This window comes from Miniopterus schreibersii (assembly GCF_964146895.1).
Source record: "Miniopterus schreibersii genome assembly, chromosome: X".
NCBI lineage: Eukaryota > Metazoa > Chordata > Mammalia > Chiroptera > Miniopteridae > Miniopterus > Miniopterus schreibersii.
Genome location: NC_138104.1, coordinates 8,511,969 through 8,584,057, shown reverse-complemented (window position 1 = coordinate 8,584,057; position 72,089 = coordinate 8,511,969). Strand labels below are relative to the sequence as shown.

The window sequence follows — 72,089 nt, the reverse complement described above, 5'->3', positions numbered from 1 at the left end:
TTTAGTTAACTAGAAATGTTATACAAGCCACAGAAAGAGTATCAAATTTTTAAAGAATAAGCAATTCTAAAAATGGTCTTTCACTAACTTACCTCTTTGGATTCTGTCTCTGCTATGACTTTATCAGACCAGGTAATGTGATATAACAAGAAGCACATCAGACTCAAGGAACCAAAGTTCAACTGCAGGCTTGACCAGGAGGCAACTGTGTGCCCACTGCTTCCAGTCCATGTTCTCATGAGTTCTGGACTGATCTTCTGCAGTGCTACTGTGTGTTGGCCATTCCCCTAGCAGGGGCAGCAGATGTCTTTGCTACCCCAGAGTCCCCAAATATGTATTTGTGGCCTTCGTAAGTTGGCCAAAAGGACCACTTCTTATAGGGAGGTATTAGATTACCTAATAACTTTTTTGACCTTAACAAAGGAGATAACTTCAACCCTGGCCTGGAGACCCCTCACCTTGCCTCCAAATCTCTGTCCTCAATGCATCAGTTTATATACCTCAGAACTCTGCCTTGGAACATTGTATGATGTTCTTGGCAGAACCACAAGCTTTCTTGATCGTCCTTGTAACCACTGTGAATAATAAAAGTCTACAAGTGGGAGCTTTACAACAACAACAAATCATTGGAAAAACATAATTACTTTATAAAATACAGGAAACCAAAGCAACAGTCATGCTTCACAGGCACAGAAACAAGGGTAGCCCAGGAGAACTCAACAGTAGGTCTTCTAAATAGGGTTCTCTCTAATAAAAGAGCATTAATGAGACTTAGCAGGCTACCACTTAGTCTTGTGGTCTAGTTCCAAACTCCAAAATTAATAGGACAAAAACTGAGACTGGTTCATCTACGGTAAGGTGACAAATATTAAACCAAGTAGCTATATACAAGGACACGGTGACACAAAAAACATAAGAGTGTGGGAAGGTCTCAGAGAAAAGGTGCCTGCTGAAAAATCAGCCTGAGACTACTGCCTTCCACAGTATAATACAGTATATACATATTTTGACATCTCCTCTTATGTAAAATTCCAAGATTCTTCCTGTAAGCACAAGTACACATATTATAAGAAGAGAAAACAGCCTAATGTCCAAGCCAAGGTCAAATACAAAGGCATAGTACCCCAAGGACTAATGTCTCACACCTTGAGTTGAAGTCTTTTAGGTGAAATTCATGGCTTATGTAGAACTGCTGTGATTGTTTGAGATTCAGAAACCTATATGGACTAAAAGTTAACCTTAAACACAACCAATGCAAAATATTACATACAAATCAAAAAAATCAAGGCAAAACTATTATGTAGAAGCTGTAAATGGCATTTTCCATTCTTCCTCTTGAGTTCTACAATCATTTGCATCACTCTGATAACTAGTGACTTAGAGCATTTTTTCATATGTCTCTTGGACATCTGTATGTCCTCTTTGGAGAAGTGTCTATTTAGGTCTTTTGCCCATTTTTTAATTGGATTGTTTGTCTTCCTTTTGTTAAGTTGTATGAGTTTATACAGATGTATCATTGGAAAATATGTTCTCCCATACAGTGGGTTCCCTTTTCGTTTTGTTGATGGTTTCTTTTGCTGTGCAGAGGCTTTTAAGTTTGATGTACTCCCTTTTATTTTCTCCTTTTTTTCTCTTGTCGTAGAAGATGCATTGGCAAACATATTACTATGAAGGATGTCTGAGATTTTGCTGCCTACATTTTTTTCTAGGATTTTTATGGTTTCACAACTTACATTTAAGTCTTTTATCCACTTTGACTTTATTCTTGTGTATGATGTAGATGGGGGGTCTAGTTTCATTATTTTGGCTTGTATCTGTCCAATTTTCTCAACACCATTTATTGAAGAGACTGTCTTTACTCCATTGTATGCTCTTGCCTTCTTTGTCAAATATTAATTGAGCATAATGGCTTGGATTTCTGGGTTCTCTGTCCTGTTCCATTGATCTATATTCCTGCTCTTGTGCTAGTACCAGGCTGTGTTTTTTTTTTATCACAATGGCTTTGTAGTATAATTTGATATCTGGTATTGTGATCCCTCCTACTTTGTTCTTCTTTCTTAATATTACTGCAGCTACTCGGGATCTTTTTTGGTTCCATATAAATTTTTGGAGTGTTTGTTCTAGATCTGTGAAAAATGCCATTGGTATTTTAATAGGGATGGCATTAAAGAAGACAAACAATCCAATTAAAAAATGGGCAAAGGACCTAAATAAACACTTCTCCAAAGAGGACATACAAATGTCCAATAAATATATGAAAAAGTGTTCAACCTCACTAATCATCAGACACATGCAAATTAAAATGACAATGAGGTATCACCTCACACCTGCCAGAATGGGTACCATCAACAAATCGACAACCACTGGTGAGCATGTGGAGAAAAAGGAACCCTAGTACACTGCCGGTGGGAATGCAGACTGGTGCAGCCACAGTGGAAAACAGTATGGAGTTTCCTCAAAAAATTAAAAATGGAACTGACATTTGACCCAGTGATCCTACTTCTAGGAATATATCCTAAGAATCCTGAAACACCAATAAGAAAGAATATATGCACCCCTATGTTTATAACAGTGCTATTAACAACAGCTAAGATCTGGAAAGAGCCCAAGTGCCCATCAGTAGATGAGTGGGTAAAAAAGCTATGAAACATTTACATAATGGAATACTATGCTGCTGTAAAAAATAAGGATCTCTTACCCTTTGAGACAGCATGGATGGACCTGGAGAGCATTATGTTAAGTGAAATAAGTCAGTCAGAGATAGACAAGTACCACGTGATCTCATTTAAATGTGGAATCTAATGAACAAAACAAACAAAATAAATCCAGAGACATGGAAACATGGAACAGACTGAGAAATATCAGAGGGAAGGGGGGCTGTGGCAAGACATTAACCAAAGAACTTATATGCATATATGCATAACTGATGGACACAGACAGTAGTCCAGTGAAGGCCTGGGGAGGGGACAGGAGCGGGGTAGCAGGGGTCAATGAGGGAAAAAGGGGGACATCTGCAATCCTTTCATCAATAAAGATAAATTTAAAAATATTTTTTAAAAGAACAACAAGCCCGGCCAGGCATGGCTCAGCGGTTGAGCGTCGACCTACGATCCAGGCAATTGGGGTTCAGTTCCTGGTCAGGGCACGTGCCCGGGTTGCGGGCTCTATCCCCAGCAGGGGGCATGCAGGAGGCAGCTGATCAATGACTCTCTCATCATTGATGTTTCTGTCTCTCTCTCTCCCTCTCCTTTCCTCTCTCTGAAATCAATAAAGATATATTTTTAAAAATAATAATAATAATAAAAGAAAAACAACAACAACAACAACAAACATTTTAGAGGGACCACTCATGTAATAATTAAGGGTTCAGTTCTCACCTCTAACCTCAGGTGCCCAAATCCATCCATTTTACATCCTAGAAGAGAAGCACAGGTACCTGGATTCTGGCTAAAATCTCATTCTACATCCTGTACTCTCCAAACTGGTAATAAAATGGAGCTCACAACAGGCTTTTCCAGCATTCTATAAGGCCAGTTGCATCTGACTGATGGAGGAGATTGAGAAAATCAGTGAATCTCATGGACATCAGGCCACTGCTGGTCTTTGGTTAAGTTAATAAGAAGGAGCAAGTTAATAGGAAATGAATATTAAAAGAAGAGGCAAGAGAAGCTCAGATATACAATCTAAATCCAAAATATTAGGTGGCCTGCCTGACAGCAGTCAGTAACTTTTATGCTGTGCTATTAGAGTCAGCAGAATGTGCTGAGAGGGCAAACCAAAATCCAGAGGCATCTAGTGATCATTCAAATTGCCATTATATGTCTCATACATGTGTAAATGTCACACATACAGGGAAATCAATTAAATTACCCTACATCAGGCATCCTACAAAACACTCAGTGATGTTTGAATTAGTCTATAATTCAATCAAATGCACAAATACAATAAATCCTGGCTAGCAGTAAGCCATGAAATTACGCCAAAGTCATACCATCAGCCAGGTAAAGGCTTGCGGTAAATTTGAAGTAGTTCATGAGCAGATAAGAGTTAATGGAATAACAAATTGTATATCAAAATCATGGGGGATCCCACTTATAATGCTTTCCTTCTAATTACTAACACAAGCACCAAGAAACTGGCTCAGAAATGTAAGATATCCAGGTGCCCCCCCACTGGCAGTCCAACAGCATAGGCATTCTGACAAGAAAATTGACTCTCTCCAAGAAGGACCATCAACACAAACAGATAACCAACAAACAACACCGTAACAGTCACACTGCCCACTTAAATGCAGGACCTGTGCTTGCATTTAAGGGGCAAAGAGAGCTCCCTTGGCTTCTGTTTGTCCTCCTAATCATGGTGGCTTTTGTTCCATGGGTCAGGAAGCCAGGGTAAATTTTGACAAATGCTTAAAATTCAGTCACTTGTTTTTTTTTCTATTATGCTTCAGATTATATCAAAGAACAAGATTACAACAAATATAAAAAATATTGTCAGGAACCTCAAACTCCCTCCAGATAAGTGATTCTAATGTGCTTTGGGTCTTATATTCCTTGACAGTCAGATAGATATGAAAAGAACTTCAATTTTCACAGAAATATTCACAAACAATTGTATATATTGTATAAACTCCAGAATAAAAGCCCGATATCTCGAAATCGTATAATCAATCAATTTCTATATCTCTCAATACCATAAATTTTAGGAACTGTATATAATATCTTCTTCATGAAAAAGAAAAGAAATAAGAAAACACAAAAAATAAGAATGATTTTTAAATTCTCTTTCAATACCTTTATTTCAGGTTATGTGCATGGTGTCCAAATTCTTTGCATGGATTAAATACTATATGCCAACTTCTCAAAATTTACATTACATGCTGCTGCTAAATATCACCCCAGAGAATTTGAAAATATTGCTGATAAAAAATTGGGGGCCTAAATTAAAAGCAAAGTGACCGATTGTAAAAATCTCAGTTAATGAGTTCAAAAGAAAGAAAGAACATGAACTGTTTTATAGCTTAACTTCAATATTTCAAATTTCTTTCAAAGTTTGGAATTTTTCAATACTCTGAAATAACAAGAATCCTAAATACAGCCAAGTTGATTTCCAAATAGTACTAATATGATTTCTCAATGGTTATACAAATTTATGTTACCACAAAATGAAGAAAGTAGAAAGTAAAAAAATTCCTAGAAATAATTGTTGTCATTATGTTACCGTGTTCTTTTCCAGATTGTTTTCTACATATATACTAGTTTTTATTAAAATGGGATGATCTGATACTGGCTATTCTACAAATTCCTGTTTTCATTTGATATTCCTTAAATATTTGTTGGTAACTTTATTTTTTTAAGGGCTTTTGAAAAATATATATATCTTTATTGATTTCAGAAAGAGGAAGGGAGAGGGAGAGGAAGAGAGATAGAAACATCAATGATGAGAGAGTCATTGCTTGGCTGCCTCCTGCACACCCTCTGCTGGGGATCAAGCCCACAACCAGGGCATGAGCCCTGACCAGAAAACAAACCATGACCTCCTGGATCCTAGGTCAATGCTCAACTGCTGAGCCATGCTGGCCAGGTATTTGTGGGTAACTTTAGATATAGATTTGCCTCCACCTTAACTGCAAAGTTAAATTTTCCTTTTTTTGGCTGTACTGAAATATATTTAACTGTAGATATTAAAGGATGGCTGCAAGCAGCTAGAGCCAAGAAGTACCAATAAGTTTATTATTTCAGAAGCCAAGTCATTTCTAATGTTGAAGGCAATTGAAGCATTTTACCAGCCTTGAAAATAACTTCCACCTCTCTCCAGTCCCGGGTTCGTCACCTCTTTCTTACCCTTCAGATATTTTTGAAACCTAAACTATTATATTCCTATCATCTACTCTTCCATTCTCCTTTTCCCATAAATCTCAATTATCCTCTTACTCTGAAGTGCTTTGCTGTACATGCCAAATACTCTAAATTGAAAGAGACATGGCCAATTTATTTTAAAGAAAAGCATCAGAATGATTTTCTTTCCTGTCCTCCACAGGAGGGAGGGAGTAAGTTTTTTCCTAACTCCAGTGCCTCTATATGTATCCCCTTAGTCCCTCCCATCTCTCTAGGAAGAGAGAAAGTTGGTAAGCACTCAACAAATGTACTGATGATTGCAAAAGTGCCACCAATCACACAGTTCTAACACAACTAAACACAGTACTCCATTAACTTTACTTATTCAAAGCAATTCAGCAAATATTTTATACTGGATATCTGAGCCAGGCAGGTGCCTATATAACATACCACCCCCACCCACAGCTCAAACCAATTCCTGTTACTCTGATTTGGCTATCAATCCCAGATGTTATTTACCTGGATGTTATACCTTGGACAGGTCCCTTCATATTTTTATCATGGATACACTGTCTATCTGACTAACTTCTGATTTGGGCTTCTGGCCTAGTCAATGCCCATGGGTTTATTCTCATCTCCAGATATAGAGCACATCTCAGATACCAACACCAAGTCCCCAAGCCCTAACCTGGGGCAACCTGCAACCTGGAGGACCTGCTTTCTTTCAAGGAAAACTAGGATGCCATTTATTATTTTCATAATACTGTTTTGGGCACCATCTGATAATCCATTCATTGTCTGCTTTGAAGAGTTTGTAGCTGAATAAAATCAAACTATAAAATATATGTAGAATTCTAATCATAATACAGATCAGAATGTATCTATTTAACATTCTCTCTATTCCCTTGTGTATGTCTAAATAATCCTCATCTCAATCATTAATAATGGTCAAAAGACACTATTAAACGCCTATCTTGACTGGGATTTTCTGGTTTTATCAATTACCTTTGAGAAAGGTAGTTACTATGCTTCATGCTTCTAGAGAAGAAGCATCACATAAGATCTTACTAGGAAATACTTGCAAGTGCTTTTGTTTTCAAAGAACATAAACCCTCTCCTTTAATTTTTTCAATAAAGCTGTGCTGACAATGAAAAAACTATATCTGTGAAGTGGTTGCAAAGCCACAAACAGGCTGCTCATAGTAACTCAGGCAGTCAACTAATCATCTTTCAAGTGGAAAGTTTGAATAAGACTTTCAGTTGTACCTGGACAAGAGCCCCAGTCGTTGGGTTATTAGATGGGAAATAGGGAAGAGCTACAAAACATGAGAAAGTCTTGAATACAAATGTTAAGACACTTGATCTAAGATTGACCTGTGCATGTCTTGAGCAGAAAACAGGTACACAAATGGGAATGAGTTGCTGGAAGACAAAGAAAAAAAATAGGAGGTAACAGGTTCCAGTGTCATCCTTTGAGAAAAGATCCTCTGCCTGCTTTCTGGCAATAAACCATATGTGTCACTAGTTGGCTTATTAATATCTATTTCTTTTTGGGATAGAGTAGAAAAGTCTTTATGCTACAAAAAAAAGGTGGAATCAATCTAGTTCAACATCCTTATTGACATGTGAGGAAACAAGTCCAGAGGAGTTGGGTAGCCTGACAAAAGACCCACTACCTAGTCAATATCAGAAGTAAACTGAGTGGGATTCAAATCTCCTGAAGTCTAATCTGGAGCACTTTTTCCGCAAATTCTGCCTTTCAAAAAATTCATGTTTTGTGTTATCAATAACATCATTAGAAAGAAATGTAAATTCAAAAAAAAAATTTTTAGCCTTGCTTGTGTGGCTCAGTGATTGAGTGTCAACCTATGAACCAGGAGGTCAGGGTCAGGGCACATGCCTGGATTGTGGGTTTGACCCCCAGTAGGGGGCGTGCAGGAGGCAGCTGATCAATGACTCTCATCATTGATGTTTCTATCCCTCTCTCCCTCTCCCTTCCTCTCTCTGAAATCAATTGACAAAAAATTTTGAGAAAAAAAAAAAAAAATTAGATATGACCCTTCTGGCAGCAGATCTTTTACCTTCTGAAACTTAATAGCACTGATTTGTATTTAACTGAGACTGAATCAACAGAGAATTCATATTTGTATAAATACATTGTATACATGTAATGTAAACAGATTTCTATCTTCCTGTCCTTGTTTTAGCTTGACATTTCAGTATGGCTTATCTGTAAGCACCAACTAGCAGGAAACGCTGGACTAATGGAAAGGATACACGATGTACTGCAAGCAGTCTGGAGCCATGGCAACCCTGGTCTGTTGAGAGAGCACCTGACTCGTACCAAGCACAAAGAGGCTCTAAATAAAATTCTATTTCCTGTTCATGATCACCTTGGCAGACATGGTAGACAGAGGCTCTTAATCTATTAACTATGTCGCCAAATCAGACCTTACCTAAAGACTGTTGTTCTAGAAACTCCTTTGGAGGAGAATGTGGTTAAGTATCAACATACGTAACTTGAGACAAAGAAACCAGGAACTACTGCAAAACAGATAACCATCCCAAGAATGCATGCTGCAAAAGCGCCAAATGTCCTTTCCTTATGTGGGCAGTTTCTATCGATCCATAAACTCAGGGTTCCAGGTTTGTGGATAGTGTAGTGTACTCTCAATCACAAAAGCCATGAGAGACCCTAACTCAGGTCCAAGCCAAATGGCATCTTGGGTACATGGGCATTTTTTAATTTGTCTGAGTGCAGAAGCCTAGGTAAACAATGTGTCTATGGGACTAGGAATCTTCTGTGGAACACAAATAAGAGTATAATCATCCACCCTCACTGCTCTCATTCTTAACGTTCATGCCTGCAGTCCCAGAGACCACTGTACACACAAGAAAATGGAATTATTTCCCACTCTCTAGAGGAGCTGCATCCTCCACTCCCAAGGGGAGAATAGGCTGACCATTTGAGTGCCAGGTGTTTGTATGTCAGGAAGTACCTATATTCATTGCAGCTTTCTGAAGCATTTATGAACATAGGTTAGTCATATTTCAGCCACAATATGGGAAATAAGACAGCCAGGAGATCTCATAGGTAGGTTGCAAGGAATAAATAATGGAAAAGCAGTTTGTAAAATATGAAGTATGATTCTATCGCTCAATAGCATAAGATACTTTACTTGACAATTAGCCTACTTTATCACAAGCTGCCTGGAAGGAAGGCAAATGCTAGACGTCACCAGCACAGCCTTCAGTTATGGATTAGGTCATAGAGAACAAAGTAGCTTTGATGGGAGCTGTTTCATCTCAAATGAAACCAGGTCATTAAATTTTTCCAGAAGACAACCAGTTCTTAGGGTCTCATGACCCACATTTACTGTTCAGAATAAACTTCATAATAAGGTAAAGGCTGATTTAATCCATTCATTTCATCTGGAAAAACACTACTAGCAATGTATTGACTTATTTTCTTCATACAGAAGGGACCTTATTACCAGATACTCAAATCTATGGTAGTTTGATAAAAAGGCAGAATACAAAGTTAGAATTAAAAATAAGGGTCCCATACTTATAATTCATTTTCCAATACTGAAACCCAGGAACTAACACCATTTTGAAACACTGGTATATAACAGATAAGTGAGACTAACTATGCATGGGGCTAACACAGTAGGAAAACAGAATAAACAAGCAGTGTCACAAGCCTGGAATTTCTGAAAAACAACCAAACCTTCCTGCATAGTTGAAGCTACAGCATGAATAAGATAAGCACTCTATCTCCTTACAGAATTTGTAATCGAGATGAGATGACAAATATGTATGACAAAAAGAAAGGACAATGCCTCCTATAAAATATTATAGGAAGAACCTGTCACCATTATTTCTGCACCTCCACCCTCCCTACTCCTACAAAGAAGGAAGACATTTCTTCCTTAGTCAGTTACTCATTGTAAATTGCATACTCATTGAAAATCATTCATAAAATTTTCTGTTCCTTCTTATGAAAAGCATTCTCTGTACATATTCACATATGTTTGAACGAAGTGTTATGATGTTTGGATTTTTGCTTCAAAATAACCCCGTGGTGGTAAGAATAAGTAAGGGGGAGAGATCAAACTTAATTGGCCATGGGTTGATACTTATATTGATGATGGGAACATAAAAGTGTCTTTGGCCGTGGCTCAGTACCTCAGTTGGTTAGAGTACCATCCTAATACACCAAGGTTGCAAGTTTGATCCCCGGTCAGGGCACATAAAAGAATTAACTAGTGAATGCATAAATAAGTGGACCAACAAATCAGTGTTTCTCTCTCTCTCACTCTCTCCCATCCTCTCTCTCCAATCAATATATAAATATTTTAAAAAATAGTTTTTTTAAAAGGTTTCTTTGTACTACTTTTCAACTTTTGTGTGTTTGAACATTTCCATGATAAATCTGTAAATTCTTATCTGCTTGGAAAGCAACCTCAAATGCTGGTCATCATGAACAATAAGTACTTTCTCACATTGCTTTTCTCTGGAAGCAAGAAACCTAATGAAACCTGCACAGTGTGCACTGGAAAGTGGACTCAGAAAGAAGGGGTCAGATGCTTTGGAGACATGTCTCATCAGACTTGTCACCATCTGGCCAGGACCACAGACCAGATGATTGCTAATAGGAGATCTCAGACCAAGGGTCCCACAAAGGGTTATAAAAGCATCTGGATTTGAGTAACATAGGCAACTCTAGTGGCTCCATGATGACCTCTACAAAGGCTCACATCCACAGTCACAAACATGAAACAAAATCATCACGTGCAGCTAACGCCATACAATAGAAGATGGCACTAAAGGAAATAAAAGATATGTTCTATGGACCCAATTTGGGACAACTCTTTCTAGAAGAAGCAAATAAAACCATCTTCCCATTTTATGCTTTAACTCATTCTTTGTACTGACACTGAATCTTGCTAATATTACGGGATAAATAATCATGAATGGATCTTGGGCTGATTTCCTCCCTAAATCCAACCTCATTGACCTTTTCTTTTGCTTTTCTCTATTGCAAAGGTTGAAAAGCTAAACACACGTTAGCCAGGATACCTTGCAGCTATTGGTGGCTATGTGCAAAATATATTATCTGGGGATACAATACCTGGATTAAAAGAAGGAACCATCAGGCCAACATGGTAATGAAGACAAAGTTGAAGGTCCCTCAATGATGCCTGCTATGAGACAGAAAGGATTACAATATTGTTCAGTTAGGTTTTTGGTTATATGCAGCCAAATATACACTTGTTTGGTTCAAGAAGAAAATCAATGGCTCTCTAAGGAGATAAGAATCCAAAAGGGATATGTTTGCTGGGAAATATTTAACAACAGGCTCTCTGAAAGGCAAAAAGAAAAGATCTAATTTGTAGTGTTTGCCATTTCCCTACCATGGCCAATTTAAGCTACCAATGGATATCATTAACTGTGTTTTGGGAAGGAATGTGGATAAACATTTGGTACTAGTAGGAGCCAGCTCCATCACACCACTGGATATGTCTTATCTAGACTTCACAGAAATCCGGACTCAATCAAAGTGCTTAGAAACTGCTTATGATTCCATATATAAATGGTCTTGGAAGGGGGTTAGGGAGGAGTGTGGCACAGGGAAGAGGAATGGGAAGGAGGAGGGAAAATGGGAAGAGAGTGTATTTTTATTTAGAATTAGTAATTACTTACCAAACTGGAAAACATTAATTTTGACTCCTAGCTTTGGGGATCAAGAGCTTTAGAATTTTAAGGTATTACCAACTTGGGAAAGAAATGCCTTGTGCTATTTAGTTATTCCACATGCCTCTTAAATTTGGTTTTGTAACCATCATGTAACCCCAAAGTACTGGTGCCTCCATGTTTAGCACTTACTTAACAGTTAAGAGTATACATGGTATTTTCACACAGGTTATTTAATTTAATCACAATTATTATTCCAGGATAAAAAGAAATTATTTTGCATGCATTTTTCAGGTTAGAAAACAGGCTTAGATATTAAATAGCTCTTTGAAGGTAAAGCAGTTTCAGAATTTACCCCTTATACAAGTAAAACTCTGTGATGACTCTTCCTACTACAATCCCAACCAGTTTGTGGTAAAGTTAGACACAGGGAAGATTTCTGTTAGTGACTGTTGGACCTTGACCTATGAAAAGAATGGTTAGTATGGTGGTTTACAATGAGTACAAAACATGGTACCTTGTTTGTTTCTTTACAGAAACTGAGCAACCTATCACAAACAAGAACAAAACCCACAGAGACAGCATATAAAAGTTATCAATTTTCACATTTATTCCTTAGACTTCATAGTTGTCATTTTAAGAATAACAGTTCAGATCCCTGGCACTTCAGTTGTACTTCTAGATAATTGCTTGTAAAATGAAAAGGGCAGAAAGAAAATTAGAAGCTTCTAAAAGATGGCACTGAAAATGCTACAGAGAAGATAATCATTTTCAATAATGGTCATAATTATTGCTAAAGCATAGTCTGTGCTTTGCAACCTTTTCATTTCCTACTTGTACTTCTCTCTGTTGAACTCCAAATTCTCCCTCAGAATTATGAATATGATCCTAAGTAGAAAATATATGTGGTCATTAGAGCAAACTCCAAGTGGCCAATATGACTAAATAAAATATGCTTTATACCTAGCAGATACAGGAGTGATTTCAGAGTCCAGTCTCCATCTCTTCACTGCAAGACCTCATCTGCCATCAGTGAGAGGGGAGTGGAGCTTTAGTAACTAAGGATTCATGTTGACAAAGCAATTGCTTTTATTGCAACACTTGGGGCAGACCAGCCTACCAAGAAAAGGAAAGTTTTCATGGGCTAGAAAGGATGGTTCAGAGGAAGGAGAGAGAAGCAAAAAACGAGTGAGAGGCAATTAGAATGTGATACTATAGGCGAAGGCAGTCTGGGAGATAATGCTGAATGGAGGTTGCTAATAAATGCAGAGGCATTGGCTATTGAATGAGGTGAGAGTAGACATAAAGGTGGGATATGAAAGATGAGAAGAATTAATCCAAAGCAAAAGTGGCCCATTATGTAGTGGTACCCATGAATCAAGCCGCTGCATAGAAAGGCTGAAGAACAATGGGCTTGCATTTTTGATTGAGCAGAGTGGGAAAATACAGCCCCTAAACCTTACAGAGGCTTATGGGAATGTGAGACAATCTTATGCTCATTTTCCTGTTTCCCTAGCCCTCTGGGTATACCCTGATATAAGGACATCAATTAGGTACAAGAATACCCACTATGTACCAGAGGGCCTACTGATGGCCTGAGCCACCTCAGAAGCTACTTGTTGCCATGATGCTCAAGACTCTGTAGTAGCAGTAAAATCTAAGGTATAGAAAGTCATTGTTACTTCTAGCCAGTTGCTGGTACTTTCATTACCACCAACTATTTTTTCCTAGTGCAAGTCAGTCAACCTTTTCTGCACCAAAAAGACTAAAAGCAAAAGGGAGTGGCATTGCCCTGGCCTGTGTGGTTCAGTGGTTAGAGCATCTGCCCATGCACCTAAGGATCTCCAGTTTGATTCCCCGTCAAGGGCATGTATATCTCTCTATCTCTCCTCCCTCCCTTCCACTCTCTCTAAAAATCAATGAAAAAAAAACATCCTCAGATGAGAATTAAGGAAAAGAAAAAAAAAGAGTGGCATGCCAGTATAAAATTCTCAGTCTTTCTTTCTTCAGTAGAACCTTAAAGCCTTACGTTTTCAGATGAACTATCTGAACTGTCATTCTGGAGCAGCCATGACTGTGGGATGAATGTATAACCTGCTTTATAATTTTTAAGTAAAGTAAGTGTTCTCTAGGGTATGAAAAGGAGGGATCAAGGATTTTAGGCAAGATTAAGATTAGGCAAAATAATCAAGGATTAGGTAAGCCCCTGAAGGGACCTATTTACTTCCAGGTATTTGGGAAATATGTTGCTGAAAACATACAATTATTAAGCCCTTAACATTACAAATAGATTCAGGGTTGGGGAATATACACTTTGAGCTATGTTCCAGAGGTCAGAAAATTAAGGCTCAAAATTTTAATAGCTCAACAATCACACAGGATTATAATCCAAATAAGCAGAGGCCTGATGATACTAAAGTGAAGAATCTGTACCAATTATCTATGTATTGTTTCTTAGCTCCAAATACAAGCTCTGCCGCCACAGACAGAATTCATTCAAACATTTCTCCTTTACAGTAGGCACAATGCTGAGCTTGTCAGTAGAGGGCAGTGGAGAAACATTGCAGGAGGAAAGGGGCTCTCCCTTGTTTCTGGCAGTTGCACAGTGGGTTTGCTGTGGATGTGAGAAAGTTTGGGGAAGAGGTATGTAGATAGACTATTCTGAATGGGCACAAAATGTTAAGAAATCAGGTGGAGAAAATTATGTACTCTATGAATGTCAGTCAGCTTTTTTTCTCCAGCCACCTGTTTGTTCAATGAGTTTGTAGGAATAAAGGCTGTGCATGGGCAAAACAACATAAACTTCCCCTTGGAAAGGTTGACCTGACTGTAACTACTGCTCAGTGTATAACCTGCTCATGGCACAGATCAACACTGAGTCTAGGATATGGCACCATTTCTTGGCAGACCAGCCAGCCACTTGTTAGCAAGTTGATTGTACTGGACTTCTTCCAGCATAGAAACGGCAAATATTTGTCCTCACTGAAATAGATATGTATTTTGAGTATGGGTTTATCTTCTCTGCTGATAATGTTTCTGCCAGCACCACCATCCATGGACTCATAGAATGCCTGATCATCATGGCAATCTACACAGCCTTGAATCTCATCAGGAAACTCATCTCACAGCAAGGAAGTATGGCAATGGCCTCATACCATGGAAATAACTGATCTTACAGCATCCATTATTACCCACAAGTAGCTGGCATAATTGAAAGGTGGAATGGCTTACTGAAGACTCAGTTATAGGGCCAATTGGGAGAAAACACCTTGCTAGTTTGGGATTCAGTCTCACAGGATGCCATTTATGCTATAAATCACAGACATAATGTGGTGTTCTGTCCCCATACCCAGACTACATGGGTTTAGGAATGAAGGGTTGGAGTAGGAGTGGCTTCTCTTACTATTACACCTACTAACATACTTCCTACATTTTCACTTCCCATTCCAGAAATTTTTAGCTCTACTGGTTTGAAGATAATAGTTCCTGGGGGAGGAATGCTTCCAGCTGGGGCCACACAAATGTTTGACTGAACTGGACACTGATAGTGCCACTTGGTCATTTTGGTCTCCTTATGCCACTGAACAAACTGGCATAAGAAGGGTTAGTCTACTTACTGGAGTGATTGATACCAATTACCAAAGAGAAGTCAGTTTGCTGCTATACATTGAGGACAAGGAACACTTTGTGTCAAAAAAATAAAAATAAAAATCCAGACCTAGGTAAGGAGAGACTTTATTCAAGGGGACTATAATCAGTTGAATTTAAGTAAAGGTTACTCTCGATAGTGTGGGTGGGCTTTATTCAATCAGTTGAAGGCTTTAAGAGAAAATCTTGAGTTTCCCAAAGACGGAATTCTGCTTCAAGACTGCAGCAGTTTTAAGGCTGTCAGCTTTCCCTATGGATTTCAGACTCAAGATTGCAATATTGACTCCTGCCTGAGTTTCCAGTTGGCGGACATGCCATACAGAATTCAGACTTTCCAGCCTTAAATGCATAAGCCAATTCCTTAAAATAAATCTCTCTGTTCATAAATAAACATATGCATATATATGCATACACACTTATAACACATTAAGTTTGGAAGAGTAACCTGTATCTCAGGTATAACACTTTTTTTTTTTTTTTTTGAGTAGAATACCTAGGCTAGAACTCTACCTTGTAAAGCAGGAAGGCCTTATCCTGCATGGACACAGTGCTACAGTGCTGTTTCCACCTAGCACAGTGATACTCAGTGCCTGGAGCCAGGTGTGAGTCTCCTTGTACCAACTGAAGTGGCAAACAGGGTCACCTGGAGGTCACAGTCCCACTGCTGCTTGCCAGTCACTGAAACTTTTAGTGGGGGAAATAGTCCACTCTACTAGGTTACAGAAACATACTTTGCTAAGATTTCTCTTTTGAAACATTTTTACCAGTTAAGGTCAACATGTGAAGGAGAAGTATGACCAGGTTGGTAGAGCATGAATGTAGACACTAGAGAGTGATGTTCCGAGACCAAGGTCCCTGTGTGAACCTGTCTAAACTGCCATCATCTCCTAAAATCATCTAGTGGTCCTTATTATTATCCACATAGCAAATGAAGCATAAAAATAAGATATCTTATTTAAGCTTATTATGCTTGATATCATAATCATCTCTTGCCAGAGGTTGTACCAGCAAGTGGAGTATTATGGTTCTCTATCCAGCATTCTTTGCACTATTTTACATCAAAAAACATGACCAAATAAAATTAAAACAAAGAATCTCACATTAGGATCTTTAGATTTATTTGGAATATTAGAGCTAAAATACCTCACATGCTCAGCCTATGAATCAGTCTGTGTCCCCATCAGGAGATAGAAACTATAGTTATTTAAACAGAAGTTTAATATAAAGAATTATTGATCTATGTTAAGAGCAACTATAGGATAATTTTAAAATCTATATTATATCCCAGAGCTGAGGGAGAGTGTCCAAAAAAGAACAAATTTTGAGAGAGACCCCAATCCCCAGGACTAGGCTTCAGATCTTGTTAAAGATGTAGCTACATGGATTCCAAGATGGTGGCAGATTGAGTGGAAGCTATACTGACACTCTCCTGGGACCAAACTGGAATTACAACTAAAATATAGAAAAACCATCCTTAATAATCAACTGAAGATTAGCTGGGAAGAACTCTCATAACCAAGGACCTAAAGCAGAGACCGCATAGAAACTGGTAGGAAGTGTGGAGGGACAAGAGGGCTGTTTGGGCTCTCACAGGCAGCAGCTAAAGGTCCGGAGGGAGATCTCAGCTGTTCGAGATTCCCACTGAGGACTCCGGGGCCTAACCCCTAAGCTGGGCACCCTAGCCCACAGCACCAGAACTGAGAAAGGTGCCCACATAACATCTGGCTGTGAAAAGCAGTAGGGTTTCTGCCTGCCAGGGAGAGGCAGCTGGAACTGCAGGCGCCCTCTTAAAGGGCCGAGGCACAAAGTTTCCTGTGCAGCCACTCACCTTGGGCTCTGGCAGACGGAGGGCAGAGTGGACTGGAGCTGTGTGAGGAGAGTCTAGGAATGCTTGCTTGATAGATAGAGCTCAGAGGACAGCCATCTGGATTTCTGTGCTGAGTCACTCCCCCATACCGTAGAGGACATCTTTCTCAGGCAGACATTTACTGTACAAGCAGCTTTTGCCTGGAGAGGAAGCAATTACTCCACCCATTGAAAACCTCTTACCCCATCCTGTGGAGTTTCTAAAGCCTGAGGCTCATTAGGAGACTAAATAACAGTCAGCTGCCCAACCCTGTGGAGTTTCTACAGCCTGAGGCTCATTAAGAGACTGAATAACAATCAGCCTCTGGGTGCTTTGAGTCTTTGCCCGATTTACTTCTGGACCCAGGACTTGGAAAAGCAGAACTTGGTGTGCACCTTGGTCCTTTTCAAGTGCACCCAGCCCCAACAAAGGGAACCACAAGCTGTAAAGTGAGGAAAGCTTCAAACAGGTTACTCAAGGCCAGGGAAAAACAGTGTCTGATATTGGCCTGACCATCCAAAACACTGGGAGTCCTAGCAGATCTACTAATACATAGAAACAAATCCAAATAGGCAGCCAAAATGGGGAGACAAAAAAACAAGACCCAAGTGAAAGAACAAAAGAATTCTCCAGAAGAACTAAATGAAATGGAGATAAGCAATCTATCAGATATAGAGTTCAGAATACTGATCATAAGCATGCTCAACAGCATGAGGAAAGATATGGAAACTGAAGGAAATTAAGAATGACATAGTAGAAATAAATAAATAAAAACTTTAGAGGGAATAAACAACAGATTAAGGGAAGCTGAGAATCAGATCAGTGAATTAGAAAACAGGGTAGAAAAAAATCACCCGATCAGAGAATGGAAAAGAAAAAACAATTTAAAAAACAGGGGGTCAATTTAAGGGAGCTGTGGGACAACACGAAATGCAACAATATTCACATCGTAGGAGTACCAGAAGATCTAGAAAGTAAGCAAGGGTTAGAGAACCTGTTTGAAGAAATAATGGCAGAAAACCTCCCAAACCTGGTGAAGGAAACAGTCACATAAGTTCAGCAGTCACAGAGAGTCCCAAGCAAAAAGAATCCAGAGGCCCATGCCCAAACACATCACAATTAAAATGTCAAAAATTCAAGACAAAGAGAGAATATTAAAGGCAGCAAGAGAAAAGCAATCCCTTACCTACAAAAGACACTTCCATAAGGCTGTCAGTTAATTTCTCATCAGAAACTCTACAGGCCAGAAGGGAATGGCATGAAGTATTCAAGGTAGTAAAAAGCAAGGATCTGAAACCAAGACTACTCTATCCAGCAAGGCTATCATTCAAGATAGATGATGAAATAAAGAGCTTCCCAGACAAAAATAAATGAATAATAAATAAATAAATAAATAAATAGGGCTAAAGGAGTTTATCACCACCAAACCAGCATTGCAAGAAATGTTAAAGGGACTGCTGTAACAAGAATTTCAAACAGAGAGAAAGGAAAACATAGGCATAAAGAAACAAAGTGGCAATTGATAAGTACCTATCAATAATAACCTTAAATATAAATGGATTCAATGCTTCAATCAAAACATAAGGTAGCTGAATGAATAAGAAAACATGATCCAAATATATGCTGTCTACAAGAATCCCACCTCAAAACAAAAGACTCACACAGACTGAAAAAAAAAAACATCCCCAAAGTTCTGGAGGGCTTTAAAGGAGAGATAGACAGCAATACAGTCATAGTAGGGGACTTTAACACCCCACTGACTTTACTGGGTAGATCTTCCAGACAAAAAAATCAGCAAGGAAACAGTGACTGTAAATGACACACTAGATCAGATGGATTTAATTGACATTTACAGAACATTTCACCCCAAAGCTGGAGAATATACATTCTCCTCAAGTGCACATGGGACATTTTCAAAGATTGACCACATGTTAGGACACAAAACAAGTCTCTACAAGTTCAAGAAGACTGAAATCATATCAAGCATCTTCTCCGGCATTTACACCATGGAATACTATGCAGCTGTAAAAATTGATGATCTCTTACCCTTTGAGACAGCATGGTGGGACCTGGAGAGTATTATGCTAAGTGAAATAAGTCAGTCAGAGAAAGACAAGTATCACATGATCTTATTCATGTGTGGAATCTAATGAACAAAATAAACCAATGAACAAAATAGATCCAGAGACATAGAAGCACGGAACAGACTGATGATTCTCAGGGGGAAGGCAGGGTTGGGGAGGTGGGTAGGGAGAGAATAACCTAAGAGTCCTAGAGTTCATGGTGTCCAGGTTGAAACAGCAGCAGGAAAGTCATCGCCAGCCCAGGATGGAGCTGTAATAACCCATGGACACAGACCTGGAGTGGGGGGCGCAAAGTGGAGGGGATCAATGGGGGGACAAATGGGACATTACTTTCAACAATAAAGATAATTAAAACAGAAAAAAAAAGAAAATATCTGTTGCCCATTGGTTGAGAAGGAACATTCTAACCAAACTAGGGAAAAAAAAGAAAAATGATGTAGTTGCAGCCTACTGGGTGGCAGAGAAGTTTTTTGTTGGCCTGAGCCAGTCATGGTCTGTAGTTACTGGGCAATCAGTAAGCAACCATCTGGAGTACAGATGAAGTGCAAGTGGAATGCAGTCAAAATGCAAACAAGCCTCAGCCAGTGAATGAGCACAGAGGAAGTGGGGTCCCCATTGGTAACCCTCCAGGACACAAGTAGGGCTACAACCAATGGCCAAGTATGCCATCATGCACAGGGACTGAGGGTGTTGGTGTGGCAGGAGGCCTGGAGTATGTAGATTCCTGTCAGGAGGACTGGGTAGTAGAAAGCCCATGGAATACAAACATGGGAAGGGCACATGATCAAGGCACAGCCCTAGAGTTCATGGTGTCCAGGTTGAAATAGCAGCAGGAAAGTCATCACCAGCCCAGGATGGAGCTGTAAAGATAATCAGGGATCACACATTCTGGTTCTGTAGCTGGGTTAGTGCACCACCAGATATTCTCAAGTCACACCCATGTTAACAGCTGGAAACAGCAAAGAGAACCCCTTCCTTCTACTTGCAATGTACCTTTCACACCCTCTATTGAGAAAGCTCAACATGTGCTTACTGTAAAGGAGAAATGCCTAAAGGAATTCTGTCCATTATCACAGAACATGATTGAAGGGTAAATTTGGAACTGAGAAGCAATATATTGATAACTGACACAGCCCATCCCTTTGGTTACTCATCTTTCATATGCACCACTCTACATTCATATGAACTCTCTTATAGCAACAAAGCAATTCTGTATTTCCACCTAATGGATACACCAATCCTTTCAGACATTTTCACCATTCTCCCCAAATTTGATGACTCAGAGTCCCAAGTCATTGCACCCACCATGGGTTCTATTAATTATTCCTCAAATTCCATCAGACACTCATTGTATATGCTGTTACCTAAAGACTGAATTGTAAAGTTAACCTCTAGTAACTTTTGCATAAAATAAAAAATAAAGATAGAGAAAAAGAGAATGGCGAGTATACGCAAATAGACACATGAATATAATAAACAGAGAAAATCTGCAAAAATAAACAGAGAAAATACCTCTTGTTTCTTTAATTAGACTCAAAGTCTTAGTTCTTCAATTACCAATTACAATTTCCCTCACTCTTGGATAAACCTTAGGTGCTCTGGGTTCTTTACCTGATGGAGTGATCAGGGTCTGAGTCCTGAATCATTCTGCTTTTCGTTATTGATGTGATAGTTTTCCCTTTAACTTTTACTATGGATTAGCAAGCAGAATAAGGGTCACACAAAGATGTCTATATCATAACCCTTGGAAGATGTGAATATACTGTTACAAGACAAGTGGGAATTAAAGTTGCTAATCAACTGATCTTAAAATAGAAAGATTATGCTGGATTATGTGGGTAAACCAACTCTCACTGTGGTTCTTAAAAGTGGAAGATGAAGGTAGAAGAGGGAGAACCAGAGATAGCAGTGTGAGGACATCCTAACGTTACTGGCTTTGAAGGTGGAGAAATGAACTGAATGAGGGCAGTTTCTAGAAGCTGGGAAAGGTGATGAAATAGATTGTCTCATTAGAGAACCCAGAAGGACTGTAGCCCTGTCAATATCTTGATTTTAACCCAGTGACACTCATCTGGAACTCCTGACTTCCAAAACTATCAGAAGATAAACTTATGTTGTTTTAAGCCAATAAATTTGTGGTAATTTGTTACAGAAGCAATAGAAAACTAATACACTGAGTGTCAAAGAAAGTTTTTATAGCCATGGATCACCTAGAAACCTGATATGTAAATTAGAGAACCAATTAAAATCCATAATATATAACAGCCACTGAGTCATTGAAGAATTATTTTAATCTTTTATTTTAAATAACAACAAAACAGGTAAATAGTATATAGCCACTCATCATACAGTCAGAATTTCTTCTCATAGGGCAATGATGGATTCCATCTAAGCCATCTTTCCAGGACAGATCATCCCTCTCATGGATGCCCCAACCATCTTCTTCACCTTTTTATTTGCCCTACATTTGGAAGTACTACATGCTGAATGAAGAGCAGCATGTTCAGGATGTATAATACTCTATATGCCACACCAAAAATTTTTAAATCTCTTAACACTATTGGCATCTTCATTCTCCTTTCAAAACAAGATGACTTTTCCCTCATTCCTACCAAAACTCCTACTTTGATGCCTATGTAACTGGGCTCAGATTTAACTATTCTAGAGAAGTCAAAGCCTAAAATTGAAAAACAAAACTGTCACTCCCCTCCTCTGAGTATAACTTCAGCTTTATCTTTCAACCAGTCCAGCTACTGAAGCACTACACAAGTTGAACAAATCTCTCATTATTGTGTCTACAACACCTTCTTCCACAAGAGTGATTAATTTAATCTAGGAAACTCTGCCCCTATTTACCTCAACAATCTTCATGTCCCATTCATACCTTCTAGATACATGTTCTGAACAGTGGAATTCCCAAACTTTGGAATCTGGTGTTTCCTCAGAGGGCATTTTCTAACTTTCCCACACCACTAAATTCCAGTTAATCCCTTTAAAGGTCTTTGGGATTAAGAGCATCAACAAGCTCTTGGAATAAAAAAGACTATGCCACACACACAGGGGGGATACCCCTGTTGGTAAAGGTAGGACCAAAATTCAATCCCTCAGTGTGATGTGAAATAGTCCCTTAGTACAATTAATTTGTTCATAACCAAGGTACAAATTTTTACAGAGTCACTGCCTGAAAGGCAGGGAAAGTCTGGGTTACAGAGATGGTACATGTTTAATATCAGACCTACTAAATCTCTGAATCACAGGGAGTTCCAACAGAATATGGCCAACCCAGGATCCATGAGGATTTTACCCAGAAGCAGATCATATTCAGGTGCAAACTTTTTGACATTGCATCAAATCAGTAACAAGTAAGACTTTCAAATACTACAAATCCATTTTAAAGCATGTATTGCTGCCCGACCCATGTGGCTCATTTGTTTTACTGTTGTCCCATGCACAAGGAGGTTGCTGGTGGTTGCAGGCTTGATCCCCAGTAGGGGTCCTGCAGGAGGCAGCCGACGGATGTTTCTCTCTCATCAATGTTTCTATCTCTCTCCCCCTCCCTTCCTCTCTCTGAAATAAAAAAATATATATACTTAAAAAAAACACCAAACATGTATTGCTTACTCAATGAAAAAATAAGACCACCATGCTATAAGGTATAGAGAAACAAGAGAAATATGGACGTAGTCTTGTCGTGTTGAATGAAGAAGATTGTTCAATACTCCAGTTAAAGTTCTGGTAATCAATGTTCCTTTGAGGCAATGCAAACACCCCTCTAAGAAGACCAAAATGGAAAAGTGGGCTGAGATCACCAAGAACAGCTTACTAGCAGACAAGAAAAGTTAGTCAATTTCTAGAGGGCATAAGGAAAAGGAGGACTTTAACAAACAATTTGGAGACTTGACTTGGTGTTTAGTCTTATCTATATATGCCCCAAAAGATTCATAATTTTCCTTCTTTATTTACTATTTATTGCCAGGATCCAAGCATTTTTTTTCCACCAGGACCTCAAAAACTGTTTTGTGTTGTTTTGCCAAGACCTCAGAAACTATTTTTCCATCAAATCACTGAGTATGATCAGCAGAAGAGTAATTTTTGTGTGTGTTCTGATATTAACAAGTTTACAAAGAAAAGACATACATGAATATAAGTAGCAAAAAATGTAATCAAACCCCACAATAAAATATAAACATTTCAAATATACAGCAGCGAAGCACACCAAGATACTCTATACACCGCAGTAGTGGTTCTCCTACTTTCTCAAGCATCAGAATCAACATGAAATTCTACCCATCCCCCAGTTTCTTGAATAAGTGGGTCTGTGGTGGAAAAAGAATTTGCATTTTACCAAGTTCTTCTATGCTCTCAATGCTGTTGGTTCAAGGACTGCACTTGGAATCCACTGCATTAGAATATGGAAAGCACTATTCTAGTCTACTAACAGAAAAGGATGCTTATCAGTCAGAACTGTGGGATTGAGGTGTCTATACCAGGATTAGAATGAAGATTTTCCCATAAGTGCTTCTGCTTGAACTTTGCTCCTGGATGCTAACTGCCTCTTCATCTTTGGCTAACGTTCAGAGTTTTCCTTCCATGGAAGAAGTGGTAGCTACTGAGGCAGTCAAGCAGATCTGTGCAACTAGGAGTCTGTTCCTCTTATTTTCTCTGATGGTTTTTCCCTGCCTTTGTGCTATGAGGCTGAGAGTTCTCTTCCCTTCCCAACAGCTCTTCAAAAATCTTATTGTGCATGTAAAAGAAGATGTACCCGGTGCAAAGCCTAGCCTCCTGCATCAGAGCTTCCTCGATACTTAATACCTGCATATCATTATAAGTGAACCAGACTTGCCTCTCAAAGTCATAGGCATCACTGATATAATGGCCTGAATCTAGGGTTTTCCCAAGATGGCTAATAACACCAATGAGCCGATAGTCATAACGATCTCTCATCTTGGGATTTCTTTTTGGTTTCTTGGCTTTAGCTTCAGTCTTCTCCTTACCTAAAAAGTCTTTGTCTCCAAGGTTTTTATTAGAACCCGATGCACCTAAGGAATTTGCATTGGCCTCCTGGAGATTTAATTCTGTTGGTCTTCTAAGGTTATTTGTGCACCACTGGGCATCTGTCTTCTGAAGGCTTTGAAGCAGTGCCTGCCAAAGGGCTTGTTCATAGATTCTCACCTTTTCACAGTGCTGAGTCTGTCCAGCTACATTTGAGAACTCTTCTGAAATTCTGTTTTTTTTAGCTTCATAAAAATCTTCAGTTGTCTTAGCGACACTATCAACAGCTGCAAACATACTGGTTTTCTCACTTTTCTTTAGTTTTGGATTTCTAGGTACTTCTTGAAAATGAACTTTTGCAGGACATGCGTCTGAGCCACTGGTGGGTTTACCTTCATCTTCACGGACTGAAGAAAGGTTGGTATCTTTCAGATACCTCACTGAGCTTGGTACTAATAGCTCTTGTTCAATGGCTGTGCCATATCCTGAATGTACCAATATAGGCTCTGTTTTAGTCAGTTTAGAGTGTTTTCCCATTTTTTTTTTCTGCTGTTCTTTGCTTGACCCAAAAATCTTGTACTTTTGTGGTTTAAACTCTTTGTCTGATCCAATGTGTGGAGCCAGGCAATCCTTGAATTCTGAGGTCAATTTTGTTGAAGGTGTCAATGACCTAAGGATTTCAAAATTAATCTTTCGAAAGAATTTTAAAAATTGGAAATCCCTAATATGTACATTTTTGTTCAAGGGAAGAGGTGGTTTGGTACTTTCGTTGCAATGAGAAGACAAATTTAAGTATTTAGAAACAATGACTTCCTGGCCATCCTTCCTTAAAGTCCAAAACTTATTAAAGCTATAGCGTTTCAGATGAACAATGAGGACCCTGGGTAGCCTACTGATTTTGTGCATTGAAACAGAAGTCTTGTGCTTACACTTCCCACATTTATACTCAAGCTCTTCTGCTCCAAAGAAAAGATCAAAAGTAGACTGAATAGACAATGGATGTGTTTTTGTTCCTTGGGGAAGGTTGATGGAGAGATAATTACTCACTTCTGTCTTGAGAACAACCTGACCACAGGCTTTACAAATAATAGAGTGCAGCAACTCAACTTCAAAATTAGTGATGACAGGACAAACAAGCATTTTGGTGACAGCATTGTCAGCAAAAAACTGTTGCGGTGAATTTTCTTCCTCAGATTCAATTTTAGTCTTCCAAATTTTGTTTAATTTTTCCGTGTTCTCTTTCATCTGATCTAAACAGTGACCTAAAAACTCATGAGCATCATTCTGTGTGTTGTCAGAGAATATCTCTGCAACTGTTGATATGGCATTTTTAATATTGACAAGTAACTTCTCCTTGATTTTTATGCTGTAAATATCTTTCAAAACAAGCAAATGTGACAGGCACATGCTAAGGGCATCAAGGGGAATTTTACTCCATGGGAAACCCTGATAGAGTAAATCATAAGCAAAGGATGGAATAGAAAATAGGGACTGTAAAACTGCATTCATATAACAGGTGTTTCCCAAATTGGGGAGGCCTTGACATAGTTTCTCTGGGTAAAAGTCAAAGGTCATCTTGAGTCTGTCCCATTCTGGGTCATCCTCACTATACAATGATTCCAATAGAAGTGTAAAATATATTTTCTCAGAGAGACTTTGGAGAAAACAAGTGCCATCTAGGTAAGGGTTTCCAGTAGAATTGGTCTTGAATAAATGTCCATAATCTAATTTCTTACTTTCTTTTAACTCTTTTAACCATTTTTTTTTTCTCTCATCGTGAATTATATACTTCAAGAGATTTATCTTGCATTTCTTGTTTCTTACAGATTTATTCTCTTCCTGGAGTTTCTCATATCTCTCTGAACCAGATATCATCCTTTTTCTCTTCCCCCATCTCTTTTTAAATAAGTCTTTACAGGTAGGCATTGATGATTCTGATGTATACAAAGGCATCTTCTGAAGGTCAGGTGCTCTACTTCCTTTTCCTGTCTCAAAAAATCCACTTCTTGACTTCTTATAGATTTTGTTAAATAAAGTTTTATCGATTTTCTTTTGTGTTTTTGTGCTGGCAATGACACTCTCATCCTTATCAGGTCTCATGGGTGGTTGAAGATTATTTTGATGGACTCTATCCAGGAACATCTTCAAATCTTTAGCATCTCTAGAGGTTAATCTTTTAATAAACAAGAAGCTATTATTTTGGAAAGTTAAATGCAGGTAATTTTTATTTTCTCCATAGGATCTAAAGACTACATTTTTAATATTATTACCTAGCTGAAAAGTTGTATATTCTCCAGTGCTGAAATGAACCACCAATCTAACTTTCTTCTGTCTTTCCCTTGTTTCAATAAATGCTTCTTTTGACTTAGACATCCCAGTCTCCGTGTTCCATATTTGGACGAAACCATGTATTATTAGAGCAGTCATATTTTCTTTAGAAATAAAATACATGTGTCCTAAATTATTGACAATTGTGAAGTTCCAAATTGTTTTGCAAGTTAACCTCTGGAGATAACATGAAAGCAATGGTCCTTTAGTTCTCTATACAGAGTAATGCTGTTTCTAGTGTTGGTTTTATACTAGAGACTCTTCAGGTTCTGGATACCCACATCTTTAGTGATAAAACCAATATCCTTCAAAAGCTGTCCACAGTTGCATGAAGGCAGAGTCTTGATTCCCAAGGCAAGGCCGCTACTGGAAAAAAAAAATTAAGAAAAAATTATTTAAGCTATCAGAGAAATGTCTGGCTAGAACTCAAACTCTACTTCCATACACTAAATCTCTTCCATTGCAATACTAAATTAATTCTGTTATTAATTTCCCCACTTCAACTGAAATAATTAAACACTTGAAAGGCTTTCAATACATAGGTGAAGAGCATAATGAACAATGTCTCAAGTGTATGCATCTATTATGTTAATCCTCCTGTCACAGAATGACCCCACAAGGTAACCACAATAAGTGAATAAGAAAATGGGAGGCACTATGTGGCCCTTAACCCAATAACAGATGAATATATCTATTTTATTTTTAATCCTCACCCAAGGATAAGTTTATTGACTTTATAGGGAAAGGAAGGGGGGAGAAAGAAAGAGAACAAGCAAGAGAGAGAGATATGAGAGAAAAACATCAATCCATTGCCTCCCATACATGCTCTGACAGGGGATTGAACTGGGAACCTAGGTACATGCCCTGACCAGTAATCGAACCCACAACTTTTTGGTTTACTGAACGATGCTCCAACTAACTGAGCCACATTGGCTAGAGTCAGATGAATATCTCTTGATGTCCAGAAATCTAGAGGAATTCATACACTGGCCACTAATAGTTAATCAGTCTGCCTCCTTCCAGTTCCAGTTATGTTCCTTTCTTTCAGGTGGAACTGGGGACGTCTACACAGTCTACCCCATGTGGGGTCCTAAACTACCACTGCTTAAAGCAGGTATCAAAGAATAGGCCATTTCTTGCTCCCACAAGCTAAGATGACCTGGTATGTTCTAAGCAATCCAAATTTTCATGATAAGTGCCTGGTAATTAAAAATTTAAAGTCATGCTGAGCAAGACCATAAAAAACTCATCACAATTTTGAAAGTTTGTTAAAATGATGGCTGAGAATCAGTTCAAGGTTGTATTTACTATGTTTTACTACTGAACAAGCAAACACATAGTATAAAAGATTTACAAAAAACAGGATATAATGAGTGGAGAATTTCCTCTTGGCTCCAACGTTTGCTTCACTGTTTCTATGGAGGCATACCCGAAGTTTCAAGGTCAGTATAATCCATGCAGAGTGAAGAATTCCCCAGGTTAAAACAGAAGAGAAGTCAGTGGCCTGGTGTCTTTTTGGCCATTTTTACAGAGGCAAAACCAAGTCAGCACTCAGGGTCTACAAATTTCTTACTAAATCCTAGTTAATATATTTCTACTTTCTATTTCTTAATGCATCATAGTATGGCCTAGAAGAAAACTGGTTATGGTCAACATGGGTGAAATATGTACTAAACAGACCACCTCCAGGATATTTAGCCCTGCTTTCCTCATACTTGCAATTATGTTCATATTGACCTGTCTAAAGTAGAATCACTAGAAGATTCCCAGGGTCAGCTGGGCTGAGGAGTACTGTCATGAAGCCTTGTAGTATAACTGGACCACCAACATAAGCAAATGGGAAAATCACATGAAACAACTTCTAGCAGGCCTTAGGTCTCATACTCTTTTTTCCAGAAAATATTATGTGAACACACTGTCAGGACATACTTAGCCATCCATGAAAAAGTTAGTACAAGGTATTTTACCCAGAGCTAATTATGGAACCTGGTTAAGTGAGTTTGAGATCTGTTTGTGCTTGAGACAACATGGAATTCAGACTGCAGAAACCATTTTCATACTGACAGTCTAGCACTGTTCTTCTGATTGGCTAGAACTGTTTCCACATTCTCCTCCAATTGATTACATTGTACAACTAACATAAACTGCCTGGTAATCACCTTCCACAAGCTAGGCCAATTTCTTGAATCCAATTTCTTAATCCCACTTCTCTACTCCCCAGTTGCCTTCCCTTCCAAACCACCAGTGAGACATATATTCCAACAAGTTGGGTGTACCAAATTTGCCTGACTAGGGTCATTTCTGGTATGAGAACTCACAGTATTCTGAACATCAGTCCAAAAACTCTCCAAACAAGTTCTGTGGCTTTGCAAACACACCACTCATCTTCTCCTTAGCACCATTTAGTTAGTCTAACTAAGTGATAAATCTGTAACCCCAGTTCTTTATATGTTAACATTTCCATGTACACTGCCTACTTCAGGACAAGCCAGAAGCATCTGAAGATTCTGCTCAGTATCCGGTGGGGTCCCTAACATTGCCCGAACAGAAAGTAAGTAAAAGGAAACAGTAAGACAGCAAGTCACTGATGTAGTGAAAGAGAAAGTCCAATCAGATGATGAGGAACAGCACCATGACACTGCACTAAGATCACCACATCCTACATGTAAAAAGTAAAGGTAGAACTGAAAACTTAACCTACCACTAAGTGTTCCGAAAATATAACAGAAAAGGGTAACTTTGCTTGTCATCCTATATCTACTTTCAGCCAAATATCCCAGCTTTCCAAAAACATCTTGAACATCTTATGTGAACATTTACTAAACTTGTGATAATGTGTTCAAGGCAAGGGCAGACTCTTGAGCACCAAGTAAGTAAAAGGATCATTCCCAAAGCCCTGAAATTTCCTAAGAAGATATTAAGATGGACTTCAAATATACGTTTATTCCCTAACAACCAATACATCACCCTGTTGGTGATGAATATTTCTCCCTAAAATAGAATAGCTCTTTCCAATGGCCACCAGAATAAGCCCACTTGTATTGAGCCCTGACAAATATGTTAAAAAGACAGTGTTTAGTGATCCTCCAAAAATTTAGACTATGAGGTATCAATCAATGCCCCCCACCACCTGCTTCTTCCACACCTAGCCCTCCATAAGACAAACCAGTAACTCCAAAAAAGTTACATTAGTGACTAATATCCCACTGACACCATGGTCGGCTCTAGAGTATCTGGCTCATTGACAAAAATAAGTATAAGTAACAATTTCTTGCCCATCATATATAGGTTAGAGAGGTTCCTAAAGCTAGCTCTGGCCACAGAGCCCACATAACCTGAGCTAGCTCCCTGTACTCAAACCAGTGGAGAAGGTTCAGATGTACTTAATCACTCAAAATTAAAAATTTCTGAATAACTAGGCAGTGGACAAATCTGAGTTAATGAATAGGTTCCATGTATCCATGCCTCTGGTTCTATTTTCTTCATCAGTTTATTTTGTTCATTATATTCCACATAGACGTGAGATCATATGGTATTTGTATTTCTCTGTCTGGCTTATTTTGCTTAGCCTAATAATCTACAGGTCTATCCATGCTGTTGCGAAAAGTAAGAGCTCCTTCTTTTTTACAGCTGCATAGTATGCCATTATGTACTGTAAATGTGACACAGCTTCTTTATCCACTCATCTACTGATGGGCACTTGGGCTGTTTCCAGATCTTGGCTACTGTAAGTTGCACTGCTATGAACATAGGGGTGCATATATTCTGATTGGCTTTCGGGTTTCTTAGGATACATTCTTAGAAGTGGGATCCTTGGGTCAAATGGCAGTTCCATTTTTAATTTTTTGAGGAAACTATACTGTTTTCCACAGTGGCTGCACCAGTCTGCATTCCCACCATCAATGTACTATGGTGCCCTTTTTTCCACATCCTATCCAGCACTTGTTTGTTGATTTCTTGATGGTAGCCATTCTGACAGGTATGAAGTGACATTTATTTTAAACTAAACAGTGACCTTGGATAAGCCAATTCTACTATCAGAACCCATTAAATTAACTGGAAAATAATCATCTGCATTTCCTTTGTGGACTCCATTCTATAACTATTATTCTATGTAGAATACACTCACAATATTTGATTTTTATTCAGTCTAAATCTCAATACTATTTATTCAAGTTGTAAACGTTTTTGCTCCTTCATATAAAAGATATATGACTTGAAAAAAAACAACACATTGAATTTCCCAAGACAGTCAAAATAAAAGATATTTTCTCTACCAATTAAATGATGTATATTAAATTTGGGCTTGGAAACTACGGTAACCATATAAAAAATATTAGAAGGTGAGTAGGTGAGTATGCTGGGTTTGGCAAATGGGAAGAAGGGATTCTCAAACCCCAATAGGCGTTCATCTCTCCATTCATCCCCTAAACAAATATGTATGGCATACTAACAAGCACTGTATTAATTTCTAGGTATAGGAGAATAAAAAGAAAGAAAAAAATACATGCTGTCTTAAAACCTTCATTCTATACTATGCAGCTGTAAAAAAGAAGGACCTCTTACCCTTTGAGACAACACGAATGGACCTGGAGAGTATTATGCTAAGCAAAATCAGTCAGTTGGAGAAAGACAAGTATCACATGATATCAGTTATATGTGGAATCTAATGAACAAAATAGATCCAGAGGCATGGAAGCATGCAACAGACTGAGGAATCTCAGATGGAAGGGTAGGGGTGGGGGTGGGGGGAGAAGAGATAAACCAAAGAACTTATATGCATATATGCATAACCCATGGACACGGACAATAGTGTGGTGAAGGCCTGGGGGGGGGGGGAGTAGTGTGGAGTGGGCCAATGGGGGGGAAAGGGGACATCTGTAATACTTTCAACAATAAAGATAAATTTTTTTTTTAAATATATCTTTATTGATTTCAGAGAGAGGAATGGAGAGGGAGAGAGAGAGATAGAAACATCAATGATGAGAGAGTCATTGATCGAGCCCACAACCTGGGCATGTGCCCTGACCGGGAATCGAACCCTGATCCCCTGGATCTTAGGTCGATGCTCAACTGCTGAGCCACGCCCAGCAGGGCAAGACAAATTTTTAAAAAAAGAAAAAAATGTTTCATTCTAGCAGTGAAATAGAAATTATATACAAATAAAATACATAGACTGCCAGATGGTGGTAACTGCTAAAGAAAACAGAAAATTAGGGGAGGAGGACATGCCTGTGGTGGTGGGAATAAGCTTGCTGCCTTATATAAAGTAGTGTGGGAAGGTCTAAATGATAATGATGACATAGCAGGCTCTTAAAGAAAGTGATGGAGCCCGGCTGGGCGTGACTCAGTGGTTGAGCGTCAGCCTAGGATCCAGGCGATCGGGGTTTGATTCCTGGTCAGGGCACATGCCCGGGTTGTGGGCTGCAGTTGATCAATGACTCTCTCATCATTGATGTTTCTATCTCTCTCTCTCCCTCTCCTTTCCTCTCTCTGAAATCAATAAAGATATATTTGAAAGAAAGAAAAGAGAGAAGAGAGAGAGAGAGAGAGAGAGAGAGAGAGAGAGAGAGAGAGAGAGAGAAAGAAAGAAAGAAAGAAAGAAAGAAAGAAAGAAAGAAAGAAAGAAAGAAAGAAAGAAAGAAAGAAAGAAAGAAAGAAAGAAAGAAAGAAAGAAAGAGCAAATAGATAGTTGCAGAGTGCTCCTGGAAGGAGGAAGAATGAATAAAAAGGCCTTCAGTTAGGAGTGTGCTTGGCATGTTAGAAACAGAAAGCAGACCATGTGGCTAGAGAACAGGGAAGAAATTTGAAGAGAAAGAAGGTGTGAAAGTGTTGTAAAAAAAAAAAAAAGCAGGAGCACGAATGGAACAGTAACCTTGCTGAGTAGCACAAAGGGTCAACTGAGGCTAGTGGTCATGAATTTATAGTGAGACCAATCAGCATATTTGTGTTTTTTCTCCACCTACAATTCAGCAGCCCAGTTGCCATGGTGCAGATGTGCAATAGGTAAAGCCTTGCATTTAACTTTGCTTGAGATTTTGCCATTCATAAATAACCAAGTAAGAGGAGAAAGGGAGCTGAAGGTATAGATAAGGGAGTGATTATAAATATGGACAAGAAAGGGTAAAATGCGAACAGAGAACAGAAAGATGGAAAGGCTGAAATCTCATGAAATATCGGGGTAGCTGGGTGGGGTAGAAGCATCAGGCACCAGAAGTTCAGCTCTCATTTCAGTAGCTATAATTCTGTCCCCTGCTTCTAAGCAGCTGTCAACTGCTTGTAGACTTCCTTCTGCAATTCTCCTGCCACCTTCCCTTCTGTTCTATTCATTCTCACCCTGGCTCCAAAGCTGGAAGTAACTAATGAGAATGAGGGTGGAAAGATGAATGTTAGGAGTATGTGGATGGGGTTAGAGACAGGCATGATCAGATGTAGGAGGGGGAAGGAAAACCATGCACTCTCTTTTTTCACTCTCCCAAGTCTGGGTTAAAGGTCAACATATCAAGAGGAGCATTGCTTCTAGAGCATTAGCAATTAAATCCTGCCATCATGTTTGGTCCCAGCTTCAGCAAGCATGGCTTTTTCAAATGATTGGATCAGGGCAGACTGATTCTTTCTTTGGTTTAAAGGTGCATTTCTGCACTCAGCAAATGTCCAAGTCATTGTATAGCAAAGAAATGCCATTACTTTGCCTTTTGACATACACTGCACATAAATCTCTCCATAGGAGGCCCTGACCAAAATGGGAAGAATTCTCCAGACTAGTAAATTGTTCCCATGAGTTATTCAAGCTTTGAGCCTTTTCCAAGCGACAGTTTGGGCAAAGCTTTTTTGGGTTTGTTTTTCATTCTTTTAAAATTATTATGGTAGTGCTATTAATAAGACATAGTTGATTAAGAGACCAGAATGCAAATTATTTTTCTGAAGTTAAGTATGATTTCATTAAGGAAGAATGGTCTTGTTACATGGAAATCATGATAAATGAGGCTTTGTAGAAATCAGTTCCTTTTCTCAAATTGCAATCCTCCTAGTATTTTTCAGCACTTTCTGCTAAGTATTGCATTTATTTGTTTATTCACTTAACAACCAAAATATTTGATGATACGCAATCAACTATTGACATTGACTATGAACAAGATCTGAAGATAAGAAATAAAATATTCCTGACCTCAGATAGGTTGTAAAACAAATATAGAAAAAAATGGCAGTACATGGAAAAACATATTAAATCAAATTCAACTAATGTTATTTAAGAATCCAGGTATTTTCTGCTATCTCAGCTTCTTGTAGCATTCCTTCTCTGCATGGAATTGCCTAATAGTCTCCCTACTTCAGTCTTAGTTCAACCCTTCCCCCCTCTTTTTTTTTTTTAATTTCAGAGATAGGAAGGGAGAGGGAGAGAGAGATAGAAACATCAATGATGAGAGATAATCATTGATCAGTTACCTCCTGCAAGCCCCCTACTTGAGGATCCAGCTAGAAACTCAGGCATGTGCCCTGACCGGGAATCAAACTATGACTTCCTGGTTCATAGGTCAATGTTCAACCACTGAGCCACGCTGGCCAGGGTTTACCCTTTCTTTTAATATTCTGAGTCTCACTTCATGCAGAAGACTGTCAGGCCTGATTTTTTCTGCCTCAGAATTCTCAAAGCATTCACTTTTTTGTAAGACAGTCAAAAAAGCCTGTGCTACCTTGCATTGCTGCTTCATATGATCCAACCACAAAGTTAACAGGTCTTGGAAAACAATGAGTTTTTTTTCAGTGTGTGTGGAGTGAAACTTCCCTTTGTCAAGGGAAATCATAAAGTTGGACAAGTAGGAGTCCTTCAATGGATTAGACCAAAGAATTCTAACTTTCCTTAAGAAAACAGTGTCTGAAGTTTTAAAATAAGGGCTGGCAAGGCAGGAAAAGGTGGAATTAAATGGGATGGAACTGTTTCTGGGACATCAAACTGAACACGACACAAAGACCAGGTCATATAAGACAGGAGACTGAATAAGTGAGGACTACTATCTATCAAATATAAAATGCATACAAACTTAATGAAGCTATTCTATAGAAATAATTACAAAACTGTGTAAATCTTTATAACAATGGACATCTTTAAATTATATAATTTTGTAAATGACGTATAAAACAAGACTTTTTCCTTTGTCTTGCAATATTGGCAAAGCTGACAAATCAGGAACAAGAACCACATTATATAAAAATTGCTACACATGTGAAGAATACTGATACTTTCAAAGATTATTTGAAAGAAGAAAATTCATGAATAAGGAGTACTGTGGCCTTTCTCCTTTTCCTATGTCCAAGTCAAGTGTGGGGTTGAGATTGGGGTATTGTTTCAAAAACAGATATGTGAATGCATCTCACACCCTGCTGCATACTTATTGAGTAGCCAACATGTTTATGTCCAAACTCATGTACTAGAGTGTGAGAGACTTGGGGAACTTGACATGTTTACCCTGGAGGTGGATGAGCAAAGAAACTGGTGTCTGATTTAAACTGAGAAGTCATGATACAGAATGAAGTGGCCCCCATGACAGGGCAAGACAGGGCAATAGTGAACGCAAGTTCCACTCCTCTTATTTTGAGAGGAAATGGTACAAGATTTGACATACTAAGTGGAAGATAATAGGGTTATAACCTCATGAAGTAAATCATCCGAAAGGAACTACTGCCAGAAAAAGGTGACCTTCCAAGAAAGAGGCTCTTAAATACAGAGAAAGAGAGTGGGAAATAAGGGGGAAGTTATAAAAGATTAGCTGGATCCCTGGCACTTTCCTCTATAGCAAAGTCCGCATCCCAAAAAAAGTTTTGAGGAGATACTTTGAGAGTACTAATGGAGGGATGTTTTTAGTCTCACACAACACAAGAGGGAGTTATAGCGTTTTCCTTTCTAAGGTAAGGAGGGCAGCAATTCAATGTGTCTTCAGCTTGGTTCAAGATATATGACACAGCTTAGTAAGAGCTGTGAGGGAGGTCTACATAGCAGCTTTTTTTAAAAAAATGAACTAGAAAATGTATTAAATGCCACAAATGAAAATCCCTTATTATGCCTTCAAAATACCAATCTGTCTTATCTGAAGGATCAGACCATGAACAGAAGAAATACAAAATTGCCTTAATTTGTTCATTGTGGTTTTTAAAACTTATCCTGAAATATTCTTAAGAACAGATTCCCAAAACTTAAATCATACCTCTAACCCCTAAAAAAGTGATTCTCATTCATCTTCCTACTTAAGTGGTCCCTCATTCTGCATACTACATCTTTTCCCCCTTTGCTGCCATTAAAATAATAGGGTAAAGGGGGGGGGGGTGCATGTGTGTGTGTGTGTGTGTGTGTGTGTGTGTGTATGTGAGAGAGAGAGAGAGAGAGAGAGAGAGAGAGAGAGAGGGAGATACAAAATCAAAGAAAATCAGTGTTTCCACAGTTATCTGGAGCTTTGCAGCTCCTGCTTCTGAAGCTTCTAACCCACCATTTGACAAAAACAGGGTTCTGCTTCCAGCTTGGTCATCTTGGTAAGAAAAGGAACTCACAAAGCTCAAATGAGAAAATAAGCAGCTGCTCTGGACTTGCATCCTTGAACAGAGTCCCTCAGAGTCCAACAAACCACCTCACACACTCTTCTCCCCTGCCAATATTTTGTTGATTTTTATGTTGTGCTGCTAATAGAGGCCATCCGCAAAGTAAAGAAGGCAGAGATCTAAAAATCTCTGCTTCAAGTTTTGAGCTACATTCATAAAAAACATAGACAAGGAAACATGCCACCTGGCTTCAGGGGGCCCAAGAGCCTTCAAAAATATGTGCTGACCTCATCCAATGACTCTGCTTCCATTTTCCCTCCACAGGACTATAGCAAAATGGGAAAGTCTTTCCTTGCCTTGAATGAACCCTTAAAGAAGAAAGGAAGCCACAACTAGCCAAGCAGTAGTAGCCTTTAAAAAGAAATACTAGGTTACCATTCAAACTCTCTAAACTTATAACCAATGATCAGGGCCTATCTCAAATGTTAACTCCCTCATGAAGTTGTCCATCATTCTTCCAACCTAGTGCTATTCTACCATTTTCATCAATATGACTTTACTATTTGCAAACACTCTTGCCCAGGAAGATCCAAGTTGCACATAGGTTTCCTGTTTATTCAAGCAACTCTTCAATAGAAAGCATCCACTGACAGTATATACCCTTAGACTTTTGAACTTCTTGTCTCCTAATCCCTGCCCTGCCATGTCCACCTATTCTAGCCCATTTCATATTATGATCTTAACCAATCCTAATCAAGTCCCCACCTCCCACTAGGGCAATCCTCAAAGTCTCAATATCTCAGGCTTTCCCTTCCTCTCCTAAAACACTATTAGACTCTGTCAATATGGAGTTCTCCCTTACAGTGGTAAGCAATAAATTCAGCAAGCTTTTTCTGGCAACAGGTTGTTCCAGTGATATTTTGGGGATGCAGTATTCCACATGCCCATTTGATAAATATTAAAACAAGAAATGAATTCTTGAGGTGAAATGATAGGTTGGTTTGGATTTGGCAGGCATAGGGTAATTATAAAAAGAGTTCTTACTTTGGGGTTGAATTTGAAGCTACTGAAAGGGATTTAGATTTGATTGTTTTTATATCCTTATTTCATAATTACACTTTTATGGGTTTCACTTTTCCATGCCTTTGACTGGACACATGAGAGTACATGTGACAGGGCCCACATCCCCTAGTGCAGGAGTTAATTTAAAGCCAACCCTACAGTGGAACAGCTGCTTTCTTTTCCTTAGAGTCTACTTGTTTCTAGGCAATAAGCTAAATACCTGTGGAATTGGGGAACCCACCTAGGCTTACTTCTCTAAGGAGCTGCTGGGTAACTGCAGGTTTCAGCTGGGTGTGTCACTCACAATATAAGTATAGAGAAGGAAAGAAAAATAGGTTCATGACAGCAGGTCGATCAATAATACATTGATTTACTCGGAGTCTCCTGACAAAGGTCAGAATTCATGAGAATTTCCTTGGGAATTTGCAATTTTCTCACTGACAGAGACCATGAGTTGTATTAGGCATTTTCTACTACAGCTGTTTTCAGTAACTTCCAGTGCATTTTTTTCATTTGTGCTGAGGGATGACATATTTAGCAATTTCCAAACACTGGGGGGCAGGGATATTTCCCATAGAGAATCGTGAAATTTGTGCCACAAACAACTTGTCCAAGCTCCTCATTTCCAAATGAAGAAAATAAGCCCACAGAGAAATGACAGTATACATATTGTCAAAGCCACATCCTCATGGCTAAGACCTAAACTCAGATTCTATGCGGAATTTTCCCAAGACACAATGAGGATTTCCACTTACGTCTTCTGGATATGTGAAAACACACAAAGCACATATCTAAAAGGGACCAATATCTTCTCAACTTATAGATGTTTGTGCTAGCTACTTACTTCCTTGCTGAGGGCTTGAAAAACATGAACAGAGGCTGAATGAACCAGCAGAATGAGTTATAGGAAAAGCTGGATTTCTTTGGTATGGAAAAAATGAGGCTGGTGCTCAAGAATACTGGGCATGTCCTAACTAATGCACTAGAGTGGGTTGCTGCCAAGTAATTGATTTTCAGTGTTATGGTTTTTTTTCATTATAAAAGGGGGTTTAGAAATGATTGCAGCTACCAGAGGGAGATGTTTACTCTTCTGAGATACTTTCATCTCTGGCTACAGCCACAAGGTCATTAATGATGATTAATTGAGGCAGCATAGGCAAACCAACTTAATTTATATTAAGAAATCAAGAATGACAGCAATATAACAATTAATTTGATACATTCCATTTATTATTTATAGAATAGCCCAGGTAAATAAATGATGAAAAAAAAAAAAGAAATTAAAATGCATGGCTACTCTTATCTATTAATTACTCCGAATATTCCCTATTTTTCTAACTAATGCCTTTTCTTTTGCAGCCCCTTCCCCTTACCCAAGGCTATTTACACATTTTAAACCAGGTGTTTCTATTTATACATAGCTATTACATAGAATCTAGGTGATCATAGCCTAGCTCTCCTTTGTTACTTTTATAATATCTTAGCTTCTGCACTTTTCTCTTCCACTCTAGCGTTTCTACAAGCTGAGAATCTAAAAAGCTTTGTAAAGGGCATGGAACATTTTGTGCCTTTAGCAATTCCTCATTCACTCATTTAAGCCTCAGAAGCAAGCGATTTTACCATCTGGTTTCTGAAAGAGGTAATGTCTTTTAGCCATCACAGAAAGTAAAACAGAATTAAAGCTAGAACAGGTTCCTTCAGCATCACCACAATTCTTACTAACTCTCAACTGACTTCTTGATGGTCATTTAGACCTTTGCCATAACTGTAATATTAAGTATCAATGCATTATGAGTAAAAACACCTCAGGTTACCCATGTCATCGTTTCCCGTCAGTCGTATACACTAGAGCACAGACGAACAACAAAATATAAACATAATTTCTTGAAAATGAAAAGCAAGCCCTGACCCATGTGGCTCAGTTGGTTGGAGTTTTCCCTTATACTGAAAGGTTGTGGGTTTGATTCCCAGTCAGCGGATGTATGGAAGGAGACCAATCGATGTTCTCTCTCATGTTGTTTCTCTCTCTCTCTCCCCCCTCTCTTTTTCCCTCCCATCCCCTCTCTCTAAAATCAATGGACATGTCCTTGGGTGAGGATTAAAAAAAAGAAAATGAGAAGCATTATTAAGCAGAAAGACAGAAACATATAGAAAGCCATGCTCTCTACTTAAACATGAGAAGACCAGATGTCTGGTGACTGCTTCACTACTAGCTAACTCTGAGAACTGGTAACTAACCCCTTTCCCTTCACTGACTCTATTTAATCTAGTAGAGCCCTGTGCAATAGAACCTTCCGCAGACATGGAAATGTACTATATCTGTGCTGTCTAATATGATAGCCACATGTGGCTACTGAACACTTGAATATGGCTAGTAAGATTAAGGACCAGAATTTCAATTGCATTTAATTTTCATTTAAATAGCTATAAGTAGCTATTAGCTACCATATTGGACAACACAGATCAAAATTTTGGTGGTTGCAGGCATAGCTAAATACCTTGCCAGTTCTGGAAATTGGCTTTCTATATGTTTCTATATGTTTCTTGAAAATGAGAAGCAAGCCCTGACCCTGGTATCTACTTCCATGTGGCTCATACTGTAGGTTGGCTGATCCAACTCCCATCCACAACATTTCCCTTTCCAACTGCACTTCCAGAGTGTTGAGGACATTAGACACAACTGTCAATAGATAGCAGCAGGAGTCTACTGAATTTGTGTACCTGATAAAGAAGAGAGATTTCTGATAGGATCTGTTTTGCCATTCAACATCCACTCTTTCCCTTTTCCCCATCTGACTGCAAATATGACAGCTGGAATAAGTATGCCTTCCTATCTCATGAGACAACAATATGAAGATGAACACTGAAATAAAGCTTTATTAGTTCCAGGAGACAATCACTGTAATGATGAAATAGAACCAAGAATTGAAGAGTGGAAAGATTTCTTAAGAAAATAGTTCCTTGAAAATGTTATGGAGCCACTGCAATGACCATCATATTTATCTAAGCTAATGTAGTTCTGCTTTGTTACTTGCAGTTGAGAGCCCAGGACCATTGGATATTGAATACCACAAGTCCGAAGGTTGAAAGAGGAAAAGTAGTTTTAGATTAGTTGATTAGAAAGCTAACAAGTTCAAGATGGCAGAATAAAATGAAAGATCATAAGAGCATGGATCCTTAATGATCTGGAGCTACTTACACAATGAGCGAATTTACTACCAGCACATTTTCTATGATGTGACTTTGTAATTGAGGTTGTAGGCAGTGAAAGTTTTTGTTACATACAATCAAACATGCCTAAATGATATTTAGTTTTAATCACTAATTCCATATTCACGTTGGGAAGAAGCTTTAAATATAAATTTTGACAGCCCAAGATATAGTGTTATGTGAAAAATGAAATAATTAAACTACTTGTTTAAGCCAGTAGAGTTACTTCCAGTAAATGGTTTCCTGACATTGTTTGTCTCTATTTTACATTCGTTTGCTTTTAGCATGAAACAGATGAGATTTTGACAGTCAATGATGGAGTGGTAAAAAATAGAGAGATGAGATTGTAGAAATGAATGATGAGCATCAACAAGGGAAAGCATGGAGCAAGTTGCAAGAGCAGTTAATACCCCTTTTGGGTAGAGAGTTTGGTGCTACCAATCACTAAGATGGACCAAGGTGTGGTCCCAGAGATAGAGGATGAAAAAATATGTTATGAGGGTGAAGTTTGAGTTCAAGAGAGATTGCACTAAACAATTGGTTATATATTTAGGGAGCTCAGGCTGTACACCTGGGAGGGAATGCAGATAACATTCATATCTGATGCCATATGTGTGCCCAATTAAACACAGTGAGTCCAAATGCTTATAGAGCTTCAGAGCACTTAAAGAGCTGACTTCAAAGTGCAGAAAAGGGAGTGAATGTGTCTGTGACTATCAAAAAGATGGGGGAGAAAATAAATTTCATAAGTTAGGAAAGAAGTCCCTCCACAGATATCACTGGAAACTTCAACTTGATTGTCTTTAGGTTATTTTCAGTTGGAAAGAGAGTGAGTATCTTTGTGATTCTAGCCCAGAGGTTATTTATACAAAGATTCCCAGGAAAAGGAGGGAGGCTGCCGTGTGCATTTCAGTGAGAGTGCTAAGCCTACCAAGAATAGAATGTAATGGACTATTATTGATTTTGTCAGTGGTCAGGCAATCAGGGCAATGCTTGCCCATCATGGTAACTCATGACCCCTGTCCACCAAGATTGGTGCAGGGGATGCATACGAGAGCCATGTGGGGAAAATCAGATCACCCTGAGTCTAAGCATCTCTTCTTACAATGTGGACAAAGGGGAGCACTGGTAACTGTCTCCTCTTGCTACATGGAGAGGGCTATTTTGTGTCAGGGAAGAGCCAAGACTCAGAAAACTAGAGAAAGGAGAGCTGTGAAATAGAATGAAATAGAATACTATATGTGAAACTGTCACCACAGGATTTCTCAATAACATGCTATAAATTTTCTTTCTCGCTTAAAAGCTACATTGAATTGCTTTTCTTTTGGACACCTTCGATTGAAAGTGGCTCCACTAATATGTGTACAGTACTTGGTTCAGAATATATGGTTACTGTAAGAAGCCCATAACATGAATATGTTAAGGAAGTATGATATTAACCATGAATATAGTCTGAGCTCATGTCTTCTTAAAGATATGCGTAGAAGAACATAGAGGGCTAACATTTTCTCATTTTGAGTCAGGCATTTATAAACAAGAGCACATACATTAATTACATAAAAATAGCTTTCCAATAGTAAATTAAGTCATCATATTGTCATTAGAAGCAGCAAAGGAGAAAATAGGGATGGCGATGCAGATGCTCCTGGCAGATACAAAGGTAGAGCTGTGTTTTTCTACTTAATTGAAAAAAAATGTCACTTGTGACTCCGGACTAAGCAAGAACAAGCTTCCTCTGGAGCCCATGAGCCTGGGGGACATGAGTGAGCTCAGTGTCCGTGGGACAGGGGTTGTTCAGTAAACACCAGCTTCTGACAAACGTCGCCTGTAAATACTCCCATTACACTCTATATCTTATGTGTACATGGTTTTTTTTCCCAGAAACCCTTTTCTCACCTGGTAGTTGTCTTGTTTTCTCAGTGGAGGGCTAATATTTTCTGTTGCTGATATAAAACAGACTCAAAATTGAGACAAAGAGTACGTAAGATTAATTTTACGTGAAAATTCAGGAGCCAGGTCAATGATCTTCTCTGAATGTAAATAAATCTCACCTCCCTCTGCATGCCAGCAAACCTCTCTGAAGTTGGTAAATGCATAGACTTAAGAACTCTTGGTGCTGATGAGACAAAAGATCCTTTGCCTCACAGCCAAGTTTGTCAGATAAGGACCTTCAGGTCAGAGAGGTTTTAAGTGTCTGAGCCAAGACTAGGACCCAAAGCTCCTACCTAGGTACTTTACCTAAATGCAAAGTCTCCTACTTAATTACATAGTCTCTTCCTCTCCAGGCTATTCATTAAATAAAAGGAAGGGGTACATTCCAAGGATGAGGAGCAGAGACCAAGGAGTTGTGTTAGGTTGGAGGAGAGAGTTGGGGTAATGAGGATATTTGTTATTTCAGTAACTAAACTCTGCTGGATAAACTCCAAGAAATTCTGTCTTATTCTCATTTCTATTTTCTAGTACAGAGTTAGGGTCCATTCCAGGAGCTACATTTCCTACATGCGGCAAGTAATTAACGGCCTTCCAGAGATTCAAAATTACTGATTTATTTAGTGTCCTCTAGACAGCACTTAATTCTTGAACTATAAATGGGGCTGACCCGGTGGGAGTGTCATTGGTCTCATAGTCCCAATTAATTTTTTTTTTTAAATATATCTTTATTGATTTCAGAGAGAGGAAAGGAGAGGGAGAGAGAGAGATAGAAACATCAATGATGAGAGAGCCGTTGATTGAGCCCGCAACCCGGGCATGTGCCCTGCCCGGGAATCGAACCCCGATCACCTGGATCCTAGGTCGACGCTCAACCACTGAGCCACGCCCAGCCGGGCCCAATTAATTTTTTTTCACCTTCCTCTTTTCCAGTCACTTTCCATTTTCCCTCCTGAGCTTTAATAATGCAAACAGCACTGAGGTACCATGTCATCTTCCATACCTAAACTGAAATATATTCATGTGATAGTTTTACAGCACTGAGCATTCAAGTCATAAGTGCTATCTGGTTTGCCTTGCTCTGTCTTAATGGCCAACAGAAAATACTTTCAGAAACCTTTATAGAAAAGCAGAGAACATGGTAACATAATAAAAACATCTTAACAAAGCACTGGAATACATTAGTGGCTTAGCTAGTTTTAAGACTCTGTTCTTTGCCAAACTTCTGATGCATTTTTTACTTCTTACTGTCTATAATGAACCCCATTCTCTTAATTTATCAGTCACTCAGAATATGAGTGACTTAAGAATTGAAGACCATCTATGTGGATAAATTATTTGGTCTAATAATGCTAGTGATACAACCTAAATAATCATAACAAACCTTACCTTCGAAATCCTAGTCCCATATTCTACCCCCTTCAGCCTAGCCCACAGAATAACTGGTTCTTAGCTACTTTCATCAAACTGCAATGTTAATAATAAAATTACAGGTGTTATTTATCAGTTAAAACATCTGTTACAGTCCTAGAGGACAATCACAGAGATGGCTGCTGCTTACACACAGATGGCTAAAATTCCACTTCAGAGGCGGTCCTCAAGTACAGTAGTAGCTAGTTAGGGAGCTCAGGTACTAATGACATCCTTAAAAGAATGCATTTAAAATATTCAACAAAGACATTCTCATGAAAACTTGGAAATGCAAGAAGAAGGAAAAAGCCTAAAGTCTCAATGATTGATTGCACAGCCAACTTTGCATTACTGAAAAGGCGTGGGGGGATATGGGGAAAATATTGCTTTCACTGATTTTTAAAGAGAAATGATGTGTAGCAGTTGGTGGGGTTGGAGGAAAAGGATATCATTAATTACACAGCACTAGTCTCTGGACTGAATCAGGGGTACCCCTAGCTCTCAGAACGTTGCCAGTGACAGATTGTAGTTGCACAGCCACAGCAATGGCCCTTGCAGTGGAAGTCATTACATTAGGTGTCAAGCGATGTATATCACAACAAAGAATGCAACCCCCCACCCTCAGACCAAGATTAGAGTCAGCCACGAAGTTGAATTATTATGTGAAATGCCTTTCTGCTATTAAAACCCAAAGAGACAAGCCAAATTGCTCTTTCAACAATTTCAAATGCCAAACTTCCACACAGAGAATTTCTTTATCTTCACTTTACATGTAAGCAATACTCTAGCTATTGCCCCCACAGATCCTCCCATGGTTAGAGAAAGACAGATGGAGGATATCTTAGTCAGCTCAAGCTGCCATAACAAATACCATAGACTGGGTGGCTTCAAAAACAGAAATTTATTTTCTCACAGTTCTGGAAGCACAGCTTAGCTTCTGCTGAGCCCTCTCTTCCTGGCCTGCAGGTGGTTGCCCTCTGTGTTTTCACAAGGCCTTTTTGAGGGTATGTGTATGGAGAGAGAGATATCTCTTTCTCTTTCTCTTCTTAAAAGGCCACCAGTCCTATCTGATTAGGACCCCACCCTTATGACTTTATTTAAAACTATATTACCTCCTTAAAAGCTCTATCTCCAAATACAGTCACATTGGGGGTTGGGGCTTCAACATATGAATTTAGAGGGTATACACAATTAAGTCCATAGCAGAGGTATTGTCCTTTGGGGCTGCGAGCATGTTTATTTTTTTCTGATGAGACCTGTTCTCTTCACATGGGAATGATCAACAGGATCTAATCAGCAAAAAATGGTATAATTGGGGTCCGGCAGCTATCTATGAAAGACATTGTCCCTGCAGGAGAAAATGAGTAAGTAATCAGTAGTATTTGGTAGCAAGAACTGAACTGCTTTAAGGCTCAGTATCCTTAACCAGTGAGAATTAGTGCTCAGCTCTCCAGGTAGCTGTTAGAATTTAATTTTATTCATACTTTAGCTGGCACATAGTAAGCACTCAATAAATACTAATTGTTACTGTTTTGGGTGCCACTATTCACAGAACCAAAACCTGGAGGCAAAATTGACAATGGAAAAAATAATAATCCAAGCATCGTAGATATGGAGACTCCTGGTGATCACCAGGATAGTTGCAGTCTAGCTCCTGTAACTTTTCTCCCGCTAAAGCAAAGCTCTGGGACAGCCTCTCTTGTGAGTGCCATCAAGCCACAAGACTCCTTCACAAATAGGTTCAGGACTTCTCTCAAAAGAAGTATATGGACATCTGCTTGCTTTCCCTCCACTCCACCTCTTCCTTAAAAGTACTGACAACAATCTCCAAGAGATTGTTAAAAAGCAAAGAATAATCCAAGACGTAAAATATAAGAAACAGGATTTTGGTGTCCTAGTAATTCCTAATACTCTATCATTCTGCTCTGTTGAAATGCATCCTGCTCAGCAGGTTAGTTTAAGATCACAAAAGAATGACAACAGGCTATTTCCAATCCCTTCTTTATGACCCAGCATTTCCCAAGTCGAAGATGTTGAATGGTGAATGACAGAAAGTGGCATGAATCAAAATGGAATTCACTACTACAGTGAAATGGAGGTTTAGTGTTTGAGAGGTTTGGGATTTTATGCAAGCATTTCTCTAAGAGCTTGAAGCACTCTTCTGCTGTGACAAGAGACTGTGTGACACACAGAAGTCCTAGTAATTCCTATATTCTAGTGATCTGCTCTGTTGAAATGCATTCTGTTCAGCAGATTAGTGTAAGATCACAGAAATCTGACAAAAGTCCAGATATTGGTCTGGCCTTGAAATCAGATGGAAGAAAAAACAAAACAAAACATTATTCACCACAATAAGAACATTTTACTTAAATGTTATTTCTTTAATGCTAATAATTTAAAATTTTCTTTTCTTTATTCCTGCATTGTTAAAACCTTTCTTCTTACAGTTGCTGTGAGTGCTTAAAAATATTAGGTATGTTATCACACTGCAATTATGGTTAGAGTAAAAAATAATGATGTTTTAAAAGTTGTATCAATTAATGTAAAAAATTCACTAATAAAAGTACTGGGGTAATCTTAAAAGCAAATCATTTCCAAATACTATACAAGCTAAGTTTATCTTAACATTACTAGGATGGTTTAATATTCAGCTTCAGAATGCAGTAAAAATAGATAATTATGGCGGGTTTTCTAAATATTAAGCACAACAAAAAGTTTGCTCTCTCAATAACCTTGACACATATTAAAAAGAGACTATAGAAGGGATTTATGGATTTGTTAGCATTGATGGTTTTCCCAGTCCTAAGATATTGTCCTCTGGAACACCCACCCTGCTTCCTACATCCAGATATAGAAAAGTACAGTGTTTGTAGGTTGTTCATGAATGCTCCAATGAAGCAGAATGAACAGTAATGTCTGTCTTATTTCCTTTGGGTCCTTCTAATTATAAAAGACATGCCCCCATCTGTTACATCCAAAATTCAAAATTACAATCAGTGTATGCTTTCACAGGCTGTAAAGTAAGGAATAGCATGTGAAACTTTTGCCCTAATAAGAGCAGTATAAGTGAGCAATGAATGGGAAAGAAAACACAGGAAACAGTTCTTTAAGGAAATTGTGCCTTCTAGCTCCAAATTCTAAGATCAAGATCTAAGATCAGAAGCCTCACCCTTATCTCCCAATCTTGCTTTGGGCATCTTGAAATAGTTTGTGTTGAAAAAACCAAACTATTTTCATTTACCCATTGCCTGTATCCACCGACAATATGGATTTTATGTTCAAGTGCAGAGATGTGGTTGATTATCAGGCAGGAGAAACTGGTAGGGCTAAGTGTGCCGGGAATCTTGCAGCAAGTGGGAGTCTTAATGAGCCCATCAGCTGCAAAGTTTCCACTTAGCACAAAACAAAACATTATTGCAGGAAAATTCTCAAGAATTTCAGTGACAGAAGGGATGCTATCTATTTCAAGGAGTAAAGTTAAGCTTAAACTAAGTGACTTGTTGATATATATGAAATTAAAAACTGTTTAGGTTATCAAGGCAGTATTTTCGGTGCTTTCTGCCAATTAAGAATGAGTGACCTGGAGAGTATTATGCTAGGCAAAATAAACCAGTCAGAGAAAGACAAGTACAACATGATCTCACTTATATGTGGAATCTAATGAACAAAATAAACAAAATAAATCCAGAGACATAGAAGCATGCAACAGACATGAATCTCAGAGGGAAGGAGACGGGTGGGAAGAGATTAAGCAAAGAATTTATATGCATATATGCATAACCCATGGACACAGACAATAGTTCGGTGAAGGCCTGCAGGGGGTGGGGCAGGACTGGGGTGGAGGGGGTCAATGAAGGAAAAAGGGGAGCATCTGTAATACTTTCAACGATAAAGATAATTTTTTTAAAAAGAATGAGTGAATTAGCAACTCATGAATAGAGTACGTATTGTAGATCTTTAAATTTGTAATTTTCTGGACAAGAAGACTCCTGTACAAGTAACCTCTTCCCTTCTTCCATTTGTTACTTGAGATTTTTTTAAATGTCTCATTTAATACATGGCCTTATACTGTTTTTATTTACTCAAATTCAGGTGGATGGGGTGTACAAATCAGCTGTGGAACAAGTTCTCAAAATAAATTTTATTCAAAGCCAGGTATGGCATTGTGAAAGGTCATCTTCAAGATGCTTTGACAAATAAGGAAGTCTATAATTGGTTTCTTATGTTGCATAATGTCATTCAAAGGGAACAAGGTACATTTTCATGAGAAAAGAAGGGGGAGGACAGGAAGAAAAGGATTTTTTTTTTTAATTTATTAGAGAACACACCTGAAAATTAGAAATACTGACATCTATCTACTATCACCATACTTGGAGTCACAATTATGGGTGAGAAGCTCACGGGGGTGTATCAAGAATGGGACCTTGAAAAGACTCAAGGATTGGGAGGGGTAGTCAACTGTGGCCTAGAAAACGTTTCCAATGAATCATGAATTTCACAATATTGAGAATGTGTTCCCAGAGCATAGAGCAAAAAGTCAAAGAGACAGATGTAAGAAATATAAATGTTATGGAGGATTGGCCCAGGTGACCCAATATCTATCTGATCAATAAAAGATCCAAAAAACATAGAAGAAAGAAAATAGAAAAAAGAATAACTAACCCTGGGGACCCATGGTTTTGAACCTAGAATTCTACACCAAAAGTATCAATCAAGGGTGAGGCCTGAATAAAGACATTTTCAGATCATTAACAGTTCAGAAACTCTATCTTACACACAACTTCCTTAGGAGCTTACTTAATGATTTACTCAGGCAAAATAAGGTGATTATTTAAAAAAAGAGGGCTTTAACAAACTTTATAATGTGAAAGCAAAGGTATGTTTGACCAAGTGCACAATATGAAAGAGAAAGAAATAAAGAGGATAGAAGTGCAAAATAAATGTCCTTGTCAAGCATGGAGACTTGATGCAACCAGAGATGGATACTGCAGTACAGTGGCTGAAGTTACAGAGGTAACTAGCAGAGAAACTAATAGTGATGTAAATTTGGAAGAGAGACACAAGAGAAAATATGAGGATGGTGTAAATGAGCTATTAGAACAGAAGACCACAGACAATCTTTTAAGATAAAGATTTAAATAATGATTATTAAGATAGTATATGTAGATAGTGAAATAGAAGAACTAAAAACAGTTATGAAGGAGGAGGGATAGAGAAACATGGGAGAGAAGTCTCCTGATGTTCATCATAAGCCCATCCATATGTGTTAAAGCATTTCTATTATTCAGTTTAAAGTGTTTTATTTTAAATAAAAAGGAGTAAGTAAAATCTTTATGATATCCGTCTTCTCCTTCAGTGTGCTGGCATATTCTAGGCCTAGCCACCCACTTGTTATGAATACAGATACCTTGGGCTTTCCCTCTTTAATCTAGGGATTCGAGGGAATCTACTCATGCCTCGCACCCTTCAGCCTAGTATGCTTGCATTCTCTTATGGGTCTTTGGAATGGTCTTGGCAGCACTCCTAGAACGTCAAGAGTGTATTTGTTGCTCTTCTAATAAAATTCTTTCCCCTAAAACATTTAATAACTAATTTTCCAGTTGATCTAATGTGTTTAATGTGAGCTATATATATTTCTTATATGAACGACAGAATGTTGACAGTCTGATTTATCTTCCAGACATATTAAAACCAGCTAATTTTCTATTTTCAGAAAACTGTGAGTGTTTGGGTGGTATTTGATTATTATTGACTGATATATTTAAGCTCCAGGATGAATATAAAGATATTTTCAATTTAATGGTTTAATGTGTCATTATTCGATGTTGATGAATTTCTACTTGTTAGGAGAAAATCTGCCAGATATAATGAACTTATTGGACATCCTGATACTTGAAGCTTCAGCTATACAAACCTTGAGTATAAAATTAAGTCATATTGTATAAAAACGAAAAAACACACATAACGCCATGAGCAAATGAATATTCAAAGGCTGAATAAATACAGACACAGCAGCCTAAGAACAAGTTTACTAAGAGCTTTTGAAATGTTTTCAGTAGGCCCTGTAATAACATAAGCATTTAAAAAGAATTTACTTGAAACAGTTTGTGTGAAACTCCATTCAGCTTCCTCACACAGGTACCATCTTCCCAACTTCTTGCAGTCCAATAACAATAACTTAATCCATTAAATACTTGGTTGAAAAGGATTCAATTTTAAAAAGTTTAAAAGCAACTCAAAATTCAAGTAAAACAATCATTCAATAATAGCCCAAAGAATTGATGACATGATAATTAATTATATTCTAAATCAAGTGCCACATATAGAGGCAGACTTGGTATTACAGCACCCTCACATGAGTAAGACATAGTTTCTTTGCCTGTGTGTCTGAACTTCAGATGACCTACTAGGAGCCTTTGTTCACTTTGTTTCTTGTTTTTGCCTGGTTCTGATTACTATCTTACCTTACTGGATGCTTTGACTGTGCATTTCCTTCTATACAGAGAACAATGCTGAGTAAATAAAGCACAACAAGGGACCTTAGGGATCATCCTATTAGAAAATTCTAATTTCATACTATAGAAAATTCAGACTTGAGGAGGTCAAGGGATGGCCCAAGGTCATGTGGCTGGTTAGTATGGAACTGACACTAGATATAATAATTGCATCAAGCACAGGATCCAGAATACATGGTAGACAATCAAATGTCCGATTACCAAATACATAAAGAATTGCTTAGATAACATTAGCAAGATTTCTTTAGCCTGAGCAATATGTTGAACTCCTGAAGTAGTCCTTGAACCCCTAAAAATTTTTAAGTCTGTGGAAATGTACAAAAGCCTGTTTTCCCAAGGAGATGGGGTATGATGTTAACGAGTTATCAAATTGGTCAGTGACCAAAAATGTTAGGGACCCACTGCTTTAGAACAAATAAAATGCATCCCTACAAACTGAACTCATGGCTCTACAGACAGTATAGGCTGCCATATGGTTACCCTGCTGTGTATGTGCATGTGTACATGTGTGTGCACTGGATGGGGAAGAGCATTCCCCATAAACAGTCACGTTATCACAGCTCCTTCAGCTCCCTGCACAGCCATTTCAAATACATTCATTCATGTATATGGGAGCTCTTTGAAGTCTTTGCCTACTTTTGCCCTTCAATAACACAAGGGCTGGGTATGACAGAACATTCTGTAAATGGCACATAAAGAAAAATTTATTAATTGTGTGACCAATGAATAATGATTACCATAAACAGGAAGGTAAACTATGCCCTGTGACATGAAGGATATTGGTCCTTACCAAGCTCTAAGAAAAAATCCAAAGCCCTTTAAATGTCATTTACAGATTGTTTCTACCTGATATTCCGCCAATTTAGCCTTTTACTGAATCCTATGCTCCCGAGCTGGAAGAGACTTTATAGGTCATCTGGGATAGCCACCCCACACCCTACTACAGTAGACCCTCTCAGCATTCTTGACAGCTTGTGAACACACACTGGCCTGAATTAGAAATCAGTCCAAATAATAGACAGTCAAGTTAGTCATATGATTATTTTCACACCATCTCATAAAATGATTTGAGATATAGTTTTCTGAAAAAAGTAACACAAGCAGTTATTACATTGTTGATTTGCACAGAGTTCCTTCAAAACCAGGATGAACAATTCAAATGAAGACAGTCAAAGAAATTGCAATTAAGGGAGAATGACATGTGATATTTTACTACAAGTAGTATTATCATCAGTGGATAAATTATTTAAACTAATTGTAGGTTTTACTGAGAAAGCTGAGATTGGAAACTATTTCTAAGTAGCAAATTGGTAGTTCATCCACAGAGTTAACACTGGCTTTGTATTTCACTGTTATTGCTCATTTGAATACATAAGCTAAATAGTGATTTATTAAATGCCCCCAATCAATTCTATTAATATAATAGAACTCAAGACTTGTCTGCTGAGTTAATGAAAGGAGATGGTTGTTCAAACCTGTTTCATGGGCTCTAAAGAAATAGGTATATCTAACGGTTCTATTTATTTCCTATCTTGTCCAATGATTTCCCCAACTTCATAGAACACACGTGCCTAAGAAAGATAGTCCCTTTTGTCTATGCATTATAGTAACACTTCTGAGTGCTGATTTAAAGCATTAGATCCAGATCGAAACCTCAACTGTAGCACTTACTACTTTCTACTTTCAAATTATATGCTTATAAAGAAATTAGAAGCATGTAACTATTAAAGATGCTTATTGCATGCTAAGGACCTCCTGGAATGCGAGACTCCTATGGACTTCAACTATGTATATCACATCACTATCCCCTTTCCACCCCTAATCTTAATCCAACTTTAGACATAAGGATATAAAAACTCAGTATAAAACTTTGGATTCCAGAAGAATAGCAAAGTCTTTCTATTGGCTGAATGCCACATGCAGTACATACCAGTTGGTCTAAGTAATGACATTTCTTCCTAAATATTGATACACTTATCAAACAGGAATGTGGCCAAAGCATGGTGACACAGATTCTTAACCTGGTCTTCTCTCTGGCCTGGTGACTGTGGATAAATTATTTAAGGTCACTGTGTTCCAATTCTCCATCTGAAGAAGGGGCTAATTCACTGCCTTTGTTTAACTATCAACTTCCTGCAAATGTGAGTTTTGAGTTCTGCAAAGAGTGCAGAGTGAAATGGAAATAACAATACAAAGACTGCAGTGTCAGCTCAATTACAATCTGTGCCGTCGTTATCTTGCTAAATTGCCATTTCTTCACTTAAACAGCGGAGAGTGATCTCCAAGGGCCTGCCTCTCTTTGACAGTCAGAGACTGTGGACTAAGTATTAGGGAAGAGTACTCAGAAGCCCCTGATTGTGGCCTGATTTTATCAAGAAGTCAATATGAATGAGAACGTAAAATAAGAATATCATTATATTGTCAAGCTCTATGGCTGAGTGTGACTAATAGCTGCAGTGTCACAAAGGTAATAATCCGATAAAGCTTCTGAGTACTCAGGGCCAAGTCACACCAGTGCTAGCAATGATGTAAGTCTGTTGGCACTGAATCAGAAATTCAGCTTTAAGGATCATGGGTCTATCTGTGCACTCCCATTTTTGTCCCTTTACCTCACACATTTCTCTTCTTTTGAGTATTTTTCCCCTCTCCTCTGTGGATTCATACTTTCATTTTATCCTTGGAAAGCCAAAACAAGTTGAATCTCACCATTAGGACTTTTTGACTTTGTTTTCTTAATCTAAATTGCAATGTTTCCTTCCCCTCAACTCATTATACAGATTAAGTGAATTTAATTTAGTTTTCTCTCTCTAATTAGATTGTAAGGCCCCTGGGAAAAGCATAATTTCTTTGCCTTGTTTTTTCATATAGTTTTCAATGTCTGGCCTTGTTCTGAGTTTATTTCAAGTAGGTGATACACTCTTTGAATCCTGAGAAAATTATTTTCTTCATTGTTTTTATCTCCCAAATGAGATTGGAAAGTTACTGTGCAGCCTCTGAAGTCCCTTCCAGTTCTCTTATTTCATGATGGTCCATCTTTGTATTTCAATGGTCAAAAGCCACACTGCAATGAGAATATAGATACCTAGGTATCAGCAGACCAAGGATGGCTAAGACCAGCATTCCAGGCAGAGGAAATAGCAAGAGCAAAATCCTTGAAATGAGAAAGTATTTGGCGTGTGTATGGAACAAAAAAGTGGCCCAGAATTTTGGGAGTGGGTAAGAATCAGAAAAAGTTATGTCAGACAAGTTGTCAGACAGTTGATCAACACTAAAGAACTGCGATTAACAGTTGTTACCTTTTAAATACAATTGTTTTATCTATAGCCTCACAACTACAGGAGAAAGAGAAATGAAGAGAAAAGGAAAAAGTCCCATAGTGGAAAGGAGTATTTTGTGTGTGTTTTTTAAATCTTAATAGGCAATTAAAACTATTTGAGTATCTTTATATAAGTTATCCCTCATTTTTTTATCCTCACTTGAGGATACATTTATTGATTTTAGAGAAAGAGGAAGAAAGGGAAGGAGGGAAGGAGGGAAGGAGGGAGGGAGGGAGGGAGGGAGGGAGGGAGGGAGGGAGGGAGGGAGGGAGGGAGGGAGGGAGGGAGGGAGGGAGGGAGATCAATTACTTGTCTTCGGTACATGTCCCTACTAGGAACTGAACCCACACCCTAGGTGTGTGCCCTGACCAGGAACTGAATAGGCAACCTTTTGGTATATGGATGACAAACCAACTAACTGAGCCACCCAGCCAGGGCTTGAATTGTGTTAATCTATCAAATCCTCTGTGAAATCAGAAGCAATGCAGACCAGGTAGAAAGTAATTTGTATTGCCCAAGTCTGATAGTTTGAGATAAACATGTGCAATAACATGAATACAGCCACATGGAAAAGGAGAAAGAATATATTAATTCAGTGAATTAACATAGGCAATCAGAAACCTTAATCAATAATTTCCAATGCCAAAGATTTCTACATAATAAGGAACCAAATTAACACTATTAAGTGTAACTACTATTATTAAGTGTTACTGCTATTATTAAATGTAGTTTGTTTGATTCATACAACTAATTCAAACATGCAGTCCATGGGATAAAACAATCAAATGGTTTCTTGGTGCTCTGGATGCTAGGAAGCATTAAACTAGGTTGATATCTGCAGTCCTTCTAGCATGAAAATAGGATGAATTTATGATTCTCTGAATTTCCTTCTTTCTTAATGGTGACAGCCTCATACAAAGGCTAATGCCTCAATTCACAAGATTTCATAATGTAGACAGCATTGATCACTGCTGGGCCTTTGAAGTAACTGCAGGACTAAGTTAGGCATTGTGGCAAGCAGCCTCAAAGATGGCCCCCAAGGATCCCCATATCCTGATATTCACAACCTTGTGTAATCCCCTCCTCTTGAGAGCTGGCTGGACATACTGACTAGCTTTTAACAAAAAGAACATAGCAAAAATGATGGGATGTCACTTCCAATATTGGGTTACCAAAAGACCATAGCTTACATCTTGGGCATTTTCTCTAGTTCATACTCACTCTAAGAGAAACCAATTACCATTTTGTGAGTTGTGATAGGGAAAGGCCCAAGAGGCAAAAAACTAATATCTGTATCCAAGAGCTATTGAGGATCTAAGGCCAGCCAACAACCACATGAGTGAGCTCAGAAGTAGATCTTCCTCCAGTTGAGCCTTAGAGAAAATACAGCTACAAACACTCAATCACAGCTTTGTCAAAGACCCTGAGCCAGAAACATCCAGTTAAGTCATACCCATATTCCTTACCCACAGAAACTTTGAAATAATATTTGTTTTAAGCTGCTAAGTATTGAAACAAATCAGTATATATGAAAAATACACATAATATAAAATATATCTATATGTTATAAATATATTTTCATATATGAAAAAATTCCATATATAAGTATACATAACTTCATATATATAAAACAGGCACTCATTTGGAAAAGTAATGAATACTAAGCACTGAGAACAGCTTCTTATAGCCATTCTCCCCTCTACTCTAAACACCAAAGGTTTCTTCAAACTGAATAAACTAATACACAATTTCTGTATTACTAAGGAGCCCACAAACAATGCTCCTTCTTCTGTGTTCATTTATTTTCTATGATAGTTTCAGAGCCATTAGGAGAAAATCACACCTATCTATCCAATTAAAAGAGGATTAATCGATAATACTAATTTGAAGTTTATATAACCTAAGGATAATGGAACGGACTCTGCAGTAACTATTTATCTTGGGAGGACCAAATTTTAATTTTTGGTCTAATGTTAAATACAGTCTTTCTATGATGTTTTACATACATTAGTCTATGGGTTAAGCAACCTGTTCTCCAGTTTATGGCCAATGAGGTTTTTTTAAAACTCTATATATCATGCAGCTGGAGTTAACTAGTAAACCAGCATCAAGGCCAGAATGAGAGCTAGAAAGGAAAGACCTACCAAAATTTCATTTCCACATAAAGAAGGTAGAAGGCTACCTCTGGTTAACCAGGTGAGGAGTTTTGTTTCAATCAGCATCTTGGAATATATCTGCCCACAAACATTATATCTTGTTATGAAAGATTAACCTGAATATAACCCCCTTTGAATTCTCTCTCATGACTGGTCACTTTCTAAAATAGTAATGGAAAATTGTGTAGTAATTACATAATTGACCTTTTCGATCTAGGTCGAGCCAGCATTGAAAAGAATGAAATGACATTTCAGAAGCTTAGTCATTTTGAATAAAGATTACCCTTCCTACTGAGTTTAAGCAGAAAAATACTGCAGTTAGGTAAAAAAGCAAAAGAATAAGAAACAAATGAAATACTTGACTTATTAATGCCACCACCATCATTTATGTAGTACTTATCAATTACAAAGTGCTTTTATAAACTGGAAACTAAAAGCATCTACCCACCCTTCATTGCTCACTGCCTACATTAACGTGATTTTACTCTTTAGCTACCTTATCAAACATAATTTTACTATTCTACTGTATTCATCAATATGACTTTACTATTCCAGTTAAACTTTAGCTCAAGAAGAAAAACACTGCAAATAAATCTGTTGTTCATTCCAGAAGCGTCTGGAAAAAATATTCAAATGAACAGCAAATAGACTTTCAGCAGATAAGATTAAAATCAAAACCCTTGTCTCAAAAACCTTCCCTTGTTGTGTCCACCAATCCTAAACTATTATTTCATGATCCTTACCCGATTCTAAACAAACTCCCAAACTCAAACAGCCACCTTCAAAATCTCAAACCTCACAACTATCCCCATTTTGCCTCTCTCCCCTGGCATTACTAAGACTTTGTCCAGGTCACGCTCTTCTTTACCACAATAAGGATAAACTCAACTTTGCCTTAGCAACAAGTTATTCTAGTGGTATTTTTGAGGACCCTACATTCAACAATGATTTTAACTTCTGCCCTAATAACAACCCCCTTAAGAAACTGGGGCAGATCCTATAATCTCCATTTTATACTTATGGAAACTAAAGTTCAGAGAAGTTAAATAATCTGCTAAATCATATAACATGAGCAGTGGAACAATTAAAACAGACTAAGTTCAAAGCAAGAGTTCTTAATATTAAGTATGAGTTCTTAGAAGTCAGCCTGTGCAGATATATATGAGTTCTTGAAGACCAGGAGGGACAGGTAAAAATAGAAAAGGAAATACACCCAGGTCTACATCCTCTTCAAGAGTGTATTAGATGAGGAAAGATGTTTAAGTTTTAAAGATCACAAATGGTGAACAGGATCCAAGAACCTAAGAACTAATGAGAGTCAAGAACTCAATAGTCAGAATGAGATGGCTACCATCTCCACCCACTGAAGGAGCCAAAATACAGGAAATTATTGAGAAGCTCAAAGTATGCAGAAACAGCAATTAAGAAAATACCTCTTGAGGATTAAGATGAAAAAATCTAGACGGATCAGAAGTAAAGTCTAGTAATATCATCATAAAATACTAACAGACTTACTGGATTATTTTCTAGTGCAGTTACTATAGGTGAGTGAGTTGGCATAAAGGAACTGCATGTTTCCTAAGGGCACATGGCAGAGAAATTTATGGAATTAGGAAAGGGAGATGGAAGATGAAACATGATAAAGTACAGTCAATCAAGACAAGACAAAGAAAATAAAAGCTTAGAGTAGATTTTAGTTAGCCTGATGACATTCATAGAAAAGAGACAGAATTCAGTTGAAGAATGGATGCTTTCTGACAGACACAAAATTCGTAAGTTTCAGAAGTGTCAGTACAATGAAACCCCACAAACAAGAATATGTCGAGATATATATGGTGTCCAAAAATGTATACACACACTTTGAATAATTATAAAGGCAGTGTTTATTAAAATATATTTCATTTTTAAATTTTAGCTATCAGCTGTTAAATTGTGTATACATTTTTTGGAATATATATATATGTGTGTGTGTGTGTGTGTGTGTGTGTGTGTGTGTGTGTGTGTGTATATATATATATATATATATATATATATATATATATATAAAATCCAGCCAAACTACCAACAAGCAACATTTGGAAATTAGACAAAATTAATTCCTAGACTCAAGCAAAAGTTCAAGGTGAAGGGGAGGAGTTGAAGAGCAGACTCAGATGGAAAAGAAGTTATTACCAGGTCCTCTGGAATACCAATAAATGACATCTTTGTGAAAGCAAATTTTTATGGAATTTCATGAATATCCACCTTTGGTCCCTGGACATTTCCAATATAACTGCATGTGCAAATGGAGGACAGGTTTATAGAATAGGCAAAAACAAGAGATGCTGACAATAGGTAGCTGGAAAATGTGTTTCTACTTAATATAGGAATCAAAATTTCCACTGGGTTGAAGTACCCAAATGATCTACACTTACAGTACTAACTACGTATGTGTGGATGACTTTGTTTTGGTCAAAAGTCCAAGGGAACAAATGGGTTTTGAAGTTTCCTTATGGCTGGCCACCAGCCCTGGCTGTAACTAATAAGAACTAGTTTCTCTGAATAGATATTCAAATTAAACAAGCACTTCTTTGTAGTATAGTTTGATATCCCATAAAGTGATTCCTCCAACTCTGTCCTTTCTCAAGATGGCTGAGGTTATTCGGGGTATCTTTTGTTTCCATATAAATTTTTGGAATATTTGTTCTAGCTCTGTGAAATATGCTGTTGGTATTTTAATAGGAATTGCATTAAATATATAGATTGCTTTGGGTAGTAGGACATTTTAATGATATTAATCCTTCCAATCCATGAACATGGTATATTTTTCCACTTGTTTATATCTTCCTCTATTTCTTTTTTCAGTGTCCTGTAGTTTTCTGAGTACAGCTCTTTTACATCCTTCGTTAAGTTTATTCCTAGGTATCCTATTATTTTAGTTGAATAGTAAATGGTATTTTTTTTTTTAGTTTTTCTTTCTGAGAGTTCCTTGTTGGTGTATAAAAATGCCGTCAATTTTCTGATGTTAATTTTGTATCCAGCTACTTTGCCAAATTCATTTATCAATCTAGTAGTGCTTTGGTGGAGTCTTTAGGGTTTTCTATGTACAATATGATGTCATCTGCGAATAACGACGGTTTTACTTCCTCCTTTCCAATTTGGATACCTTTTATGTTTTCCTCCTGTCTGATGGCTGTGGCAAGGACATATGAAAAAATGCTCAACGTTGCTAATCATCAGAGAGATGCAAATAAAAACCACAATGAGGTATCACTTCTTGCCTGTCAAAATGGCTACCATCAACAAATCAACAAATGACACATGCTGGTGAGGATGTGGAGAAGGGGGAACCCTAGTACACTGCTGGTGGGAATGCAGACTGGTGCAGCCACTATGGAAAACAGTATGGAGGTTCCTCAAAAAATAAAAAATGGAACTGTCTTTTGACCCAGTGACTCCACTTCTGAGAATATATACTAAGAATCCTGAAACAGTAATCAGAAAGAATATATAGAATCCTATGTTCTTAGCAGTGCAATTTACAATAGCTAAGATCTGGAAACAGCCCAAGTGTCCATCAGTAGATGAGTGGATAAAGAAGTTATGGGCATTTACACCATGGAATACTATGCAGCTGTAAAGAAGAAGGATCTTGTTCCCTTTGGGACAGTATGGATGGACCTGGAGAATATTATGCTAAACAAAATAAGCCAGGCAGAGAAAGATAAACATCACAGGATCTCACTTACATCTAAAGAACATTATAAACTGATGAACAAAATAGATTCAGCGACAGAGAAGCATGGAACAGACTGACGAATCTCAGAGGGAAGGTGGAGGTGGGTGAGTGGGGAGAGATTAACCAAAGAATTTATATGCATATAGGCATAACCCATGGACACAGACAGTAGTGTGGTGAATGCCTGGGGCAGGGAGTGGGTGTGGGGTGGAAGGGTCAATGGGGAAAAAAGGGGGACATCTGTAATACTTTCAATAATAAAGATAAATTTAAAAAAACACACAAAATGTTAAATAAATGGAATCATACAGCAAAAAACAAACAAAACAATAACAAGTGCCTCTAACAGCCAAGGCTTCTAACTGGACCTAATTAACACGCAATGCAAACTGTGAAAATTTTACCTCCAGCCACTTGTTTGTTTTGTGAATCAAAACCATTAATTATTAAAAATGCTTGTCTTCTGTGACTCTCATATATCCTCACCTCCTCAAGGATCTGGAGAGGAGCAGATACTTAGTCTAGGTGGAAACAGTGAAACTGGATCTGTTGGGAAGAGATCAAATTTAGAGAAGTTACTCTCTGAGCAGCAGGTTGCACGTGTCCTTTTGTGCACTATGAACAATCCTTCTTGTCTCTTTACTCTCTTCTTACCATGCTTCCAACTGGCATCTCTTACCCTGCCTCCTCTAGTGAAGTCTTTCCCCAGACATTAATCACTGTCATCAGCTAGAGAAAGACCCAAGCAAGGAGAACAGAGCCTCCACTCGACTCTGGAAGAAGAGCTCCAGCAGAAGTGCATACGTCTGCTCTTAGGGATCTAGCAGTCATGAGGCTCTCCCAAGGCACTCATGGCTCTACAAAGTCTTTATGCAGTATTCTACTAGAGTGATCTGGGTATTCTGCCTGATTATCCAGTATGGCAACATCAGCAGCTCCTCCTAGACCTTGGGCAGAACTTCTTAAATTGTCTATCTACACACACAGGCACATTGCAATACCTCTTGTCTCTTGTAACACCTGACCTAGACCTGAGGTCCTTCATTAGGAGGCAATTTATTTCTAGAACAAATTCTAGACAATGGGACTGAAAATATGAACAGGACAGAGAAAACCTCCTCCTTGTTTATATTCCCATGAGCCAGACCTATAATTAGTGTGCATCAAACCATACAAATGAACAGCAACGGTTCCTTTAAGAATTCTGGTCTTATCACTATTCCTACATTTTCTGAAATTTTTTAAATGCTACACTGTAAAATGCTTTTTAGAGCATTAGGATTAACAAAAAATTGGAATATTTAAAATCACTGAATAGTTATGCCTTTCTTAAGTGTGTACATAATATTTGAGTTTGAAAACAAATGGAGTCAAGTGCCTGAATGAGAAAGCACAGATTTACTTATTAAAACCAGTACCAAGACTCTTCATCAGAACCAATATGGATATTTTCACAGAAAGACTAGTTAGGAAAACATCAAAATGTTGGCAGTTGTCATAGCTCCATGTAAGTGGATGGTCAGTGATTTTAAAATTCATTCAGTGCTGTGTAAGAGCTGTCTCATATGAGCAGAGAGTGCACATCTCTTCTTAAACCTGCTTTCAGTGATGTCACATTTGTGGTTTAAGCCATGGTGAGAGTATTTTCACCTCAGAAATTGGCAAATGCTATATAGTAGGGTGTTTTTCTGTCTTTTGGAGAGCTAGTTGCTAAACATTTACTAGCATACCACTTTTTATAATCTCTAGACCTTCTTAGTGAGCACATATTATAATTACAATTTGAAGTTATTTTTTTAAAAATTATCTTTATTATTGAAAGTATTACAGATGTCCCCTTTTTCCCCCATTGACTCCTTCTACCCCGCCCCCAACCCCCACCCCAGGCCTTCACCACACTCTTGTCTGTGTCCATGGGTTATGCATATATGCATATAAATTCTTTGGTTAATCTCTCCCCACCCACCCACCCCCACCTTCCCTCTGAGATTCGTCAGTCTGTTCCATGCTTCTATGTCACTAGATCTATTTTGTTCATCAGTTGATTTTGTTCTTTAGATTCCACATATAAGTGATATCAAAAGTATCTGTTTTTCTCTAACTGGCTTCTTTCGCTTAGCATAATACTCTCCAGGTCCATCTATGCTGTCCCAAAGGGTAAGAGATCCTTCTTCTTTATGACTGCATAATATTCAATGAAGTTATATTTTTTTAAATAAAATTTGAGCATATTACCTTTTGTGTACATGGTGCTTTTTTATCAAGTACTAAAAAAATTTTTTCCTACATAAAAGATCCATAATGCATATAAACTTGCCCTTAAATTTCCATTATAATCCAATCTCTCTCCAGATTCCATGTAAATAAGAAGTATGAAAACACATTTAATCCAAACATGAGTTTCAGATAGAAAAACCAAACCAAGAATTTATAGTTCAATAAAATTCACAGAGAAGACCTCAGGTGAGTCAAAGGGCAAAGGGCTGAACTCATTAGGATTCAAGAAGCCAAGCTCTACCTTAACTTCTGAACAGGGTCACTTTCAGTTTTCCTAGGTCTCTGAATTTTGGTAACATCCATTCAAATATATATTAACTCTTTTGGATTCCTCCACCTTGTGACCACATTTAAAATGCTAATACTTAGTAAAATTACCCGCCAAACAGTTCATTTAGGCCTTCTCCACACTTTGCCATATAGAGACCCAAGATGACAACACTGGGCAGTGGGTTCAAGTATATATATGTGGAAGGGGGAAGAGGTGGCAGAGATAGTTAAGTTTCACTTTTTTAAAAATATATCTTTATTGATTCAGAGAGAGGAAGGGAGAGGGAGAGAGAGAGTTGAAACATCAACGAGGAGAGAGTCATCATTGATCTGTTGCCTCCTGCATGCCCCCGACTGGGGAATTGAGCCCGCAAGCCAGGTATGTGCCCTGACCACTTATCAAACCGCCATCTCCTGGATCCTAGGTCGATGCTCAACCACTTAGCCACGCCCAGCCGAGCCACATCTTTCTTTCGGACTAGCAAGTAAGTTAAGGTCACCATCATGTTACTTAGTAAAGAAACTTGGCTGGCACAGCTCCACTAAGTGGTTTTGGGTGAAGCTTTCTCTAAATACCTCCTGCCGAAGTTTTTTACTTAATGGGAAAGAGCAATAATGCCCCACCCACTATCCAGGGCTTTAAAGTAATTAAACCACTTATAAGGAAAGGCTTTGAAAGGTCAATGTGCTATGTAACAGCTAGACACTTCAGTTTCAAATCAAAAAGAAGTGTGTGTTTTTTGACCCTGTGTGGGGTGAACTTTAAGTTCCATGATCCTACCAGAATAAAACCTATGCTAATAAAAAACTAGATGAACCAGAGGTATCTTTTGAGACTAACAGTTAAAAGTCTCTTTTAAAACATCTTGGGATAGTACATATTTATTTTTAGCATTTTTTCTATCTTTGACATTGTCAAAGTTTTTACCTGAGCTTTTGGTTCTTGCTGTTCATCTGGTTTTTACTTAATTTTAAAGAACTAATAACAGCCCAGAAGTTACTTTTTATAAGCAAGGAGAGGAGAATTTTCTTCGACTGCTAGTTAACAGACACTTTCCAGCCCACACAACTTGACAAATCCTAATGTCCCACTGGGTGCTGAGCCAAGACAGCCTCTGTGTAAGTTGTCTATGCTGGCCAGAACAGAACTCAGCTCAGAACACAAAAAATCCCAGGTCCCTGGACCACCTCTTGCTTCACAGCAAAATTACACAAGTGCCCCAGCCAGGTGGCTTGGTTGGTTGGAGTGTTGTCCTGGACACCAAAAGGCTGCAGGTTTGATTCCCGGTTAGGGCACATACCTAGGTTTCTGGTTGGATCCCTGGTCAAGGTGTGTATGGGGGACAACCGCTTGATGTTTCTCTTTCACATCGCTCTTTCTCTCTCTCTTTCTCTCTCTCTCAAAAATCAAACATATCCTCAGCTGAGGATAAAAAAAATACAGAAATGTGGTTTCCAAAATGAAGCCCATGTAACTTATGAAAAATCTGCTGTACCTGAGAAAGGAAAGAACATAATTAAAGGAAAGGAACAGGGAGGGAGCTAAACCAACCACTATAATGCCCTGCTCTGATTTGTGCATTCAAAAATAAGGGACTAGTTTCTTGAGTACCTCCTGAGTATTGGGTGCATTACAAAGATTATCACACTTCATTCTCACAATATCCTTAATAGCAAAGTATGATTCTGGTTTTGCAGAAAAGGAAACTGAGGCTCAAAGAATTAGTTAGGAACTAAGGATAGACAGTTACTGATGAAGTCAGGTTGGACCTGGTGTCTAACTCCAAAGCAACCCAGGAAGTTATAAAGCACCAAGCATTAGGGCTACATAATGTAGTCATTTCTTCTACAGATGATAATAATATGTAAAACTAATAAGACTTACTATTACATGACTTCAGAGGAAGAACATATTCTAAAACATATGTCAAAGTGAGCAACAACATCAAATGGATAAACTGTAGTTAAAAGATCCCTCACTTTGAGATTTGGTATACCCATGTTCTTAAAGTTTGAATCCCAAGTTAATATGAAATCTGACCACTCATCAGAAAGGAATTCTATATGTAATCATAAAAGACCAGGAATAGCCACAGCAATCTTGAGAAAGAAGAATAAAGTTGGAGGAATCACACTACCTGGTATCAAACTATACTACAATCAAAACAGCATGGTACTGGCATAAACAGACATAAACATCAATGGAACAGAGTGGAGAGCCCAGAAATAAACCCATGCCTATTATGGGCAATTAATATTTGACAAAGGGGGAAAGAATATACGACGGAATAGACACCCTATTCAATAAATGGTGTTAGGAAAAATGGACAGATACATAAAAAAATTAAACTAGAGCACCTTCTTACACCATACACAAGAATAAACTCAAAATGGAGTAAAGGCTTAAATGTAAGAGTCGAAATCATAAAATTTCAGGAAGAAAACATAGGCAACAAAATCTCAGATATTACTCTTAGTAATATTTTTTTGATATATCTCCTCAGCAAGGAAAACACATGGGTCTACATCAAACTAAAAAGTTTTTGCACAGCAAAGGAAATCATCAACAAAATGAAAAGATAACCTACTGAATGAGAGAACATATTCGCCAATGATACATCCGATAAGGAGTTAATATCCAAATTTTATAAAGCACTCATACAACTCAACAACAAAAAATCAAACAATTCAGTAAATAAATGGGCAAAGACCTGAATAGACACTTCTCCAAAGAGGACATACAGATGGCCAAGAGACATATGAAAAGATGCTCAAAGTCACTAATCATCAGAGAAATGTAAATTAAAACCACAATGAGATAATAAATTATTGATTATCTCTCACACCTGTCAGAATGGCTATCATCAATAAATCAACAAAGAAGTGTTGGTGAGGATGTGGAGAAAAGGGAGCCCTCCTGCATTGTTGGTGGAAATGCAGGCTGGTGCAGTCATTATGGAAAACAGTATGGAGGGCCCTCAAAAAATTAAAAACTGAACTGCCTTATGACACGGCAATTTCACTTCTGGGTATATACCCAAAGAAAACCAAATCACTAATTTGAAGGAATATATGCACTTCTATGTTCATTGCAGCACTACGTACAATAGCCAAGATATGGAAGCAACCCAAGTGCCCATCAATAGATGAGTGGATATATTACTCAGCCATAAAAAAGAATGAAATCTTACAATTTGCAACAGCATGGATGGACCTAAATGAAATAAGTCAATTTGAGAAAGACAAATGCCATATAATGTAACTTATATGTGGAATCTAAAGAACAATATAAATCAACAAACACAAAACAGAAATATATTCATAGATACAGAGAATGGACTGATGGTTGCCAGAAGGGAAGGTAGCAGGAGACTGGGTTTAAAAGATGAAGGGATTGAGAAGTACAGATTAGCTGTTACAAACTAGTCATGGGAATGTGAAGTACAGCATAGGAAATATAGTCAATAATATTGCAATAACTATGTATGTTGCCAGGTGAGTATTGGAAATATCAGGGAGAACACTTTGTAAAGTATATAATTGTCTAACCACTGTACTGTATACCTGAAACTAATACAAAATAATATTGAATGTAAACTATAATGAAAAAAAGTTAAAAAATAAAGAGAAAGGAATCCTGACCCAGTTACTGCATACCTTCCCAGAAAATTGACAGTTAGCAAAGGTAAAATCAAGTTCAGACAGAGGACCCCTGCATCAGACTGCTGTCTGGGGTACACAGTACCAAATATAGGGAATGCTTACCAATCAAGCCTTGCAGTTTGGTGACTGCATTGACAGAGACTATGACCTGGAAAGGAACAAGAGAACATTTATTATACAGGAGCATTAAGTGTAACCTAATCAACATTAGCACTTTTTGTCATGATAAAATCACTCAAATTCATTCATCCCACTGTACTTCATTTGTACAGAGGGGTCAGGGAGGCTTAGCATGGAAATTTCAAAACTTGCCCCCAGCTTCCAATACCTGAATTCACTGAAAAATTTCAACAGTGGTACACAGTGTTGAAATAATACATTAGAAGCCAGCTGAGCTGCCAGACTGCTGCCTTAGAGTGAAAATGAGCTGAGTGTCTCTCACTCAGAATGGAAGCTAACTGTATATCAAGCATGGAATATGGCCCCAGCAATGTCTGCAACACAGAGAAATGGCCAAGAATGTATGAAAGGGTGAAGATTTGGAGGAGTATTGATCTATTATTACTTTAATCTCTGGCCTGTGCTTTCCAGACCTCTACTTAAAAAATGCTACAGGGAGGGTAGGCTGGCAGACTACCATTCCCTGCCCCCCGCTTGGTGCATGGATCTCATCTCTCCCCATTTTTCATAGATAAAGTTGGGCTTTATAATTATATTCAGACCCACCTCTCATACCTGTTGAAACAAGGCCTGAGCAGCACCCCGCACTCCTTAAGCTCCTGTAGTTTGTCTTCAGTCTAGTCCATTCCATGCATCTGCTGTCTGCTACTAGCTTTCCAAAACGAATGAAAAGAAAAATCAGGACTTTGGTGTTATAAAGCCAAAGCTTTTAAGCGAGGTATCTTTGACATCAGAACGGTCTAATTATGTCAATGTGTCCGTAACAGTGGCACTCACAGTGTACAGAGGAACACAAATAGGTACGGGAAAAGATGTTCCTGCTTAATTAAAGGAACAGGTTGTAGTGACCAGCAGTGACCCAGCCACTGCTGGTAGTCCCTGTCTTTTAGAGACCTAGAGAAGGGGTTTCAACACCATCTTTAATGATGGCACCAGAGGATAAGAGATGGGCTCTGCCCTCTGTCCAAACCCCCTCACTTCACACTATATAGAGATGCATTTATTTATCTGGCTGGTTCTGACTACTGGTTCCAGTTCCATTTTTTTCATATTATGAGCCCACAGACTAACCAATATTGGACTTTTCCATCACAGGTCCTGAAGAAGGTGGTGATCATACAAATCGGTAAGGTGGCTTGCCCTGGGTAAAAAACTTAGCACCACTTCAGGAAAGTTACATTCATTTAGATGGGTGGGATAAGTGTCCTCTTTCCCTTATCCAGAGGCACTTCTAAAAATGGTTGGTGGAGCCAGGGTACATAATTATGCAGAGTGAAAGATAATGTAAGACAGGTACTGTACTAATCTTGGGATCACAAGATCAGATAAGATTGCTGCTTCAGAGGTTTGAGTGCCTCTTCAAAATGAACCATAGTTCATCCTGCTTTAATCAAACATCAGAGAAATTATGAAATATTAGGCTGAAAGGCAATGTCCAGTTACTATAAGAGGGAGTCTTAAATCACTTTATCTTATTTCAGTACCATAGCTAAAGACTCGGGCAGGATTATGGGTAATAAACCTTTGAAATGGGAGGTTAAGTTGTTCACCAGATTGTACAAACAGCATTTTATGGTGTATTAGTGTCAGTAATCGGTAACACAGTAAGTTAGAAAATCATGGCCATCAGAAACAAGCTAATATCATTTAGGTTAATTTCATGAATAATTCCAGTCATTAAATAATATTGCTACTCTCTGACACAGCATAGATCTTCAAGGAAATAATAAGTAAAGAAATTTGACAGTTGCTCATATTGGCTTTTGTAGCTGTGGCCTGGAAAATATCCCCACTAGGATTCTGTGAGCAAAGAGGATGCAATAAAAATGCCATCAAGCCTGACATCTGGACCTAAATCCCACAGTTAGAAATTGTTTAAAATTTAGGGCTCTGCTTAAAATGCTAGCATTTGTGAGGTTAGTTAATATCCTGATTCCTAAAACCTTGGTACCTCATAGTAACAAAGGCAGAGGCAGTTTTCAGCACAACCAATAGACCTTTCTGATTTGTAAATATAATCCAGGAAGATAATATTTGGAGAGCATTAATGTTTAATGAATATAAATTTTAATAATTGACTTAGATACTAAACAATATACATAAATCAAGTCAAAATTAAGAATAAACCAGACAAATTCAACTAGCGCCATTTTACCTCAAATCAAGAATCAGGTTCCTCTCACTGATTATGGTCCTCAGGTTTTTAAGAGGCAAAAGAGGTTTTTAAAAAAATTTAATTCTCCCCTTTAATGCACATTAGATGTCACACAATGAAATCTCTGCCAATTTCAAATGCTTGCCTTTAACAACACCGGTGCATACAATGGCACAATCAGAGTGGGTAGCCAAAGGGGCAGGGCCAGTAAGTGGTAGAATGGGGGAGGAGCATGAGAATGGGCGGGGCCAGCGCTTGCCGGCATGGTGGAGGGTCATGGGAACAGGCAGATCCAGCAGAGGCAGAGATGGGGGGGAGGAGCATAAGAGGCAGCACCAGCACATGCAAGGATAGGGAGGAACATCATATTACTGTATTATGTATTCTGACTTACCACTGCTGCCCTTTTTGTTTGTAAATAGAAACTATACAAATAATTTTCTTCTGTGGAGAAACACCAGGGAAAGAGGACCTAGACCAAAAATTTTAAATTGCTATTATGTTAAATACACAACTATACTGTAAAATAAAATTCAGACCTTCACTACCGTGATGGAAGATAGATACAAAGCACTTAATCTCACTGTTATTTTCCTAATTTATACATTGAAAAGTCTCACACTTTTCAAAGGAAATGTATGCAAAAGACCAGGGACAAAATTGAAATAAATAATGTGATATCCAACATCCAATTTTTACAGGTAATGAAATCGCAAACGATGTTCAGTGGTGGCCAGTGACGATCTCTTTTGGTCATTCACTGTCCTAAAACAAGATCCCAGTCACTCAGCTTGTCAATGTATGCATTTCTATACTGGAAATACTACAAAACCTTCTTTCAATTATAAACCTCTTTTCCTTATTTGTGAATTGAAGGTAACAAAATTTTTTCTACAGAAAGCTTACGAAAAGAAGCAAGTCCTACATTAAACAGAATGAAATTATGCCAAATGCACAATTCCTCTATAAAATAAAGTGTCAAACTGAGTTAAATGACAGCCACTTAAGTGCATTCACGGACTCAGCCAGATGATTAAATCCTGCATTTGTAAATCCTGAATACATCAAAATGTTTATTATTAAGCAAATTTATAAAGTGGGAACAAGACCAGCATTTAGACAAATAAATTTATACACAATTATATTGTCAAATAAAAGGCAGTCAATCCAACAGTTCATTTCCTCCACTGTAAACTGAAATTTGCAGAAAACCTTCCACAAGAAATCTACGAAACCCCCAACAACAAAATTTAACTGAATACAGTGAGGATGAGCAAACTATTGATTTGTAAAATTAAATGCCAAACTGCATCCGTATTGGCTGAAGAGAGACTTAGGAGCATCCACCGTGCTTGTAAAACACCAAGTGGAAATTAGATCAATCTTTTAAAGGAAAATGCATGAAAAGCATCAGGACCACGTTTGGTTGAATACAATTTTAAATACACAAATATATTGTACTAAAATGCAAAACGGCTTCAACAAAGACTGAAGGCTATTTAAATTTAAGGCCGTCAATGAACGTATCGGATGGGCATTTTCCTCATTTTCAAGTTGAAAATACCAAGAAATCTTTTTTTCTTTTTAAATTGCGTCAGAATATGAGAGGATTTATTTCAAAATTTAACCACACAAATGATATTGGGGGGGGGGGGGGAGGAAGCTCCACAGAACTACGCTTCAAGGCAGCCGAAAGCCACTGTCCTAAACCTTGCACAATCCCTCAGTGTGTGAAATTTCTCCTTTTCAGGTTGAAAAGAACAGAAACAGAGGAGCCAAGGTCAAGAATGAAACAAATATGCAAGATAATAATCATCCAAAAATTTAAAAATAAAAGACGAAATCAGCTCTCTGGCAGCCACATCTCAAGAAACAAACAAAATGTTAAAGTCATCGTGAAGTAACATAAAGCACAACACTGAGTCCAAATTCAGCTAAGGTACCCACATTGTCACAAATCCAAAGCCCTCCCGACTATTGAAGTGTATTATTAAAATTAACCTTACGCTTTGTGATTGCTTGTGGAAGCGATCACTATGTTCCCTCAGTCCTGAGGAGAACGCAGCGCCGTAGCGCCGCGGCACGGCAGGGCCGCAGCACGGCAGCACTACAGCACCACAAGACCTCTACACAACCCAAGACGAAATGCGCACGGTTTCCGGTGGTGCTGCTTTTATAGCCAGCCTATTGCTCCACCTTCACATATCCTGATTGGTTGGGAAGAGAATGATTGACAGGGAAACTATCTACTCACTGGCTCTTTATACGTGAAAAACCCGCCAGATCCCAGGAGTTGGCGCAGTACTGGCGGGAAGAAGTTGAATGTGTTTATGTTTGAATTGGGGTTGCAGGAATTGTGGGAAACACAGAATAAACCAACCACATAGTAATTCACGCGAGTAATTCCCTGATTGTTCCCAGCAATGACTTCAAACAATTCCTCAACTGCCCTTTTCAGCTTTGTAGATCATTGCTTGCTTCTAGAAAGTTCTTCCCTGTCATTTCTGCTTTTGGGTCAAAAGCAAGTCAGATACCTGATTGGTCTTAGCAAGGAATTCACCACCACCACCACCACCACCACCACCCCTCCTGCCCCTAGCAACTATACTTGGGAGTGCTGGTTTAGTCAACAAACACATAAACTAAAATTGGGAAAGAGGAATGGAGGTGATACCATGACATGGATTTATCTGGAGTGGAAAGTGAGCCTAAACAGCTGCCCATCTAACAACTGAACATATGCATTAGGGATATTAAATGAGGAGGGGTCCGCCCAGGGACCAACTCCAATGCAGCCTCCTGCACAAAGCCTCCCTGATCCTCTTTCTCCACTTCAACGGGTCAGGTAACTGGCTCTCTCCTGCAGCTGTGGGGTGGGGAATATGAGGAAACATTAAAGTTGGGGCGCAGGGGACTATTGGGGGCAATAGGATCAGTTAGGCACTGAGCTGGACAAGATGGGCTTGTACTGGGAGGTTTTTCATTTGTGTCAAGGTTGCAGACATTCTGCAAAGTCCAAGGTAAACAAACAACAAAATAACCTATACCTGTCTCCTAATTGCTCAAGGCAGTTTAAATGCAAACTACAGTTGAAAACAAACTTGGTAAACAAAATAATGCATAACAGCCACCTGGATTGGTCAGAACGAGGAATTCAACCTCCAAGGTAACCATGTTTCAGGATGGCCAGGAAGATACCATCAAGACTGGAAACTGGAGGAGTGAATACACGGACTGAACTAGACAAGTGCACTTGTCCAGTTAGAGTAGTCTTCTGTAGATGGTATGGTCTGCTATTTTCTTTCTTTCTATTTGACTCTTCAGAGACCTTCAAGTGGAGAGAACACAGAAGAATACCAACTTTACTCTTCAGAGGCCCAAATTATCTGATTTAAGATTGGTTAACTAAAGTGTGGTGCCTAAATCCCCTGCATTTTTTTGTTACTGAGGTGAGATTCACATAATATAAAATTAACATTTCAAAGTGAACAACTCATTTGGCATTTAGTACATTTACAAAGTTGTTGAACCACGGCTCCTATGTAGTTCTGAAACATCATCACCCCAGTACCTGTTAGACAGTTGATCCTTATTCCCCCTTCCTCCAGCCCCTGGCAACCACCAATCTGCTTTCTATCTCTATGCATTTGCCTATTCTAGACATTTCATATAAATGAAATTACAGAATATGTGACCTTTTGTATCTGACTTTTTCACTTAGCCTACTGTTTTTATTGTTGTTAATCCTCACTCGAGGATATTTTTTTCCATTGCTTTTTCAGAGAGTAGAAGGGAGGGAGGGACAGGGAGAGAGAGAGAAAAAAATATCGATGTGAGAGAGAGACAGCAATTGGTTGCCTCCAGCACAAGCCTGCAACCGAGGTATGTGCCCTTGACTAGGAATCGAACCTGATGCCATTAAAAATAGGAATAAATTTAAGAGAAACATGTGATACCTGTATATTGAAAGCTGTAAAAAATTTTGAAATAAATTTAAGATCTTAATAAATGGAAACACATTCCATGTTTATAGAATGGAAAACTTACTGTTTTTAAGATGAAAATACTCTGCAAATAGATCTACAGATTCAATGCTATAACTTCAAATTCCCAGCAGGCTCTTTTTTCCTCAGAAATTGACAAACCAATTTCAAATTTTATATGGAACACAAGGGACCCAAAATAGTTGAAATATTCTTTAAAAAGAAGATCAAAGTTACAGGACTGACACTTCTGATTTCAAACTTAAATGAAAAGCTACAGT

General features: G+C 38.3%; 1 protein-coding gene across 1 annotated transcript; it reads right to left on the bottom strand.

Moving 5' to 3' along the window:
* Positions 1-21,474: 21,474 nt before the first annotated feature.
* On the bottom strand, positions 21,475-65,641 carry USP26 (ubiquitin specific peptidase 26). Its single transcript, XM_081125447.1, has 2 exons — positions 65,593-65,641; positions 21,475-26,798 (listed from the first exon to the last, which is right to left on the bottom strand). The coding sequence occupies exon 2, from the start codon at positions 26,553-26,555 to the stop codon at positions 23,766-23,768; it is 2,790 nt and encodes a 929-aa protein (XP_080981573.1). The 5' UTR covers positions 26,556-26,798; positions 65,593-65,641; the 3' UTR covers positions 21,475-23,765.
* Positions 65,642-72,089: the final 6,448 nt, after the last annotated feature.

What these genes read in the sequence shown, in the direction of transcription:
- USP26 (XM_081125447.1), bottom strand. Translation starts at nt 26,555, where the DNA reads ATGTATTTTATTTCTAAAGAAAATATGACTGCTCTAATAATACATGGT.